The sequence below is a fragment of the Magnolia sinica genome, chromosome 3 (assembly GCF_029962835.1).
Source record: "Magnolia sinica isolate HGM2019 chromosome 3, MsV1, whole genome shotgun sequence".
Taxonomy (NCBI): domain Eukaryota; kingdom Viridiplantae; phylum Streptophyta; class Magnoliopsida; order Magnoliales; family Magnoliaceae; genus Magnolia; species Magnolia sinica.
Window position 1 is genome coordinate 125057283 of NC_080575.1, and position 72089 is coordinate 125129371.

The following is a 72089-nucleotide window of genomic DNA, read 5'->3' on the forward strand; positions in this document are numbered from 1 at the left end:
ACCATTGATTTCTATTTTACTAAATGTCTATTTCTTTACTCATGTGAGGCCCACTGATCAATGGATGGATTACGAACACTGAATTTTGGAATAGGGATTTGATCGGTTTTTAGCAAGGAACAACTCATCCTCAATGTCTCATGCAGCAAAGATCCCCAGGATTGGAAGATCCTGGCCACATATATTTGGCCTTGCTCCTCGTTGAAAGGTTAGGATTTTTCCATCTGGGAGATTACTGGTGCATGAATCAGGGCCCATAATAACATTGGTTTGGATGACTGAATAATGAACCCACTTGTACCGGAACCCGAATAATAACACTTGATATTTACACCCGCTCTTTTTTATACCACGCACTCCTTTTTCTACTCTTGGTAACTCAAACAAGCAAGCTAGAAAAAAAAGGTGTGTATCTATCAAAAAGGGTGGTGTAACAAATGTAATGCATGCACATGCAGGCATCATATACAATGGGTGTTTCTTAATTCACTATCTTACACAATGCATATGTTGTGATTGTTATCAGGTAAACGTGAGGAAGTTAATGGTGGAGATTGCATTGCTTGATTATGACTATGGTGGGCCCAACACGAGGCATGAACCTAAGAAAGGGAAGCCCGGGGGAGGGAAGAACCGTTGATTCATCGCACCTCGTTATGCCTTCAGTTCTTAGCAGAATAAACTCTCTCGTAGAGTTTTGATTAGCACACGCGCGTGCAAGGGAGACCATCTAGATGCCATCAGGTGTGAGATCCAAGCCGATCATCAGATGGGACCCTCCACGAATATCATTCTCACGAAAGATATGTCCTGTCCACTGGTCAGCTTATCTATAATGTAGGAAACAAATGGATGGTTGAGAAAAGTTAGCTAAGTTTTTCTAGGCCATCCTCTCGTTTGAAGCATCAGGGTCTGTTTGATGAGTGCATAACTACTTCATGAACGGCTTGGATCTCAAACATATTAGCCATGTCGACACGTGAGTGGCGTGTAGTGGGCTCTATTGTACACGCGTGAGCTTAGCAAAACTCTTCCCTTATGTATAGAGAGATTTTGACCACGTGTACGGTATAGGGGTTGTGAAATTATTAATGATGTTTTTTTAAAAGCTTTATTTTGAGGATCCTACGGCCATGATCTATGTAATAACTGCCATGTTTTTATTTGAGCACTGGTGTACACCGGGTAAATAAGAGACAGTTTCAATCGGGTCTGCTGAGGCGCAAGTTTCCATATATGTGGGGTCCATTGGCTTGATGATCTAGACGTTGATCAGATGGGCCCGCCGCCTACCACGGATGAAAGATTCTATATTGAAGAGTTAAGATCTTCGAATCCGTGAGATCTTGTTAGACATCATCCTTCCAAACGTACATCGAGGCCATAAGATCAATGGTATGGATCGCAGAGCAATTGGGATCCGCGTCTATATCATCACAATACAGGCAGTGCATTTCCCAGCAATTGATTCAGATGATTCAACGAAATTGATTCCTGAATCCTGAGAAAATAATAAAAAAGTCGGTCCCACACGATGTACGGTCCAGAAGCGACTTGGATCTTGTACAAAGCACGCACCGTGCATCAGAGGAGGAACTAATTGATACATGGGATGCATCATAGTTCTTAATCTAGACCATTCATATGGTGCGTCCCATCATGGATGGACTATTACCCATTAGTTTCCCTTGATAGGGGCAGTACTAACTTCAAGATTAGAAAGAGACAAAAAAGGGGACCACATTCGACTGACAATGGTCCTAACATTGACGGCTAGGATCTTAGACTAATGAAGAATTTTGGGGAGTTCTCCATCCATAGTGAGACTTAACAACATACCAACCGTCTGGATTTAATGAAGGGTGGGCCTCACTTGTGGGAATTGAGAACACGTATGCAGTGAGCCAAGTGTGATTGTATGGGAGATGATGCTAAATCCTGCTCTCTCCACACGTGCCGATGTTGGATACGTGTGCGTTAGACCGAACACTCATCTAGTGGGCCCTCGTGACCTGAAAGCCAGGCCTACGCATGCATTCATTAGGTAGGTTATATCGTGTATGAAAATAATGTAAAACTTGAAAAAACTGACCAATGGAGAGGTCTTTTAAGATACAACAAGACCCCATCTGATAAACGGCTCGGATCTCTCACTCGCCAATTAGTAGACATCCAATGGATGGTTAATATAAAATACAGTCAATGACCAGAATTCAACCAACGTATGCGGAATGTCTATTAATCAGAGGTTAGGATAGTCCAATCACTCTGATTTTGGGGTTGGCAGTTTAGTTTTAGTTACAAGTAGGCATCGGTTGTGATTTCAGAGTACACGCGTATGAACCATCACACTCTACCAGAGTATCAAATAACTTCCCATTTGTTAAAACTAAAAACTGAATAGGAGGAATCTTGGGATGAGATTATTATTGTTCTAACCCTTAAAAAGGACTTCTCATTTCTCCACTACATTGCACAGCATCTTCCTTTTTTGGTGGTATTAAGAAGTCGGTTCCTCCACAAGATGCTTTGTGGGGCCCACCGTGACGTACTGCCCACATCCACTTTAGCCATAAGGTGCGCCCTTTGATCAATTTCACCCCATTCCCAAAAAAAAAAAAAAAATCAGTCAGATCCAACATACAAGTGGGCCACACCCACATGGACAGTTGAGTTGGCGATCCACACCATTCAAACCTTCCAGATTGTGTGTGGGTCCCGCTGTTTTTTATATGCCACCTAAATCATTCGTAAGATGCGCCCCCCACTAGGATGAATGGACATCCCAAAAATCAGGCTCCAAAACTCAGTGGGCCCACCACATGATTGGACCGGCTTGAGTATGGGGCTCGAAGAGAACATGCTCGGTCGGACACGATGGGCTGAGTAGGCGTTATCCGCACATCATGGTGGGGTCCACACACAACATTGTAGAGTAAGCTTATTCAACAAGCGTTGCAGAGGAAACGGCCTTTGTATTTAATGGAGAAAGACGTGATGCTTATTTGCATCTTGTTTTATGCATGTGGGGCCACCACCTTAACGCTGACAATCCAGGAAAGAATCATTCGAACATGGTCCTTTTCAATCATATTCATCAATTTATGGGAATGAGAGTTATCTGTATAATTGCAATGTAGGGTTTTCATAGGATGCTGGACCCCACATCGCTGCAACCACTCCGGGCCTTGTTCTCACCATCGGATAGCAAATGATTGATTGATCTGGCCATTCAATAGGGAGATGCATAAAACGAAAGGATCGATGTCATTTGGACTGTTGGACTGTTTTTTTTTTTTTTCAAAATCCTAACCACCCAATTTTCTCATACAAGTGTGACCTGACAGATCAAACGAACGGATCGATGTTATTTTCTGTTCCAGGGCATGTTTATAGTTACAATAGGTGATGAACGGTCCTCATCTCTGACATGCATGATCCAACAGAGGGAACAAGGATCCGCATTCTAACAAAACTAGTGCAATGTCATGTATGAATGCGGTTGCACAGATATTTTTGGGAATAAAATTTGTATAAACAAGGTAACATATTTACTTAGAGGGTCTCAAGTCCAGCCGGTTGGACCATAATTTAAGGTCCACCTAGAAATTAACTTTCAACCTATGATGTTTTTGTAAAATCCAACCCTTCCAATAGGTAGACCCCACCATGAATATCAATTTAGACAGAAATAAGCCCAATTAACTCACCATGTATGCCATACCATATAAAACAATTTATAACCATTGGTAAATGAAAAAAATAAATATAAGTACGGTCCGATAGATGAGTAATCTGAACGATTTTTCATACAATGATCCTCCCATGCGTAAAACCTATTGGACGGGTTAGATGTTGGATTCAAATGAAAAATGGGAAGCCATCTTCTGCCTGGATGGTCACTTATGGTCCAACGCGTTGGACTTAGACTCTCTACATATTTACAATCTAGATGGTGAAGATATTTCGGGAATAAATTGCGTAAATTTGCAATCTTTGACCTTCGTATTTAATTGCTTCGATGCCACTATAAGGCATAAGCTATAGTGCTCCTACTTGCATCGGTTCACTTGGACACTTCAATAGGTTGATCTGAACTGTCCATTAACTCTAGGGAACATTTTATAGCTACCATCCAAAATAACACTGACCATATGATCTGATCAGTCCTTAATTTGATCTTCTTTTCTGTATCCATCAATTTTCCAATCAATGGATGGGATAATTACGATTGCCTAAAAAAAGTGATTCTTCAGAACCATAAGCAATCCATGATGATACCTATCAAATAGATGAATCAGATTGTTGACTGGACCTATTTTATGTAAATGATCCTGACCGTCTGTTTAAGTCCATTGATCAGAAGGTTAATATTTGTCAGATCACCGTGATATTTTCTTGGTAGAACGAGAAATATCCTTTGGAACTAATTAAGAGTCTAGATCAATAGATTAGACTATCTAAGCGTCCCTATGCAACTAGGAATACTAAAACTTATAGTGCTACGAGAGCACCGGAGGATTTCTCAACTATAAATACTCACATTTTCCTACCTTCAGAAATACACAAACATATTCCTTCACTTCAAAAAACAACGGTCGCAATGTCTGGAGTCACGACCTTTTTCATCATCCTCCTGCTCTTTAGCATATCTTCCAGTAAGCAAGTTCCCATTTTTTCAGTTTGAGTAGAGAACTATAGCCGATCCATCAGGACCTAGTCCATCTCATCCATACATGTGTTCTATCATATAAATATCCATTTCAATCATTGGTTAGGTGATACATGTATCTTACATATAGACAATTGGTTTTCATTTTTATAGACGTGGATTTCTTTCTGCATGCATGGCCCACCTGATCAATGATGGATTATGAACATTCATCTTTTGAAATAGAGATTTATCAATTTTTTGGCTGGGGCAGGTCAGGCCCGTGCCCAAGAGATTTGGGCCTGTTTTGCTGGGCAATGCCGTGAGTAGGCCTTAGGCCTTATAATGTTGGGCTGGGCCAGGATTGGGCTAGGGCTGAACTGGTTCTGCCAAACGCAGGTCATTACCATCCCTAGCACTGGCCCAATGCCCTCCCAGCTAATCATGTTTTAGAAAAGGTCCCACACGCATCTAGCTGTAGATGAGAAATCGTGCAACTAGCTGCATGTGGGGCCACTATGGTGTATGTCATCCAGTCCATCTGATTGGGTTGTCCAATCATGAAAAAAAGGATGGCCATGCCGATCCAATCATCATGTGGGCCACATGATAGAAAACAATAGACAACCACCCCAAACCGTGAAATTTACATGGTCGCCAACTTGATGGTTGGATCGGCTTTATCTTTGGGGAATTCGATTTTCATTAGGAGGCAAACATGTTAAACTGGTTGGAACGGTGGGCCTCACACCCAACTAGTTGTCCACACATCTAATTGTAGATGAGAGGACGTGCAACAAGCTGCATGTGGGGCCCAGCAAGGTTGTCCCGTCGTGAAAGTAGGATAGCTCAAACATGGATATCTCTCATTGCCCCTCCTGTTTGGCTGTTTCATTGGCTAATCTTCCCCTGCAGGTGAAGTCCGAGGTTTGGATGATGGCGTCGAAATTTCGGGCCCACCTCATAAGGTAAGTTTTGGTGGTGCATGTGTGTCTTTGAGTGCACGTACGTCATGACTCACGGTGCCTATTTCAACATGGACCTTCCCAATCGATGGCCCAACTGTCAATGGAGCATAACTGAAAATTTGCACTGAGAAGATAATATTAACCATTTGATTTTTCCCTGGATTGTTAGGATTGCCTAATCAGTCTCATTTTAGACATGCTTCATCCCCAATAGGACCCACAATTTGAATGGTCTAGATAGCTGTAGGCCACTGACTCGTGTGAAGAGGATGGATCCCCACTATTTTTAAATAGCGTAAAACTAACATATAATGTAATGTGGGACCCTACCCTAGACAAATTTGGACGCGGATTGTGTAGTGTGGATTCTGTGGGGCCCACTGTGATGTATTTATTTTATCTACACCGTCCATCTGTGTATTCAGCTCATTTTAATGCATAAGCCCAAAATCGAAGTATATCCAAAGCTCAAGTGGGCCACACCAATGGAAACAGTGGGAATTGAATGGCTACCATTGAAAACTTCTTGGGGGCCACAGAAGTTTTGGATCAAGCTGATATTTATGTTTTCCCTTCACTGGGCCTAGGAAGGTTTCAATGGTGGAAATCATTATCTCTATTGTTTTTGTGGTGTGGTCCATTTGAGCTTTCGATATGCTTTAATTTTGGACTCATTTCATAAAATGATCTAGAAAAAAAGGATGTTCACCAATCAAGGGAGATATAGTTTGCTAGGTCCCACCATGGATGGACTATGTCCAAAGAAATCTCATGTGTAGGACAATCATAACCTCTCAATTTGTGGCTTATAAGAAGCTTGAAAAGATAGCCCAAACAAGAAGTTCTGGTGAGATATCCAATCCACTCAGTAGTTCCACAGTTTCACGACAGGACAGGAGCTTAAAAAAATGAGGCAGTTCCAAAACTTAGGTGGGCCATATGATAGGAAAAGTGAGAAGCCACAAAATTTTTGGATAAGGCTAATATTTGTGTTTTCAGTTCATCCCAGTGGGAATAAACTTATCTACAATTTAGATGTATAAGCATTCTCCTTGTTTTCAGAAAATTGATAAGAACAATAGACTGAAATGGGATTTTCATGGAAATATTATCTCTATTTTTTGTTGTTTCTACGAATCCAAACAGGTCCTACAGTATAGAGGTTTTCACGTCTCTTGAGAGACAACTCAGTTTTTTTATTATAACTTCACCGCATTTCCATAAAAAACACCTGTACTTAAAATAAATTTCTTCAAATGTTGAATCTTTCTTTTCAACCTTTTGGATTTTACAATCCAAACAGGCTTACTTTCCTGATTTTGGAAAACTCTACTTAAAAGTAGAAATCCCAAAAATCATGAATTAATTTTCTTGTGGCCTGAGCTAATCACAACCTGTAGTCTGTATTTGCCCTCCCTCTAAATATGCTTGTGCATCATAGCTGCTATGCACGCATGGGTTGAAATGATGATTATGATGATTATGATGTGATGATGACAATGGCTGCCCAGATGAACACGAGGAAGCTTATGGGTGGGACCGAATTGCCAGATTATGACTACGGAGGAGCCAACACACGGCATGATCCAACCACACCGCCTGGGACTGGGAGTGATAACGACCCTTGAGTTACTTGGTCCCTTTGTCAAAGGTCACTACTGGACTAAGAGCTGCTTCCATGAAAAGCAAGTGATTTATCTTCCCTTCTTGTTGCCTTTGAATAATGAATAATAATAAAAATAAAAGAGCCGAATAAAAGAGATCAGTCCATAAATGCAATATCAATCGTTATGATTCCCTATGAAGTGATGCAGTTGAAAATTCAGTGACTTTCACCCATCTTCATTTAATCGATGGATGAAATTATAAAGGCCTTTTGAACTGGTGGGCCAAACACATCATGGGCTTCTTCTGACAAATAATTGAAGTGATGAGATGATCGTAACCATTTGAACAGTCACGACTTCATGCTTGTTGACTGTGGACCATTAGTGTTTTTTTTTTTTCTTCCTTGTCATTTTAACTCTAAAAATGCCTTGTTGGAATTCATCGGACAAGACCCCTCTGATACAGTGGTCCACCATTTCAACAGTCTCAGTCACGTCTATGGTATACTTCCAATCCATTTGTACCAGTGCTTGGCCTGACCCAATGCTGTTTTAGTGCATTCTGCACAGGCGGGATCCAGATCATTCATCCAGTGGTCCACTGTGGATAGATTAACTAAGATCTCCTCCATCAAACAATCCAAGCCTTCGGACAGGCGGGCTTTCTCCATTGCAAAATGGACCATTGGATTTATTTTCTCAACAATTTCCTAAGCCAACGATCAGATGGATAGGATTGTCAGGTGGAGCCATTTGCGGCATCCCCAGTCAGAGCGGGTCTGACCACTGACCAGAATAACAATCTGAATCACTGAATTGTGGGACCGACTAGTGCAAAAATGCTGTCCATTTTTCTTGGGCCAAGCAGCCGTATGATACCCCATTGATTTTCTTATTTTAAGGAAAAACTTCTTGGGATTTTTACAGCAAAATTCCTCAGGAGTTCGAATTTTACCAAATAATGCCTCCATGAATCAAAATTCCAAACTGATGCTTTTCAAGGAAATTACCAAAATTCCCTGATTTATTTTTCTTGGTTTTCACAAACATACACGTAGGCCCCACAGCTCTCAACTTCACCATTTCTTGAAGTAAAAATGAAGGTATTTTGGTAATTTCAACCCTCAAAAAGCACCAGCCGGGAATTTAGATTCATTGGTGAAATCCAGCTACCGAGGAATTTTGTGGTGAAAGTCCCATTCTTACGCATTATTTCGAATGTTTAGTAATTTTCATTTGATAGTAAATAGGGAAAAAAAAAATATGCATACATCCAAGGTAGGCACATTTTGCTCAAATTATCATGATAAATAGAGCTAAGACGTGTTAATGATATGGTAGGCAGACATACATTTACAAGGTATAGGAAAGAAGTGCAGAAACAGTCACCTTATATACATCCTGATAAGGCTTTGAATTCATAGAGAAAGGAAAGATGATATCCAAATTCCTAAGGACACAAGACCAACGGTCACAAACGCCTGGCCCAATTCATAGACAAAATTTTGCTGCTGAGCAGGTAAACTCTGCCAATCTGTCCGCCTATCAAAAAAATCAGAATTGATATAAATCCAAAAGAGAACAAAGTGAGTAAAAAGAAAATACAACACAAAATCAGGGCTAACTGCATAAAAGCATTTGGATCTGCTCAATGGTTAGGAATAAGTAGAGAGCAGAACAAGATGAATCGCAGTTTGTTGGGATGGAAGAACAGATTTACAGCAATCCAAATTCCAAAGCTCACAATCATTATTTGTGGTGATTACGTAAGTTCAAGAGCCGTCATAATTGGTGCACTTGCCTATCTGGCAGGCTTGTTAGAGTTCTGGCCGTTGATCAGGTAGGCTCTACATGTATGTCCTGTGGCCCAGAAATTGGGTCTTTCTGGTCATCAGGTGGCCATAAATGTACAAAAGGTTTGGTTATTAGAATGTTCACTTCATGTGTATATAGGAGAGCCCACACAAACAAACAGCCGATGGCCTCCAAACAACTAAATAAAATGTAGGTATGTACCCCAAATCAGCTATGACGATGCTAACGTTGTCTTGGGAGCGTCGGTCCTGTGTAACATATGAAATTATTAATCAATGGAATTTTGTTAATGGTGCCAAATATACTGCTTGAAAGTGTAATACAAAAGAAATAGTCAGAGCTGTACCAAAGCAGCACGAGCAAGTGCTTCACAGGCTAGCTGAAGTTAAAAGAACCAAAATTCAAGAGTTAGGACCAATCCATGGACACAAGACGGTTCCAGAATCAACAGGACAAGACACAAGACGGTTCCAGAATCAACAGGACAAGTATAGTTCAGATCATGAACCTGTACATCACCATGTTGGCGGAGTTGATTCCTAACAAATGTTACTGCATCTGAACTGAAATATAACACAGTACGCAAATAGGTGAAATTTATCATTCCACCATATGAATAGCGAATATGATGACAATGTATTGCTGGGCGAACCTGTTCATGTAATCCCAAAGGCCATCAGATGCTAGTAATATAAATTCTGCATCAGATCCAAGGGCTACTTGGTAAATATCTGGAGAGGCAGTAACCAAATCCCCTTTGAATTGCACTCTGTCACAACACATAAGAAAGTTTTAACCACTCAGGTAAGGCCTAAACCTATGTTTTCAAGTTCACATGATAAATAAGGACACGTTTTTTCATAATATGTTCAGCATCGTTTTGTAAATCATCTAAAGCAAGCATCCTTTTTAATGCAGGGGCATTTTCACACCGGGCTCGAGTGGGGTTACCTGAGGGATGCAGGGGCACACTCGGGGTGGGCAGCCCGTGTGAGGCGGGTAGCTCGTGTGAGATGGGCCCCACCCGTGTGAGGAGGGTGTCTCGTGTGAGGCGGTACCCATGTGATTTGGGGCCCACGAGGGGGGTTTAGCTGAGGTCCTAACCCATGAGATGTGGGGCCTGGGCTATGAGAGATAAAGGGATTGATTCGCTATGTTCTGCCAGTTTAAGCTTTTAGAGCAAATGGTTAATTGTCCTGGATCAAATTGGTATTAAAGCGGGAAGTCTCGTGTTCGAGACTCCTCACCGGGGGTGAGCCAATCCATTCATTAGGTGGGCTATACCTGGCTTGCAAGGGAGTAAGACCATCAGCTCCCCATGGATTTCGACAGTATGGCCTGCCCAATGAGTGGACCAGCTTGATTTTCTCCCCGGGTTGTCTTCATGGAGTGTTCCACCTTTTGCACAGATTGGATATCCCATTAAAGTGACGGATAAGCGGGAAAGATGGGGTATGTGATCATTTCTCTATTTTACAAGTGCCATCATTATATTCCAAGCAACTAACTTGTGGTTACAGTATCAACTATGCAAGTAATAACTGCACCATGACAGTGGATAATCCCAGAAACAAAACAAATTAACAGCAGGAAAATACTGATTCTTGCCTATATGACAGAAAATAACAAGGGACATTCAACACAGAATAATAAGAAATTATTAGTTGAGAGACCAGCTCAATCTTGTACTTTCAATGTTACATGCATCATCATCGTCCAAGCCTCATTCTAACTGATTGAGGTGTGTGACACGAATCCCGTTCGCCATTCCACTCTATCAAGGACCATGTCCTTAGAGGGAATGCCCTAGCATGAGCTTGAAATGTTAGATTGTCAAGATTCATGATAAAAGTTGTAGCTAAGGTTTCATCCCTGCCACCAAGTTGACACAACCCTCCTTTATCCGGGCTTGGGATTGGCAATAAGAGTGCAAAACTCCCACAGGCGTTAGTTGATGTTACATAGATATGTAGATGAAACTTGCAAAACGTGCTAATCCATAAAGACCGGAATGATTTCAACAGAGTAGAATAAGAAATATTACCGAGAAATAAGCTTTTTTGTCCATCTTCCCTCCTCAACTCCTTTCTCCAACATTCTTCTCAAAAAGAAAACAGTCCGGACCCATCATGATATGCACGGATTAAATAGATTAAGATCAGCATGGATTTCATTGATGAAAAAGTTTAAGACAATCCTCGATATATTGAGGAAAGAAAGGAGAGTACAGGAGACGAACTCAGTTTTCTTCGTCTTGAATCGCATGTCCCCAAAAGCACGGGATACAGAGATGTCACCGCAAATCCGTCCATTAACTATCTGAAGGTACAACAGTTGAAATGTCATCATCAGCAATATGAACAGGTAATAGATCATTGGATCCAAAGAAGCATAAAATTGTTTAGAACTAATTGATTCAATTAATATACGCAAAATCAGGAGATAGATTCTATTGCAAATGATATTAGAGACCACAAAAGCACAATAAAACATAGTTATGACTTCCCAACATCAACCTTAGATAGAATGACAATAAAATGTAGCTATCACTTCACAACGTTATATAATGTACAGCAAGAGGAAATGTCTTTGCTTAAAGTAGAATTTCTAATAATACTTAAGAACAGAACATCAGAACAAAGAGCTATTCTGAATGAAAGCATGCCAAATCTGATAATCCAATTACCACAGCAGTGTACATGATTGAAGTTGCAAAAGAAGAAACTCAAAACATAAAAAAATGGCAGTTTATTTGAGTGATCTGTCAAACACTGGAAATCAGAACACACCTAACAAATGGGTTATTTCAAAGAAATTCTCAGAAAGCTAATGCTAACGGTATAATATCTTATGAGAATGGAAAGCTTCCTATATTCAATACTAGCAGCAACTCTGCAATTAAGAGGCACTGAAACTCAGCAAACAGTGGTGTACATAACGACCACTAACGAGACAAAAGTTGGAAGTACATAGAAAAATGTGTAAAATTGGACAGACTAATACTTGAAAGCACTTTGGATATGATCCTAAGCATATAGAACTCCTGCATGAGCTCCATTCGGAAGGAATAGAAAGTTTTAAACTATTGTCTTATAACTGCTGATAAATAAAAAATTCCTAAACAATCTTCCCCAAGTAAAAGCCTCAATCCTTGACTCATCCAGTCCACGAACATCCCATAGATATCGACTAAAGCACGCCCAACCAGACATCCAGTTTATGGTCCAAGATTGTTAATGAATACCAGGGGTCGTAGATTCCTTACGTTAAAAAAAGAAAAGAAAAAAGCACACACTCCCAAACAATCAATTGTGCTGCAGATACAATACAGTTGGAAAATATGTACCACATCAAGATGTCAAAACATGGGAATAAAAAACTAAACACCAATGAAACAGCGTTAGACTATCTGATCTCATATCCCACAGGTTCGTAGATCTGTACTGGTCAGCAGACCTCTGTCAGTAAATTTCCATTCATCTACTATACTAATCAATAGTATCTCAAAACCATACGAAATTTCTCAATTAAGAACTATTAGCTTATAATTTTCACATTGTGCCTTGACCGATCTTGGGTATTCTTGTATATTCCTTATTTACAATTCCTTTGATAAAGTGTATTCAATTAGATCAATATGGTCGTTTGATTTGGAGTGCTATGTGGCTTTCCATATATATTTTTTCTTTTTTCTTTTTCTGACAGTGCAGTTAATGGTGAAAAAGAAAAACAGCCAGAAAGTAGTTTTTGCAGTATTCACCGAAAAGCGACTTGTATCAAGGTCGTCATTAATATCGTCACTAAGTTCACAACCCATGGGCCATCTTCCTCCACACAGCAATGTTCCATAAGGCTTTCACCCATTGCGGAAAATTCCCCAATGCTGCCTCTGGTAGGAGTCTGGGCTGTCTCAGTCCTGGTGTGGCCGATCATCCTCTCAGACCAGCAATAATAATACTTAGTCCTTCCTTGAGATGATTTTTTTTACCCCCAGTTGCAGTTTATGTCAGGCAGGGAGGAAATACTGCATTAGTCATCCTCTGGAGCCAACAAACTCTTAACTTCTGCCTCCATACTTTTTTAGTGACAAATATAGCAATCTCAGAAAATGCGATAGTTTCTAAACAGACTAGTCCATCGCTTCTTGAAAAGAGCAAAAGGTAAAGAGACAGAAACAAGGACAGAAAAACACACCCAGCCACCTGCTTCTCTGATCCGCCTGATTTCTTGAAGAGAAACTCTGTTGTTTCCATAAGGTCGATGTGGATTGGTCAAGACTTCTACTTTCCCTGAACGGGACATAACCTGCATAAGAAAGTTTGATCTTAAGAAAGAAATTCGTCAAGCAAGGCAACATCATCATAATAGTCTATGCTAGTCTAAGTGAAAAGACAAGCATTAGTATGATACCTGAACTTCATGGAGTTTCATGAAGCACACACCACTGTAAGAGTTATGCTCGTCTATGGTGGCCCAGACCTCAATTTGGTGGGGCAAAACCCAAAAATCATGGCAATTGGATATGCCAGTCTGATGCATGGCCCCTGATGGTGGGCTAACACAAAGTTGAGCAATAAATGAGTCACAGTTTCCATGAGCAAAAGCTTGTCAAACTCAGATGGCTAGGATCATCAAATAATCAGTGATGCTCCAAGCAATGGTCCACCAGATCAATGGTCCCAATCACCCTCAATGTCTGCCACAGTGGGGGCCAGAATTCATGGAACTTCCATGATGCACACATCATAATAACATTTCTCTTGAAAGTAACGTTTTTCTAGACTGAGATACAAGAAATAGACATGAAATATGACACCATGACTGCTAGTTCTGGCATCCATACCACGCATGAGTCACCGACATGTGAAATTATAAGCATGTCGTTGCCTATGAACATAACAGTGGCTGTTGAACCAGATTCAATGTCCTTCCCCGTCTCTTCAAGCCTTTATAGAATGAAACACCAAGCAGGCATTAAGCTTAACATAGAGTGTGGGACATTATTCAAAATTAAAAATAAAATCATACCAATTCAACAATTTTGCATCAGCATTTGCAAAAGCCTTCTTTATTGCCTCTCTTATGGTGTTGGAGTCTCTGCTACTAAGTAGCGATCCGCCTTGTAAAGTTGTAACGCACTCTTTATATAGCTCATCCCTAAATTTCATACCAAAATCAGATTATGCAGAGAAGAGGTATATATGTTCATTTGCTTGAAGGCTTTGAAAGAGCAAAGGGAAGTCCCAAAGGGACGTGGGTGTAGACAGTAAGAAAAGATTTGATGACCTATGGTTTAATAGAGGATATGGTCCTTGATGGAGTGGAATGGCATAACAGTATTCATGTACCTGACCCCAATTAGTCGGGATAAGGCTTTAGATGATGATGATGAATTCTTGTTCATGAGATTTTTTTTTTTTTTTTTTTTTTTTGGGTTTACAAAGAAATGGTTCATGTGGGACCCACATTTTGTTAATCTAAAGCGCCCATCTGATCAGACTCATAATTTTACGGGCCTTAACCCCATCTTTCTTCAATTAGATGATCCTACATGTTTCACAGGGAGGTTTCTAGGGCATCTTGGATATACCAAGGGTTCACCATGCAATCGATCAGGATTAACAAAATGCCGGCCCCGCCAATCAGATGATCATGGCCACCCGTTGAGTAGCTTGCAATTGGAGTCCGTAATTGGCGGAGGTATGAGTGGGACAGTTTGGGTCACCATGATAGAGAGATCCTGGCTGTCCATCATGGGGCCAATCATATTATCAGTTTGGATAACTCAAAGGTGGGCCCCACATGCGAGCAAATTGGTTGATCGAACACAGTAGCATCCGAGGGAAGAACTACAGCTACAAATCCTACCACGCATACGTCAGAGTCTACTATTTTGTAAGGAGAGATGCTAACCTGAGAAATTCGACGGACGAGAATCCGGCGTGGCCATCGAAGACGGCAGCAAAGGAGAATCCATCGAGGCCGTCTGATCGGAGGACAACATCGTCCTCCATCTCCTCCCGCGGGCCCTGCAGACGGCTCGATCCCCATCGGATCCCCGCCGTTCCGGCTGATGACGGAACGTCGATCGCGATAGCCGAGCAGCAGCGGTTCCTCTGCCTCCTCGTTCTTGCGGTGGAATTGGGATTTGCGCTACAGCTGCTGAATAGGAATCTCTGCAGCTGCTGCTGGCCCAGCAACGCCATTGCACTCAGATAACTCAGGTAGGATCGGATCGGGCAGAGGCTCCGAGTCCGAGTCCGAGTCCGAGTGAGGCGATGGCGGGTAAAGTGGAGATAAGGAAAGGAAGAAAGCCCGACCTCAACTGCTTCCAACGGATCAGATTCCAGATGAGATTCTCTTTCTCGCCTCGCCTTATAAATGAGGCACATGCGGTGCACGTGATGCTAAGATGGGGGATAGAGGATCTATGGGGTTCTGAGTGGCTGGCAAGTCCGCATTTGTGGGGCCCAGTGTTGTTATCTAGGCAGGTGATCTGGTGGGCCCCAAGAGATTGCAGCCTCAATTATAGATTGGAGTAATCTAATTTCTATCTTTTTTTCAATGGAGAAAAACTCTGGCAGTGTGTGATGGATGATACGCAGGCACTTATAAATTACTTAAAAGTTGCAATGGGGGAATCCAGATCATTCAAATTAAACTGTCCAAATTCAAATATTAAGCCCACGTGTAGATGTATCATGAAGCAATTTGAATTATTTTGGTTGCCTATCCAATTAATGGACATTTATTGGACGGTTAAAAATAAAAATATCTAAGTCCTATTTTCAACAAACAAGTATCCGCAAATCATAGGTCAGGTTTGTTCAATTAACCTGATTTTGGGAACGGTCTGCTTGCTTGCGAGATTTTGGGCCACCCAACTCTGAGGCGTGGCCCATCATCTAATCGTCTGGATCACATAACCATGAGTGATCGAGGCCAAAAGAAAATGACAGTTGAGTGAAGGAAAAAACGACCAATGGAAGGGTTGGGATCTTACAATCAATGAGAATTTTGGAAAATTTCCATACACAAAAGTGACTGTGAGATACAATTGTCTAATCACTTGAAAAATGGCCCACATGAATGAAATTGAGAGTCAATGGTCTGTTTTCACGACACTGCAAAGCCATTTCAATTAATAACTTTCACCTGATAAGTGCTGCGGATGTGTTACTGCAATTAACCGTAGTATTTGTTCACCGGGCTAACAGTTGGATGTATATTTTTTTTGGACTGGACCGTCCACCTAACAACAGACTTCCAATGAACGGTTTGGATCCCACACACGTTTCTAATATTGGTTTGTCTTTTGGTTGGCGTTAAACCATGGCCTCTCTTTTTTTAATGGTCTAGATGATGATGATGTTAATTTAACTTTTAGAAAAAGGAAAAAAAGGAAAAAAAAAAAAAAACAAAATTATACATTTTATTGGGATTAAAGACATAAGGATACCAGTGGCCTTGAAGGCCCAGCCCAATGGGCTGGCTTTTGCAACATCACCCCATTGCATGCATTCTCCCACTCCAAAAAGGGAGTGTGTAATCACACCTAAAGGCTGTCAATAGGTTGCAAGCCAATACCTTCAGAACCGAGCCCAAGTTAGGCTGAGTTTATGGTTTTAAAGCCCATGGCCTGGGTTGAACTTGACTCAAGAGGCCCACTGAAAACGTGGGCCGGGTGGGACCTAACTCATTAAAAAGCATTATCACTTTTTCCTTAGTTAAAGTTGAAAATATGCTTGGGCATATCTTTAATAAATTTAAATGAGTTGGGATTGGGTTATAAAGTAAAGAAGACCACTTGCTTGGACCAAACCTAGGGTTGGATTGAGCAAAGTTTGGGCCAGGTTGATCTTGGCATTAAAGGACAAAGGCCTGACACAACCCAAGCCCAGCATGGAGCTAGCAAAGCCGGCCCAAGATCAAGCCCAAAAAGTTAGTTGAGCCCCAACACTGCCCGGCACGAAAATTGAAGAAATCCCTATCTGATGATCAGGTGTGTCATACGAGACATAAAAAGGAATAAAATCAATGGTCTGCATTCAAGATGTATGGATTGGCTGATTGAGAATTAGAACGACATAAAACTACTCGAACTAAAGCCCAACTTGAAAATTGATCGGGCCATGCTTGACAGGCCGAAGCGAGTCCAGAGTTGCGTTAGGCTAGGCAGGTCACCTGCCCCATTTCCACTCTTAACCTTGGATAACATTAGGTGTATTGGGTATGAATTGTCCTTAACAACTAGTTTCCTAATTGTTATAACTACTTATTGACATGGATTTCTTTTAAAGTAATAAAAAAAAAGAAAAGAAAAAAAAAAAGGCATTTAGATAATTTACAAGGTGAGCTTTCTGTTAAAGAGGCCTACTTCTCCAGACGCTTTTCCACCCCTCTCTCTCTTACTCTCATATTTGCTAGTTAATGTAATGAACTTGTTATGTTTGAGATTGTCATTTGCATATGTAAATTGATTAAAATATTATTTTTTTATTTTTTACAAACAATTCCTGAGCGATGAAACTACCATGGTACCCGTTATACATGCGTGTGTATAGCCAAATGCTCAGCCACGCACCACTTCACAAGTAACCCATTTGAACTTTTTGAGAACTCAACATACGTGATGTGAGTCCCAAATCTGAACGGTCCAAGTGATGCAATACCCCATGAAACCCCTAGGGCCCAACTTATATTTTGATCCGAAAATTAGTGGGCTATGGAAAAAGAAAACAGTTTTCTCCCTTGATTTGCATCTCTCTTTTCTATGGCCCACCAAAGTTTTAAATCATGTGAAAATTGGTCCCTTGTTATTTCATGGGATGCCGCATCACATGGACTGTTCGGATTAGATGCCCATGACACATGTACAAAGGTGCACATGTGCACAAGTGCGTACTCTCTTTATATATATATATATATATATATATATATATATATAAAGAAAGACATGAATGATCACCTGCCCACCCATTCTTGTAAACACTTGCGAGAACTTTTTTAGAAATTGTCTCCCATCATGTGAGCGCAAAATCTGAACTGTTCATCCAATGCAGCACCATTGAAACTCTTATGGCCCAACTTTCACCTTGATCCAAAACTTTGGCGGGCTATGGAAAAACGGAAACAGTTTCCTCCCTTGAATTGGTGCGCTGTGAGCATTCCCCACTATATATATATATATATATATATAAAGTGGTAAAGTAGAGAATTGTGGAACTCATGTGATATTTGCATGATATCTAATCCATCCAAATTTTTAATAAGTTTAGTTACACCATCCACCCTGATCCATTGCTCAAGTAGTAGACCGAGTGAAAGATGCCTCGTTTTGAAACTGGGGTCTCGGTATTGATCCCTAGTGGGGGTGGCTAACAGTGAAGTGTGAACTGACAGTGGTGTGTACTAACAAGCTAACAAAAATATATATATAAAAAAGGTGAGTTACACCATAAAAAATAATATACATTGCTTAAAAATGTTAAATTGCATGTGCAACTCATCTAAGTGATTTTTTGGAGATATTTGGAAGCAGATGTATGAAAGAAGTCTAATTTCTTAAATATCTCTAACCATTTTTATCTTATCTCCTTCTATCTTTGTATTATTCACAACCTATAAACTCCCAACCATTCTAGTTTTGAGATTTTTATCCTTTAATAATTTTGTAACTAATACAATTAGAAATAAGAATAGCAATACCACAAGTGGTAGTGTGGAAGACTTGCCATCATGGACGTATGCTAAGCTAAGCCAAATCATATTAAACTCATGTTGCCTTGTTTTTCTTTATATTATTAGAGCCAGAAGTCCTTCCATATCTAGTAAATGCGTTCGACTTTTCTTCATCCTCTTCATCTTCTTCCTCGCCATTTCAAATTATTAGCATTTCATCCTCACCAAACTCAACCAAAACAATTACTTATTTGGAAATCGTAATTGTTGTCCTTTCTTCGAGGACAACCTCATTAGCTACATTGATGGCACAAAGCCCTGCCAAAAACAATCGTAGACCCTAAATTTATTGACAAAACAAAATCAAATTTTTACTGCAAGCAGGCCTTTAAGATTTATAGACATCTACCAAAAAGGCCTTTAAGATTTTTACTGTAAAATTTTTGAAGAACTCTAATTTAACAATCAGTGCAAATTGACTTCTAAAATAGTTAAATAGTGTTTTTTTTTTTTTTTCCACACAAGAAATATCAAATTTTCCTCATGTTTTTGCAGGTAGGGTCTAGCATTGTGAGGCCTGCATCGTGTATGTATGATATCAAACCTGTCCAACAAGTGCACCTAATCATAATGATCAAGATAAGAAAAAAAAAAAAGGCCAATCTAATCATACTTCACACTGGAATCAGAACATGTGCTATAAGTGTAATTTCATTGATCATGTTAGGCCTACCAAATGCCAATTCTCCTGATGAATGAATCAGAAAGGGAAAGAAAGGACTTGGATGCACCGACCTTCAATTGGTGAGGGTTCCAGTGGTAATGGGTATGGATCTGTTAAGTTTGTAACCTAAGAAGACACAAAATCCCAATGAATACTTTCAGTCATCTGAACATCCATTGCAAAAGATCCAATCCTAAAATGCAGTTCTTAGAGAAGTGAGTTCCAAAACACCATAGTCAATGTAAGCAGGCCAGTTCTTCGCATCTCTGCTAAGCTAGGGCTTCCCTTTGATGGACCGCCCTATCTGCTCCCGGCACAAATGGTGCCCTCCAACTCTCTCCTTTTTTTTCAAAAGGATCGTCAGGTTTGAGAGAAGCTCTCCTGTTTCTGTACGGTGGAAGAGTGTCTAACCACCTAACTTACGAGGAAATCTCATGACCTACCGAACAAACAAGTATACCGTGATACACCTCTCTTTGGTTAAGCTCCTAAAAATGCTTAATTGGACTTTGTTTAGAAGTGCCATAGGTGAACAGGAGTATACTTTCATTTTTTAGTTAGATTAGAGTTCTTAGCAGAAGTAGAATAGCCGCACCTTTCACTGTACAAGTGAGCTGTTACTCGTTCTTAAAAGGATGGCGGCTTTCGAGCACACTTCCTGGTTTTCATTCGCTCAATCACTTCCTTTTTCACTAAGGGCCTTTTTGGATACCACCAAATAAGTTACTTTTTCTACTTCTAGATAGTGACTCATTTCGGATAAGTAAGCTTGGCTTATGATTAGTTATAAGTAACTTTTTTACTTAAAAGTTATTTGCCTACTTTCATAAGTTGTTGAAAATAGGCATTAGGAGAGACGAAAGAGAGGAGAAGCTGATAAATATATTGTTTACAAAACATATTTAACTTCTTAATAAGTAGAAACTATGATAGGTTACTTGTGACATAAGTAGCTTATCTCAAGCAACTTGTGATCCAAATACGGAACTTAGCGTACATTTCCATTGTCCTCCAGATTTAGTTGTAACCCACCCAATTATTGGATTGGCCTCAGGGGCACACCGTTCGAAGGGGTTAGATGTCTTACATACACCACGTGGCTACGGAATGCTCAACTCCACCACTCGACTCGTGCGTGGATATTTTTGTCCATTTCTTGACTAAGCTTATTTTAGAATTTAAAAAACTCAAGGTGTCGTTTGGGATAATCAGAAGTCTGAAAGAGCTCTGTCGGAAAACCCCTCATCTTCGGACTGGAATCCTCTACAACACCAGACGTAGAACACCCAAGCCCTACGGGGCTTGCCATGTTGAATGTTTAAAATCACTCTGTCCATTAGGTTTCATGCTAGATTTTAAGCCATGTTCAAGAAATAATCCAAATCTGCAACTCAAGTAGAACAAACCACAGGTAACATTGGGGATGGAATGCCGGTTTATGTGTGGGGCCAACATGGTGTGTATCTTTCATCAAACCCATTAATCAGTTGTTCCCATTGAATATTTCTCATCAGGCTTATCTTTGTATGTATGGTTCAAACGTCTCTCACCTGATGTACGGAGTGAATTTTATATAGTCAACATGGTGGGCCCCACAATGCATGGATATTTTATGCTAAAATAGGTGGTAGAGGACATCGGTGTAAGGCTCCTACCTGGGATCTCATTATAGTTGTGATCATTACAAATAGGTCTAGGGTGGAACACTCGGACAATGGTCCTTGTACACAGCTATTAAACTGGATATATAAAATTAGGGGAAAAGCCGAATAGGTAAGATTCTAAGCATCTTTCTTATAAATAAATATCTTAGTCCCCTCACCAATACAAAAGAGAAAATCCTAATCCCATTCCCATTCAAGGTTATCCTAAGATACATAGGCTATCCTTCGATTCCGTAATTCAAATCTAACAACCGGTCCCAAGACTTCGACCATCAGGAAACCGCTGGGAACTGAAATCCATTCATGGGTTTGGACAATAAGGTGGGCTGGGTATAAGCTATTGGGCTGCAAGTTGGGTACAACTTCAACCCTGACCCTTGTTTGTGTCAGGTTGGGTCAGGTTGTCAGGCTCCTTGGGTTGGGGTAGGGTTGGCAAACCCCAACCCAATTTCAAGTCAGGTTGTTAGTTGAACAAACTCGGTCGGGTTAGGTTGAGTTAGGAATAATCAGGACGAGTTTTGTCGGGTTGCATCAGGTTGTCCTTTTACCGGTTGGGTCGGTTTACAAGTTGGGCTTGAGTTGGAATTCAAGCCGGGTCGGGCTGCAGGTTTAGCTCTCTTGAAGACCGTTTGGGCCCAGGTTGATTCTCAACCCAACCAACTCGCCCAAGCTGCACACCCTATAATCTAGCCACGTCCAAGCCTGGCCCCATGCAACTAACCTGTCTATCATGGTCCATAAATTCCCTGGTGAACATTGTTTCAGATTGATGGCCACTCTAATCTCCTGGTTACATTTGGTTCGTAAGCCATGATTTGGACCGTCCATCCTCCGATGATTCGAGACAAAAAAATAGCGCCTCGTGTCAATGGACCTTTTGCTAACTGAACAAGAACCTTGTTGTGACCATTAGTTCCGCGCCACCGGTTTAAGATTTGGATTATCCAACCAGTGCAGATTTTCACACTGGTTTCATCTATGATGGGACCCACCGTACTTTTTTTTTTTTTTTTGTTTTTTTTTGTTTTGTCACACACACCCCCACACACTCGCGCTAGTGGAATTTCACCCCCTATGGGTACTGGAACCCTTGGCCGGGAGCTGAAACTCCTAAGAGTCTACCACCCGAGCAAGAGTAAGGACCCGATGGGACCCACCGTACGAATGGTCCATATAATCATATATCACGCGCAAGTTGTAGATCATAATGAGGAAGAATTGGAGTGCTTGGGCTGGCTGAATACGCCAGCGTTTCCTTTTTGTTTGTTTTTTTTTGTTGGGGAGGCCCACCCAGGTTACGGCCAACAAATGACACGTGGCAATCAGTGGATACTGTACGGGTAAACGGAATCCTCTGTAACCGTAAGCTCTGTGAGGCCCACGGTGATATCTATGTTATATCCGTTCTGTGCATCCGTTTCACCAGCTCATTTTAGGACATGAACCCGAGAGTGAGGCAGATCCAAAACTCAAGTGGGCTGCACGGCAGGAAACAGTGGAGATGAAAACTCTCAACCGTTGAAACCATCCTGAGGATGGCCGTGTTCTTCATGTTCCATCCAACCCGTTCATAAGGTGACTCCCACTGTGATGAAGCAAATAAATAAATATCAGCCTGATCCAAAACTTCCTTGGGCCGTGAGAAGGTTTCAATGTTGAGCATTTAACCCGTATGTATTCATGTGGTGTGGTCCACTTGAATTTTCAATATGCCTGATTATTCATATTAGGCACTAAAATAGGCTTCTTCAGCTGATGGATGGAATGGATATAGCACAGACATCATGTTAGACCGCACGACCTCCCGAAGCAATGCCTATTACTCTTCTTTCGGAATGCATGCGAACTCTTCCGCACTTGCCTCTTACAGATCGCAACCCGGCATACGTGTGAGAGATCCAAGCCATTCATCAGGAGGGTCCTCCGCATGGATGAATTTTCTGAAAATCAGGCTGACCCAATCGGCTGCACAAAAAGATGGACGATTAAGCGGCTTCTACCAATGGTCAGCAGTAAACACTCACATCAAGTCAACCTAATGGTCGGACGATCCAGATTTTTTGAGACAAGACATCTACAGGACGGGATGCACCTGACGAACAGCTTGGATGCCCTGTTCGTGTTAGATGCTGCCACGTGTGAGAGGGGAGTACCAAAATGTGCCCACTAGAATAGAGGGTCCCACGTTGCCGTTGCACCTTTTATTAATAGCAATCAATGGTGTTGTCTCTCTGTACGTCGGTTGAGATGCGTTGATTGGCAGTGGCATTGAAAATGGAGTTTGGTATATGAATATTTTAAGGGCAGTTATTTGATACTCTGGCAGCTTATGTTTTTTAATGCGCAGGCACTCCGAAAATGTACGTGAGGCATCCAGCTAAACGGTGGGACCCAGTGTGACACATTAGTTTATTTAATTCATTTCAACCGTCCAATAGAAATACATCTAAACTATGATCCATAATTTGGCGAATTAGATTTGAATTAATTAAACACCGCATGTGTACTTTCTTAGCGCCCGCATATAGTCCATCAAACTCTGCCAGAGTATCAAAGTCTCCCTCATATTTTAAAGAGGAGTATATCCGGTGTTCCGTGCGCATGCACACAAATGGTACGCACGGTCTACGGGCACCACAGATCAAACGGACGAGGATTGTGGAGTGAGGAGCTTGGATGCTATGTGCAGCCCGAGCAGTTTGCAAGACAAAATAAATGGAACTGTCGGCCCCAGGAAGTTTTCAACGGCGGACATCATTATTCCCACTATTTTCTGTAGTGTGGTCCACTTGATCTTTGGATATGCTTCAATTCTGGGATCATACCATAAAATGAGCTGGAAAAAATGGATGGACGGTGTGGATAAAGCACATGCATTACACTGGGCCACAGAGGGAATCTACACCACGCGAGCTCCTCACCACACAGTGCTAATTTTTTCCAGATAAAACTGCCAAAAGTGGAGCGCTACAGTGTAAAAGGGGCATATCCCCAAAAATAAGATTGATTAGACCAATGTAACATCTGATTAGAAGATGTTTGTTCATGAATCTTGTGCCATTGATTGCTTTCCATTCTAGATGTCAAATCCATATCAACCAATCAGCCAAATACAATCATATAGTCGGTGGAATTTTTGGCTATGGCCCATCTATAGCTATATCTTTGATGCGGTTATAATTAGGATGAATTTAGTTCAAGATCTATTTTTACAAATTATATGTGCATGAAGATAAAGCAAATACAGAGTATCAAAGAATTACCTCCCTCCGAGCGATGCGCGAGCCCACCACTGAGAAAGCATGAATGGGAGCCATCATTTACATAGGCTGTCCCAATCCCAAAATCAGGTTTAAATTGCCAATAGCCAAATTATGTTGGTAGCATCATTAGGTGGGCCACCGGCTATTTTAAAAAAATGGTTAGCATGATACATCTAAATTAGACATGTGGCCCACCATTTTTGTTTAAGATTTCAAGTATTGGTTAAAAAGCTAACTCCACACATCTGGACATTGTACACCACGTGTGCCAGCAAAACACCATAATGGCTCTGTACCAAAAATAATCCAGATCTGGACATTGTAACGCTGACGTTATAAATGGCATGGCCAAAGGTCCACATTTAGTTTACACACATGCATGTCTAATGAATGGGTTCGTCCAGATGTTTGGAATCAGCCTCTCCTACTGATGAATAGCTCATGCAACACGCTTGCCACGGTGGTAGGTCCAGGTGTTGGATGTACCTCAGTAAACGCGTAGGAGCATGTCTTCTCGCCTCTTACCTCGTATGATTATCAATAAACGCACGTACACCATTAAAATATCATACAAGCCCCGGATTTTATAATGTTTGAAGACATTTAAAAAACAAAAAACAAAAAACCCCATCTACATGCGGTGCACTTGACTTCTAAAATCCCTTTGAAGATCTTCAAGGAAGATGATAGTTCATAGCAGCAGCCACCTTTTATATGAACAGAGAGAGTGTGTGCGCACACACCTTTTTACATGCGCACTCGTGCGCACTTTTGAACACCAGTCTTGGGTACAAAATTTGAATAGCTTATGTAATGCGACACCTCATAAAACCCTAGGGCTCCACTTTTACCCTGATCCAAAACTTTAGTGGGCCATAGTAAATAAAGACAAGAAATCAAGGGAGGAAATTATTTCCTTTTGTCCTAGCCTATCAGAATTTTGGATCAAGACGTAAGTTGGACCCTAGAGGTTTCATGGGGTGTCACATTACATGTACAATTTATATCCTTCTATGCTAATATCACCTAAAATTAGTTTTCAAAAAGTTTTCATGAGTTCCTAGTGGGCATTGATGTGTAGGTGAGCATATATATATATATATATATATATATATATATATAAAGAGAGAGAGAAGTAGAGACAGAGAGAGAGAGAGCCTTTTGACATGTTTACGGGCATATAACCTGAACACATCTATTAGATAAGTAACTTTATTAAATTCTCATAGCCCAAAAGTTAGCTCGAGCTAAAATTCTGATGATCCACAATAATGTGAGATGCAAATTAAGTAAAAGAAATCTCTCTTATCTTGGTAGGCTATTTCGGTATAGCCTACCAAATTTTTAGGTCAGGCTAACTTTTAGATGTTAATAGTCTCATGAGGAAAATCCTTTAGTTAACTGTTGAAATTTTAGGTTCACATCATCGGTCTAAAGGTGCTCACTAGTTCCCATGAAAGTAATTCCCATGTATTCATTTCACTACACAGTGCATGATGGTCTTTATTTATCACAAACCCAACTCAAAACCTAAACTTGATGGGTATCCAATGGACATCAAAATCCAAGTTCAGCTCTTCAAAAACAAGATCTAGATCCAGCAAGACTTGAACCTGGTTAGCCAAGTAAATGTACCATGGGACCTAAGCAAGACTCATTGACCAAATGCACAATGGATATATGTCGTTCACTTATACACATATATACTCAGAATGTCACGTATAAACAGTATATATGGTTGGATGGTAAACAGTATATATAGATGAATGGCATGAATAGACGCATGCATTAATGTGGGCCCACATTTTTATTTTTTATTTAGGTTAGCTTGTTAGCATACACCGCCCTGCTGTTAGTACACGCTCCACTGTTAGCCACCCCCACTAGGGAATCGACGCCATGACCAAAGTGTTGAAACGATGTATCTTCTCCCGGTATACCACTTGAGATGTGGATCACGGTGTATAAAGCTAGCCACCTTCATTGCATGAGCTCATGCACCTTTTTATTACAAATGCATGACATTCTGTCAGTACAAAAGGTTGACCATGACACCAAGATTGCCTTACATTAAAAGCATTGAGCTGACCGCACCAAAAATGACATTATACATGGAATAGTACATTAGGAATTTTAAAATGTTAGTGATTCATCTTATCACGCTTGGTAACCCCATCTCCTTAAAGACCAATCCAAATAGGGGCACATCGTTATATCAAACATGACATTGATCTAGCGATCCTAACTGTCCAATTCATGGTTTTAAGATGGAAGGTTGAAAGTAAAATGGTGTGTGGTCCATATTACAGAGACAAAATCAATTGCTTTACTTTCATCTTATTCGTGTAATTTTTGGTTTATTCATCCATGATTGGGCCAGCGATTTGGATGGTCGTGATCTTTGTACAACTACGCCATCTATAAGGTGAAACTAACGGATCCACCCATGCATTACAAGATCCACAATCGGATGGACATACATCCAACGTTGGTCGTCCATTGATTCCAAAAGTATGGCCCACCTGATAAGTGGAACAAAATGATTTTTGTCCCATTTGATCTTGATGTTGGGCCTTACCATTCTGATGGTTCTGATGTCCTACATAATAGCCATGTTAGCTGAAAAGATGGTACGATGCCACAAGCTGTGATACCTCACCTGTACCGACCAGTTCTCAACTCTGAAATGAACCAAATCGAAACCGATACAGCCCCATCTTAACCGTAGATGTGACATAAGTCCACCAAACTGAGATTGATCCACACAATCCACCCATCTCTAAGGGTGTATTCAGAGCATGCCGTGGACAAAAAATCAGGCCGGTCCACTAACGAGGATATCCGCACGATTACGCTTGATATGGACCTTTCGTCCTTTCCAAACCATCTATTCTCACAAACGATGTCTGTCCTACCTGATGAGTTCATACCCGATATGCCTTATGAGCCAAGGCATTTTCATATTACAGCCTAATTGATGAACGGTGAGGATCTCGTTTCACGTACGTCAAACGTGTGTTTCAAGTACACTAGCCATTTCTGCGCTTTTCACCAAAACAGTTTTTACCGTTTACTGGTTCCCTTCCGTCATTTTCATTTGAAATTGAACGTTTTCTCCGTGGTTTACTAACTCTACACGCGCGTGGAAGCCGTACATATCTACACGCAGGCGTAGGGTTCATGACATGACATGTGTGAGATCTTGCAACATAAATCGGGAACGGATTGGCTACTCCCCATGACACCAGCCAATGGCTGGTGGTCGGTGCTCTGTGGACCCTACCATGAAGTATGTTTTTCATCCATGCCGTCCATCTATTTTTAAAGATCATATTACGGAATGAGACAAAAAATGAGGTATATCCCAATCTGAAATGGACCACATTACAAGAAACAGTGTTAAATGAGTGTCAACCATTAAAAACATTTTAGGGGCCATAAAAGTTTTGGATCGAGATGATTTTTGTTTTTTCCCTTCATCTAGGCCTGTATGACCTAATAAACAAATTGGATGTCAAATAAACAATATAATGGGCCTTAGGAGGATTTTAATGATGAATATCCAATCACTATTGTTTTCATGTGGTGTGGTCCACCTGAGATTTATATACCTCTTGTTTTTGCAATAAATATATAAAATGATCTTTAAAAATGGACAAACGTAATGGATGAAATACATATATCATGGTGGGGCCCAGGGAGCACTGACCACCAACCACGGGGCTAGTGTCAATGGGAGTAGCCAATCCGTTGTCAGAGGGAGTAGCCAATCCATTTCCACATAAATCAAGCTATTTCGAATACAAATTGGCTACTCCCCGGCCAACCCGTGGTTGGTGGTCGGTGCTTTATGGGGCCACCATGGTGTATGTGTTTCATCCATTTTTACATATCATTTTAAGGCTTGATTAAAAAAATTATATGTATATAAATCTCAGGTGAATCAAACCACAGGAAAATAATAGTGATTGAATATCCACCATTAAAATTCTCCTAAGGCTCATTGTATTGTTTATTTCATATCCAATCTATTGATTAGATCATACAAACCCAGGAAAAACAAAAATCAGCATGATACAAAACTCTTATGGCCTTGAAAAGTTTTTAATGGTCGACATTCATTCAACACTATTTCTTGTAATGTGGTCCACTTGATATTGAAATATAACTTATTTTTGGTCTCACACTATAAAATGATCTAGAAAAATAGATGGACGGCATGGATGAAACAAATGCACCATGGTGGGTCCCACAGAGCGCCGACCACCAGCCATCGGCGGGTGGCAGTAGCCAATCCGTTTCCAGCTATTTCACGCCTCAGGTGGGCCACAGAATATCAAAACAAATGACTAGTTAGAAAGAAAGGCTAATACTTAAATTACTTTATATGTTGTGGCCCACCAGAGGAGTGTAATTCTCTCATTCTTAGCAAAATGTTCAACTTTATGAAGCTCAAATCGCGTTTGGACGTGTACGGCTCTGCACGCGTCTGCAATAAGCAAATGCGGATTTCTCGGTGGCGCCATAACAATCACAACGTTAGCTTTGGATGACATTAAATAGAGGCGAGAGCCTGATATCCTGTACTCGTCTAGAACTCAGGTGGACCACACCACAGAAATAAAGGGGAGCAATAGATGTGCTGGGCTGCCAATATTCCATTCAATTCATGTGATCAGACGCGTCCCAAACAATCATCCAGTTTAGAACTCCATTGTCTATCGACATTGATCGGCCAGTTATCATATCAGCTTAGTGTAATTGCTAGTTTAGGATCCATCTGAAGTGGGGCTCACCTTTTGGACGGTCTAATTTATGTAGCCTTGTTCCATGTGTACAAATTTATGAGTTAGTAACTATCAATCGTCACGCGCTGTTAGAGTATCAAACATCTTCATCTTTCTTCTGGAAAAATACCTTAATGCTCTAGCAGAGCGGGATGGATGGTATGCAGTCAGTTAGAAATTACTAAAAATTGCAAACATGTATTGGATTATATCCAATTAAGCCGTCCAGATTTTTGACACCATCTTAGATTTATCATAAGCTAAAAAATTGCTTTTATTGGACTATATAACTATTTTATTAGTCGACATTTATTCGACGGTCAAGAGTGATAGATATCCTATGGTCCATTTTCAAGAAACACGTGTCCACGAATCAGAGGATGCGATTGTTAATCCAAAATGATTTTTGGATACTTGGTAACGTGGGTTCCACAATTTAGTCAGTTTACTTTAAATTAATATATGTCACGTTTACCATTTCTAAGTACATGTGGATCAAGCGCCATACCAGCCAGAGTATCAAATAGTTCCCATTTCTTTAATCCCAGAAGCTCTATTTTGAATTTCAAAGGGAGAACAGCAGTATGTTGGAGCCATCTTTAACGGATACGTGGGATGTTGACGTATGGAAGCCTGTTGCGTCCGACCCACGTCGGACCGTTAAGCGGCCGACCAGATCTGTGTGGGGCCAATCGAGATTATCTGTTTATCCACGCCGTCCACCCCTTTTATAAGATCATGGTTAGGGCATGACCCAAAAATGAGGCAGATCCAAGGGTCTAGTGGACCACACCAAATAATAACCTTGGGTTGCAATAAATGCACAAAGCATTAAAAATGCAATAGTCATCTCTGTTGTGGTCCACTAGAGCGTTTGATCTGCCTTGTTCTTGGGCCACACCATAGTATGATCTTAGAAAATGGATGGACGGCGTGGATAAACAGATACATTATGGTGGGCCCCACACAATTCTAGTAGGACTCAATCCGCTTCCGGTGATGTATTTATCAGGTCCAACCATGTCCACCCATATACTCGCACCAGGACAGATGGCTTCTATTTTAAAAATAAAAACCGGGGAGAGAATCCCATCCATTACTTTTTCTACAGTTCATCCCAATGCATGATTGACCGTTAACTGTTTTTCTCCACTGTTTCTTTAATGGCCACAGATCATATGGTTAGGATTGTCTAATAAAAATAAAATTTGAAACATAAACCATCCATACTTGGGCCCTACATATGAGCCGACCTGATTTGACGGTCACCCTGGCTGGCGTCTGTGAGACATGGCTCTATAATACTACCGTTCTCCCCGCCTCACCATATCATCTCCCCGAATCATAACTCCGGCAAGCAACACCACGTGATTGCAACGGTCCAAATTCAACGTACAACGTGTCTATTAATCATCGGTTAGGATTGTTTAATCAGTCCTACTTTATGTTACCATTTCTACAGTGGGTCCCACGTATTTGACATTTTAATTAAAGCTGCATGCACATGTACAATAGTAAATGCACGCGTATAAACTATCAATCACCCCGATTATGAAAAGACTTGTCTAATAAAATCCAACTGTTGACACTGTTTTATTAAAAATTAAGTGGCACTCGATAAGGACTGCCATTCTCGACTTTTAAATGATTAATGCATTGTATGATTACATTACTTTAAAAAGCTTATGACTTTGCTGGGGGAAGACACTGAAAAGCAGAGAAAAACTTTGTTACTCTGGCAGTGTGATGATACACAGCCACATGAAAATTAGTTTGGATTTGCGTACATGGTATGGGAACGTGACTTTGTGACAGTCAGTTCCACAGATTAGTTAGTTAATTAACAGTTAATATATGCCATATCTAGAGTAACCTCCCAGTCAAAAAGTAGGACCCGATTTGCCTAGCGACGCTCCCAGTTGCTGAGGTGGCTACTGTAGAGCAGTGATCTACAGGCCCATCACGATACTTGTGTTTTATCCACTTTATTGATTTTGTGTTGATTTATACTTTCAAATTATTGTAACGCAAGAGCTAAAAAATTAGACAAGTTCAAATCTCAAATAGATCTCACTATAAGAAAGTTACAGTGGATTGAACGTTGACTATTAACTACCTTGTAGACTTTTAGAACTGAATGTAATGTTTATTTGTCATCCAACTTTTGTACTCCCGAAAAGTTTTTAATGGTGTGCGTCCAATCACCACAGCTTTCTATAATCTTGTTCACATGAGATTTGAATATGTTTTATTTTTCATCTCATACCTAAAATGATTTACAAAATGGGTGGACAACATAGATTAAACACATACATCACAGTGAGGCTTATAGAGCATTATCCAATAACTACTACAACATTAATAGGCAATTCACATCCCACAAAACACATCTATGATTACATTTGAGGGTGGATTTTTCCTTCTAACAGCTTTACCAATCAGCTCCAGATGATAAGCACCCAAAAATCTTACATGCCTTTTCTTTTCATTTGAGGGTGGATTTTGTTAGGGTTTGGTCTGAGAAACACAGATATGGATCTAGGATAGCAATCCAAGAGCACCAAGCAATCACAAGAGAAAACAAAGATTTAACGTGAAAAATTCTTTCAGAAAAAAACCACGGCACAATGTAACAGATTTTTATAATGAAAATATAAATTACAAAGAAAGAGGACTTACCCGATTCGAACAACCTCGAAAGTCACCCTTGCTACACTCTTTGATAACCCTAGAACCCCTTTAGAAACCCTTGAAATACCTTTAGGAAGTTTTAGGATACTTTAGAAAGGCCCTAGGGACTCCTATTTATAGTTTAGGAAGATCCACTTACGCACAGACTTTGGAAAAGTCCGGAAACCACCTCAAATTTACGTAGTCCGCGCGCGCAGTCTGCGTAACCTTCGACTAGTCGAGCTCTTCGACCGGTCGAAGGACCCGTCGACTGGTCAAGCCTATCCCTCGACTGGTTGTGCGTCCCGGAAATCCTAATACATTGTTGTTGGACTTCGAGTCAAACGGGCTTCGACCAGTCGAAGGGACCTTTGACGAGTCGAGTCAGTCCCTCGACTGGTCGAGCAACGCGGAAGATTTAAGATATCTTCCAACAACAAATTTTTCCTTCTAACAACTTTACCAATCAGTTATAGATCAATCACATACATTGTAACGTCCATACAACTCTACTAACCAGCTGGATCCATAAATGGAAAAAGAGGCTTGCTAGAGTATATCTTGACATATATTGCAATACAAGAACACGCATGATGTGTGGTGTGTGTGCAATACATGCACATTGTTGGTGTGTAAGGCATGGACAACACCCCAACTTGGTGGGGCCACTGATATGGGCATGTGCAATTCAATTTGTCCATCAAGTTGAATACATTATATCCACTCCACATTGAAAAATAATAATTTATTGCATCCCAATTTAGGCGGTACCCATGCACAAACTTTTTCATGTGATGTTAGAGGATGATGTATCAATGTATATCAAGAGACTTTAACAATAATAAACCCTGGTAATCTCGTGCATTATATGGTGCTAAAGAGAGTTTCCTCACAATATTATCTGCAATTACCACTCAGCAAAAGCAAAATATCTACACCCTGATCCATAGCTCAAGTGGTAGACAGAGTGAAAGATACCTCATTTCAACACTAAGGTCTTGGCATCGATCCCTAGTGGGGTGGCTAACAGTGAAGTAATCATTCCTAATTTATAGTTATTTAGGGAGCATTTACATCATAAGTTACTTAGGGGTCATTTGGAACCATGGATTTGGGGGAATTTGAGGGGGTTTCAAATCCCCTGGTTGTTTGGTAGCATAAAATAAATAGGGGTTTCAAATCCCCTGGTTGTTCGGTAGCATAAAATAAATGGGGGATTTGTCCCCTGGTCGTTTGGTAGCATAAAATCAATGGGGGTTTCAAATCCCCTCGAAGAGGGGGTTTCAAATTTACAGTGAGAGATTGGATTACACCTAAAATCATTTCAATAGTTGCATGTGTAACATGTGTGTCACCATACTATTATTCTATTGGGCACATGGCCCACTAATGATATCCAAAAACAATTAAAATATTAATGTCATCAACATTAATTCCTTTAATATGATGATCGGCACCGTCCAAACATTGTCCATGTAAATCAACAGTTAAAATCGTTAGTTAGACACTTGGACATGATGTTGTGCTTGTGGCCCATCTGAGATTTAGAATTTCATCATTTTCGAGCAAAGCATATATTTCAATGGGCTTATTACAACTATTGTGTCAAACAGTACATATGTCACTAATTAGAGTTATTAAAGTTGATTTAATAATTAAATTCAAACCCCCATAAATATACCATGCATAGCTACTTTTTGATTAAAGTTGATTCTCAATTCAGGGTGCCAAACATGATAGGAGGATTCCAAATCCAGGGTTCCAAATCCACAATCCCAAACAAGCCCTTAAGATAAGCTACTTTTGCCTTAAGTAGCTTATTTTGATTTTTACTTATTAAACTGAAGTGACTTAAGTAATTTAAATAATAAAAAAAGTTACATATAATTTATTATTATTCAAACTTAATTATCTTAAATAAATTATTTATCTACTTATGTAAGTAACAAAAGTAACTTATTTGATGGTATCCAAACAAGCCTTTAATGTTCTAATTGGAAAATGAAGCAGCCCATGTCATTTGTAAATGGAAAAAAATTAATTATCAAAGGCTCCAATTATTAGCATGTATAAATCATCTATTGGCTATATATTACCATCAAAGGTAAGGCTCATCATATGAACAACTCTGAGGTTAAAGTCCCAAGTGTCCTATTGTAATGGGAAGGACATACAAACATAGAGGTAGAGAGGATTTCCCATGCAGCGATATTCGTGACTAATTTACTATGTTCATTTGTTTTTTAAGACAATAAAAGGATGAGATTCTAAAAACCAAGCATATTTGAGTGATAGAAGTTTTATATTAGGATGATATTTGTTCTCACAATTTATTAGTTTATTTGAGTGATGATAACCATATAAACAGTTTGAATGATGTGATAATAACCTAATAAACAGATTGAATGACATATAAACATCATATTTAACTTTGGGAAAGTTTCAACTGTTGAATTTTCTGCTCTCACTGTTCCTTTTGTGATGAATTACCTAAGTTTTATATTTGCCTAATTTTTACAATTGTTATGGGAAAATCCAAGCCGAACCCAACAGAAGTCGACGAGCAGAGCCTTGGCCTGATAGTGGTTCATCCGCATTGACCTAGTTTCAAGTTCTTTTGTAGAGTTTTGATACCTACCTAGAACTTGGAAGAAGCCATTGCACATCCAACCTGCCGACTCTGATCAGGATCAGCTCACTCATGAGCTCGGACGGTCGAGGCTTAAATTTTAGGGTTGGCTCGGATAAGAACGTGGCCGAAGATTATGCCAAGGAATTAACTCCAGTGACGCATGTCTTGAGCATCATCCGGTGCACCATCTTTGGGTAATGGCCGACATCAGCTCACATGTAGCTTTCGCCTAATGGCAGAGATCGTGCCGAGATTGATGGGCATGTTCACTTCAATCAAAAGATATAAATAGGGAACATATCGACAGGAACAGGTAGGTAATATCTCATACCCTAAGCCCCAACTACACTACTTAGATCCAGATTTCTAACCTGACTTTAACATCGGAGGGTCCCCTACTCTATCCAAGGTCTCCTTTATCCTTCTCTTGTTCAAGCTACCGGACCCAGTTTGAGTGCTCGGAGCTTAGCAGAGGGTAAATCAGATTTTAGCATCAACAACAATCATATTCTATTATTGTCGTAAAAAATAATGGGTAAAGTGAATTTGTCATGGGCATCTATGTGAGCCCCATCATTAGAATGGTTTATCATAATCAGAGCCGCTGGTCAGTAGGTTCCACATAGATATAAAAATAAAAGCCCCATTGTTCAGCCATCGATGCCAATGATCGAGTGGGCCCCACTGTGAAGTCGATGGCTTTGCAGATCCAACATTATCGAACAGGAGAATAACCGGACTTCAATGCACCAGAACGTAGAATATGTTCCAATCCATCATACTAAGTGGGACCCATTGCTTGGTGATCTAGACCACGGATCTGATGGGTCCACTGTCTAAATGGGGAATGCCCCATAAATATTATAGATCCGAGGATCTTAATCATCCAATCTTGGTCATTTCCTTTCACTGCTTGTATTTTTGGACAGTTAATCATCCGCAACGGCTCTTGTCGGACCATTCTTCCGAATCCTCGGGAAGATTTTTAAGGGATGCCCATCCACGTGGGGCCCAATCTATCAATGGGTCCCAATCACCAAACCAATGACCCACTCGCACTCTTCGGCACTCAAGGCTATAATTCTTCAAAAGAAACACGCCGATAAAGAGACGCTAATGGTCCACTTTCAACAGGATCATGTGGTCCACATATCTAGTGGACCACCCAGATCTTGTACTCCAGAAATACACACTGGGGAGGTTTGTATTTGATAGTCCCTACACACGCGAACCGGTTATCTTGTGAGAAGTACCAGCTGTTTATCAGATGGGACCCACCACATTGATGAGCTGCCAACGCATGTACGAAAGCAATCCAGAGCGGAAATGTGTAAGTATTTGAACCATAGGTGGCTGGCTTTTACTTGATTGTTGAACAGTTTACTTTTTACTCACATAATCTATACGGTGGGTCCCACCTGATATATGGATTTGATGTTCTAACTGCTCGCAGACACGTGTCTCTGCTTATAGAAGTAAGCGCTCGTGTATGCTTTGCGAAACTCAACGTAGATATGAATCTCAGCGATGATGTCTTCTCTCACTCTTTATCCGAGAAAAACTTTGATGCTACGGTAGAGTGTGGTGGATAATACACAGGCATTTATAAATTACTCAGAAATGCATATGTTTCATAAAATTAATTGAAATTTAACCGTCCAAATTATGTAGAAATGTTTATATTTATTATAATTAAAAAATTTATGCTTATTAAATAAAATTAATTTCAGATTAGTGCAGATTTATTGGATGGTTGAAAATGAGAAATCCAATGGTCTTGCTGCAACAAACAACTGTCCAAGAATTAGAGGTTAGAATAGTGACACTCGATCGATTTTTTTTACGATAGCTTAGAATAAGTGGTTTCCACAATTTATTCGGTTTCGTTTGAGTTAATGTATTCCACACTTACCATTTCAAAGTGCCTGCGTATCAAGCATCATACGCAGCTAGAGTATAAATAAGTCCACTTTTCATTTCCCCGTCGGTCGTCTGATGAGAGGAAGAAGTACCTTCCAAGCAATCACTATTGGGAAAAAGGAAATTGAAATTAAGACATAGCTGCATCTTTCCACAGTATACATGCCGTTCCACTTCCGACCATTGAATACCATATTTTCGTAATCTAGACCGTTCGTACGTTGATTCCCATCATGGATGAGCTATACCTTAAAAATTATTTCTATTAATATGGTTATAAAATGTTATCTGTTAATATAGTTTTTAGCTTCTGAATGTGGCCTATATATAGACGGCTAAAAAGCAAAAGCCAACAAGGGTCCACATTCAACAGATTAAAAAAGTAATCATGTTTATCATCTCGAGGAGAAAGCAAGATACAGTGGAACGGTCTGGATTACGGATAGATGGGCCACACACGCCAGAATCTAAAACACGTGTACAACGATACAGTATAATTTCCTGAGAAGACAGTGGCATCAAGCTCCAACCCAATCTCTCTCTCTCTCTCTCTCTCTCTCTCGGCGTCTTCTTCCCTTCTTCTCAGCGGCAGCAGCGGCGCCGGCGGCGGCATCACCATCACCATCAGAGCAGCAGCGATGCCTGGTCTGGTCTCCGTCAAAACGCCACCAGAAGCGGCACCGCTCCGCCTTGTCCTTCCCAACGATCCAATCCATGACCAGATCGCCGACGCCAGAAATCCTAATTCCCGATCTCCAATCCCCAGGAAAACGCCTTCTCCGTCCCCTTCATCGTCTTCCCGCCCAAAACCCTCCCCTAAGAAGAAAACCCCAGAAACCCCAAAAGACCACGACGAATCCTCGCTCGACAACCCCGATCTCGGCCCCTTCCTTCTCAAGCTTGCCCGCGATACCATCGCCTCCGGCGACAACCCTGCCAAGGCCCTCGACTATGCCGCCCGCGCTTCGAAGTCGTTCGAGCGGTGCGCGCCCGATGGCGAGCCGAGCCTTGAGCTGGCCATGAGTCTGCACGTCGTGGCCGCGATCTACTGCAGCCTGGGGAGGTTCGAGGAGGCGGTGCCCGTGCTGGAGCGGGCGATTGCGGTGCCAGACCTAACCAGAGGAGTGGAGCACGCGCTTGCGGCCTTCTCCGGGTATATGCAGCTCGGTGACACTCATTCGATGCTGGGGCAGCTCGACCGGGCCGTCGCCTGCTACGACGCCGGCCTCAAGATCCAGATCGAGGCGCTGGGCGAGACGGATCCGAGAGTCGCCGAGACTTGCAGGTATGGTGTTCCGCTCTCCTTCCTTGCCCAGTGCACGTTAGCGAGAAGGGATTAACGTGCGCGGGTCAGCTCGAGAATGCTTCGTTGCTGCACGTTAGAAGCAGGAGGTTAACGTACGCCACTGGCTTTTGGGACCGGTTTGCCGGCCAGGGCCAGAACATCCCCAGCGCGTACATCGTCCAAACTCGGTGGAGCCCATTATGTTGTACGTGTGACATCCAATCTGTTGATCATGTGAGAAAAATCCAGAAGCTCGGCCCTATGCAAAACTTAGATGGGCCACACCAATGGGAACAATGTAAAATCGCCTAAAAACTTTGAATTTTGCATCAGGTGACTTTTGCATTTTTCCCTTCATCTTGGTGATGGTCCCCCTGATTACACACCATGGTAGTCCCTGACATAGAAGAAAGCTATGATTGGCATCCGATACCCATTGTTCCCTGTGGTGTGGCTAACCTGAGTTGTGGATCCAGCTGATTTTCGAGGGGCTAGAATCTAGGGGTTGCACGCGTTCGACGTAGTTGATGCCCCATGGACAGCATTTTGGCTCCACAGAGCTTTATCGTTGTACGTCCTGTGTAAAACAGGTGTTGCAGGGGATTCCATTCCTCGGCCATGGGCTGCGAAAGGGGTTCACTTGTCGGCACATGAAAGAGGGAGCATGATAGGCCTTAAGGAAGGTTTGTTGTGCCCTGGCTGGGACTGCCCAACAAGTGGGACATATTGGCTTGAAGTTTAAAATGCAGAAGGATCACCTTCTGATTTGTGCCATTGAAGATAGTGAGTATGGATGTCAACACAACTGTGTGTCCTTCACAGCGCATTTTAGAGGGATGTGTGTTCCTCTTGTGCGTTTGAAATCTCTGTGGTAAATGAGCCCTCAGTATTAGTCTGTGGAATACCGAGGTGAATTCAGAGTCCACTGCTTGGGTCAGGCCTCTGGATGCCTGAATCCGTTAAAGAGATGGGCCGAACCATGGACAGGCCATGGGCAAAGTATGATCTGATAGAAATGATCCTATCCATTTGAGCTACTTACAGGTATCATAGTGGTCAGTGGTTTATGTTCCAGGTCCATTTTTCAAATGGTTTGGATCATCTTTGCAGGCAAGGAGGACCGTCCATTGCCTATCCATGATGGCCGCAGTGAATACTGGCCCTTTATGCAGGCAATGAATGTTTGATTAGTGTACGGTTTTATTTAATGACCAGTATAAGAAGTAGAAGTTTTGGAATAAAATTAGGTAAATGGGACGAGGTTGTTGTTTGATACTCTGGCAGAATATAATGCCTGATACACAGACACTTAGAAATTGTACCTGGGACATACATTTACTCAAATTAAACCTACTAAACTGTGCAACTCATTTAGGAGAAGTCGCTATCCCAAAATCAAACTGGGTCAACAATCCTAACCTACTAAACTGTGCAACTCATTTAGGAGAAGTCGCAAGTCGTTTTGTGGACACCTGTTCATTGAAATAGGACCATTAGATATTTTTCATTTTAAATCATCCAATGATTTGCAACAATCTCAATGGGAAATGCTTCCATCCTTATAGTATGTATAGTATGGGGGTATTCTGGTCATGCTAATGCTTGCTACAGTTATAACTACCAAATTTCTTAGCGGGCGGGAGCTACCATTTAAAAATTTTCCAAGGGAAATATAACCTGAGGGTTATGCACAGATTTCATATCCAAGTCTGTCCTTGATGCATACTGTTGATTGGTTGGGCCCTACCATAGATGGACTGTATCTGCAAATCACACTTTTTAGACCATCCCAGTCTTACGATAGGTTACCACTTTATATTCTTTGTTCTGGCAGAACTTCATTGTAGTCAGGGACTGCTATATACCCTCCATTTGTAGTTCGCTGATGACATTTGATCAGTTACCATGGCCACTCTGCAGTGAGATCCAACCAGTGAATGATCTGGATCATGCACTGTTGGTACTGGTGTCCAATTTTGTTGGAGATAACCTCAATCTTGAAAGGTGGGCCTCACCGTGTCAATGCCTTGGCCAAAGTCAGGTTAATCTACTCATCAGGTCAGCTGCAGATATAAAAAAGAAATGGATGGTGGAGAAATTTGACCAGCTGTCCATATTCAATGTACCTGTTTGGGCCGTGTGGCCGAACCACATGGGTGGACTGGCTTCAATATTTTGGCCAAGGCTCAGTATTGAAAAAGGGTTTTGGTTGAACTGTATAGGTCACCATGAGACCAGGTTGTGTCACCCTATGTGGGCCGATACAGCTGTATCGATTATGGTGGAAACTGGTACCTATTGGGCAGTGTTTTAAATAGCGGTAGCGTGATGTGTAGCGCTCAACCCTCTATAGCTTGTAGCGTAAATATGTAGCGTGTAGCGTAAGCTACATGATACTTCTATTTTTTAATTTTAAAATAGGACAAATATAATAAATAATGATATATATATATATATATATATATATATATATATAAATGCCTAAAAGATGATTCATTTTATCAATTATAAACATGTTCAAAAAAATTATTAGTTATCATTTATCAAAAGCCAGTCCACATATATAAGTCAAATCAAATAATTGTCATATCAACAACTTTATAAGCAAGCCACTTTAATTAATAATATTTAATTGAAACCACAAGTCACAATTATGAAAAGAAATAAAAATCCCATAGGTTAAAAAGTATCAAGTACAATACAAGTGTCACATTTCTCAACATTAGAAACAAAGAAAACCTAAAAAAATAATAAAAACTAAAATAGTAAAAAAAAAATACATTGTAGCTCTCGCTACGGACGCTAAGCCCTACGTAGCTGTAGCGTACGCTACAGGAGATTTATGCTATTTGGGACGCTACGTAGCGCTACGGCCATGCTACGCTACATAGCGTATGCTACCACTATACTATGGGCGCTATTTGAAACCCTGCTATTGGGCAATACATACCAGTTTCGGTTGATACTTTTGACCTTGGCCAGTGCATTTATGATGGGGCCTGCCTGTTAAGCACATTTGAAGACATTTGGCCATGACCAGTGCACATACGGGATCCTAATCACATTTCTCATCCTAAAAGGTTGTTGAAGAATCAGGGAATGAGCAAAAAATGCCCCTGCGGCTGAGTATAAGAAGACTAGACAGGGTGCCATTTTGGTCATTTTCAGGAATGCCATGGGTCCATGGTCGACTCAAAATTTGGTGTGGTAATAAGGCATTTTTAGTGTTGTTTGGACCCTTTCTTTGAAGGGTGAATAAGGAGATGCAAACTGTTTTTTAAAAAACTGGCAGGTACCTGGCGGAGGCCCATGTTCAAGCAATGCAATTTGATGAGGCAGAGGTTCTCTGCCAGAAGACCCTTGAAATCCACCGCGAACATAGCTCACCGGCATCACTCGGAGAAGCTGCGGACCGCCGGCTTATGGCCCTTATCTGTGAGGCTAAGGGTGAATTTGAATCTGCCCTTGAGCACCTTGTCCTAGCCAGCATGGTCATGATTGCTAATGGCCAAGATAGCGAGGTTGCTGCCATTGACATCAGCATCGGCGACATCTACCTCTCCCTTGGCCGCTTTGATGAGGCTGTCTTCTCCTACCAGAAGGCCCTCACCGTCTTCAAATCCACCAAAGGTGACAACCACCCGTCAGTTGCTTCAGTTTTTGTTCGCCTTGCCGACCTCTACTACAAGACTGGAAAGCTCCGAGATTCTAAATCCTACTGCGAAAATGCCCTCAGAATCTATGCAAAACCTGTGCCTGGGACCACCACCGAGGAAATTGCTGGTGGACTGACTGAGGTATCCGCCATATACGAAGCCATGAACGAACCAGAGGAGGTGTTGAAGCTCTTGCAGAAAGCAATGAAGTTGTTTGAGGATGTGCCTGGGCAGCGGAGCACAATTGCGGGTATTGAGGCGCAGATGGGCGTGATGTTTTACATGGTTGGGAGATTTGGAGAGGCTCATAGCTCTTTTGAGAGTGCCGTGGTGAAGCTAAGAGCCGGTGGAGAGAGGAAATCAGCATTCTTTGGGGTCATGTTGAACCAGATGGGGTTGGCATGTGTACAGCTTTATAAGATAGACGAGGCAGCTGAGTTGTTTGAAGAAGCAAGAGGGATCTTGGAGCAAGAGTGCGGACCACACCATCTGGATACCCTTGGTGTGTACAGCAACCTTGCAGCAACTTATGATGCCATGGGCAGGTAAGCATACTTTTGCTTAGAGCTCTTTAAATTCATTGATTCCTTTGAGCTTCCTGTGCATAAGTTTTTGAATTTTTTGATAGAAAGTGCTTTGCTTTTCTGCATAATACTAGCCTCTGTATTCAATTTCATCGTGCTTTCTAATGACATCTATAGGGTATGGTCTGATGGTGGTTAGTATGATATTCCACCTTGATGTCACTTGGGTTGATGGCGCAGGCGACTGATGGAAAGGATCTGCCTAAACGTAGGCATCTCCAAGTCAAGCACAAGAATCACAAACAAAGTAGAAACAATAAATAGAATTTTCATTCATTTCCAAAGTGCCTTGATATTACTTATGCTAGGCCCTTAATAGGCTTTGAGATGTACAAAGAAGGAAAGTTCTTAATGTCATAGACAACTAATAACTATTGCAAAAAGTAGAATAGTAAATAAGAAAGATGTTTGGTGGATAAAAGACATCTAATTAGATACTATTGCATGGCTGGTTGATTGATTGCATAGCTAGCCGCACCTAATTGGGAGGCCCTTGATGGGCCAGCTGTGGGGCCTGGGCCTGGGCCATGGATCTCAGGTCCAGTTCAGCTTGCGGGCTGTGCGTTGGGTCCTCCTGAGGTTGGGTCGGGCTCGGGTTGACCCTCAGCACACCCAAGTTGCACCCCTGGGATGAGTTTTAGATTTAAATTCTGATTATTTGATATAAGTGAGCTTCTCTGAGGTATTTGCAAATAAAACCTCATTTTGTAAGAAGTTTCAACCCATTAGGAGTCGGAACATAGCTCTAGGTAAAATCTTGTCACCGCCTTGTTGTAATAGTTTGTGCTTGTTTTGTTGACAGGATTGAAGATGCAATCGAGATCTTGGAGTATGTTCTTAAGGTGAGGGAAGAGAAACTTGGGACAGCAAACCCTGATGTTGATGAAGAGAAGAGAAGGCTAGCTGAGCTCTTGAAAGAAGCTGGCAGAACCAGGAACAGGAAGGCGAAATCACTTGAAAATCTCCTCGATTCCAACTCCCATAGGATGAAGAAAGAAGGAGCGAAGAGGTGGTCTGGCTTGGGTTTCAAGACATGATTAAGAATCTCTACCCCCCTCTCTCTCTCCATCTCCCTTGCTCACTGTAACATTCAAGCAATGTGTAAAGGTCAGGTTTGGAATTTGGTGGTTTTTCTGGTTTCTTTAGCTTCTAATCCTTTATTTGTTTAGTTTCTTTTGATTGTTTTATTTGAATATTCATGTTATGATTGAAGCTCTTCATTGTCAAAATTTTCAGGCATTTTGGTGAATAAATATTTAAGTTTGATCCTTGAGCTTCCTCTCTGTTTCTTAATTTCCATGTGAAAAAAAAATAAAATACACACACACACACACACACAAATAAAGGGGAATGGAAACTAGGGAGTAAGTGAAGCAGTTAATTCAAAACTCATCACTATCTTTCGGATATAGATGGTATACTTCACCCACAGAGATTATTAAAAAATAAAAGTAATCGCAGGGATGGCCAATTTTCTCAACAGAGCGAAAGAGAACGTGTGTTTTTCAGATATTTACCTTCTTTAAAGGTAAAATCTAGTATATTTTTTGGTGGTTTAGAAATCCAGAGTGGCATCTTTCTGTTTAATATTGGACCAGTTGATAGGGTGACAATTATACAACCACAAATAATAGTTAGTGGGCCACTGCTAGCTGTCGGCTTTATGGTGGCATCACAGGATGACCCATGATGCATTTTGTGGTGGAATTTGTTGCCAGAAATATGGGAAAGTGATGCTCTGTCTCCATCCCTTAAGACAAGCCTCAGCAAAACTAGGTTCGTACGCGCCCCCCCGGCCCCCCCAACATTAGCAATCCATTCACCAATTTAGGTAAACCCCACATGCTTGTATCAGACAGCCCCCATATACCTGACGTTGGCACACCCCCCTCGAATTAGGAGTTATAGAATCCTTGAGCAGATGATGATGTATACAGTATCGTTGGGCCCACCTTCTTGGTTGTCCGTACCATTTACCATAACTGGGTTGTTGATAGGGCTGAAAGTCGGGCGGGTTGGTGCTCAACCCTAACCCAACCCAAGGTTCCTGTACCTCAACCCTAACCCAACCTAACCCAATCTCAGGTTGGGAATTCTCAACCCAAGCCCAACTCAAGCGGGCTTGGTCGGGTATATACGTGCTAATATTTTCGTTATTACATTAGTTTATTATATTTTGATATAGGACTTATTTTTTGTATCTATAATTTTATTAATTATATATGTGATTATTCATTATAAAGAACTTCATTTTTTTTCTTTAAAAAAACAAGCTAAAATATAAGGCAACTACTCCTTTAAAAGTCATGTGGCATAGCACGAAGTCTATTTGGGAGAGAGAAATCTAGTATATCTTGTTAGCTTGAGTCCTTGGAAATGACGTGGACAAATAAGACTGGACATCACTAGTGTGCACAAACGATCCACACCCAATTATAATTTATAAGTAATTTATATATTGATCAGGTTCAGGTTGGGTCGGGCAACCCGAGACCTTAACCCGAGCCCAACCCAAGTTTTTTCGGGTTGGTGTTTGTATAGCCCAAGCTTAATATCGGACCCGAAATATCATGCCCGAGCCCAACCTAATGTCGGGTCGGTTGGGTTGTACCTGCCCAACTTTCGGCCCTAGTTATTGATGGGTTGGGCCTGGAGTTGTCTTTAGCTCAGATGTCAAATTCTCTGGGTGCGCCTGTAGATCTGGCCCTGTACAAAATTTTGATATTGCTTGGCCCATACCTGGCCTAAAATGTTTCCACCATATTGGGTTTTTATTCATCTTGGGAAACCTAGTTTTGTAACTTATGGTTATCGTCTTCTTCTTTTAACCTTTGTTTTTTTGTTTTTTTATTAATTTTTAAATGGTGTGTCCTTTTTGGTGACTTGCTTGTAGACAACAAATGTCTACAGGGTGATCTCCCAAAGTTTTATATTGATTGGACAACCCTAATTGTTAAATTGGAGGGTTAAACTTGGCGAATGGCTAGCGTTGTGGGTTTGCTCCCTACAAAAGCGGGTTTGATTTTTCTCATCGTGTTTTACCTGATGCACGTGGTTTACTAGGTGATTGTGTGTATCCGCAGGAATCTGTCTCGCATTCAAAAAGACGGAGATACCTTATTATCATAAAAAAATAAGAATAAAAATAAAAATTAAAGATTTGAGAAAGATGTGATTTATCAAGGAAACTTTTTATTGACATTTATTTTTATAAACAATTATTTTTTATAAAATAGAATGTTGGCCTATTAAGGAGCAACATGTTCATAGGATGAGTGTAGCTAAAACAAGGTTATTAAGATGGATGGATAGCAAGATGAGAAATAATGTAATTTAAAATGAATGCATTTAAAGGAACTTAAGAATAACATCAATAGGTAATCAGATGCATGCAGGAAGAAACAAGGGAAATGATAAAAAAAGACGTGGTTAGAGGTAATAATAAAGAACTTGATGATGTATAGTATAACTGAAGTTACTGCCCTGGGTAGAATGAAATAACACATCAGAAGTCATGTTGTTGACCCTAATTAATTGAGAGTAGGCTTAGACAACGACTACAATGAACTATCCATTTTCTTCTACCAAAAGTCATCCAGAGGTGTAACGGTAAAGATTGTTGGATGTTATTCATTGCCCATTTAAGTTGGAGCTTACTGATGATCGGGTTAGATCTCATATACGCATGGTAAATGTTTAAAATTCGAGTCGTTGTGAAGGGAAAGTGAAGAACATTTCTCTTTCAAGTTCCATCCCTTTTTTACTTTTTTAAAAAGGTATTTTTCGGCTCTTTATGTTTGGAATTCTATTTTGTCTGAAATGTCTGTACATGTGTCAGTTGGGTAGGGTGGATGAGTAGCTTGTTTGATTTTCCAATTCACTGGTAAATGTGTAGATGTGTAAATGTGTAATAATTATTTTTACGTGTATTTACCGCTCTCTTCTCTGTTTCTGATTTGACCGCTTACTTTTTTGAAGCAAAAATGAAAATGGCTGTAAAATATTTGTGAGTCCCACGGTTATGCATGTTGCTTATCCACCTTTGCATGAGCCAAAAAATGAGGTATATTAAAAGCTCAAGTGGACCACGCCACGGAAAAAAGTGAATCAAACACTTAATGTTAAAAACTTCTCAAGGTCACTGTTTCTTTTGGTGTAGGCTACCTGAGTGTTGAATTTATCTCATTTTTTGCTCATGTCTCAAAATGTTGTGATAAAACAGACAGAACAAATATGTCATATCCATCACCGTGAGGTCAAAAATTTTTAACTAATACTTTTAAACCGGTTTTCAAGACAGAAATTCTCGAGGATTTTCAAATGGGTGAAACGGCAATAATTACCCATTTACAGGGTGTTTACACCAACATTGAAAAATAAAAAATCAAACATGCCTAGGGCCCCTTTTGATAACACTTGCCGTTGGATGGTAAGTTAATTTAGACGAGCTACTCATATCAAAAGTTACTTACTTTGGTTTCTACTTATTTAGCAAATAAATATATTCAATAAATAATATACTCACCATCCAAAAATCAAAAAATATGTTTGGTTTTCAACATTATAAGTAATTGTCCCTGTAGTTACTTTTGGTCCCCCTCACATCTATTTTCATCATGTGGGGCCAACCTTTGATGTGGACCATTCATTTGTGTGGGCCCCACTTTGATGTGATCCATCCATCATTTATGCCCCACCTTGGATGTGGTCCATTCACCATCATGGGCCAATCTTTAATGTGCATTGTACATTATGTGTGGCCTACCTTTAATGTTGGTCATCCATCATTTTAAGGCCCACCGTCAATGTTATTGTTCATCATGTGGGGCCCACCTTCAATATCCACCACCCATTATGTGGAGCCTCTTTGATGTGGATCATCCACAAGTGGGCCCCAACTCCAATGTCAACCGTCCATTATACGGGCCATCGTTAGGGACGATCTTTTGATGTGGACCGTCTATCATATGTGGCTCACCTTGAAGTGGATCATCCAACATGTGGGGCCCACCATTATTAATTATCTATCATTTGGAGCATACCTTTGATGTGGACTCTTCATCATATGGGCCTTACCGTCAATGTGGGTTGCCCATCATGTGGGGCTTGCCTTGGAGGTAGGCCATTCATCACGAGGGTCTGACCTTTGATGTAAACCGTCAATCATGTGTGACCATCTCAATGTGAGCCATCCATCACCTAGGGCCCAACTTCAATGTCGATTGCCATCATGTGGAGCCTTACCATTGAAGTGGATCGTCTATCATACCTATGCATTTTGGATGTTAGCTATTTATCATTAGGAGCTGACCTTTGACGTGGAACACCATTATGTGAGCCCATATTAATATGGGCAATCCATCATGTGAGGCCTCACCTTTGAAGTGGTCGTCCATCATACCCACCCATTTTGGATGTGGGCTATTTATCATTAGGGGCCGATTTTTGACATGGACTATCCATTATGTGGGCCCATATTAATACGGGCAATTCATCATGCTGGCCCCACCCTTGATGTGTACTGTCCATTGTATGGGCCCCACTTTAAATGCGGACAATCCACCATGCTAGGCCTCCTTTGAGAGAGAGAGAGAGAGGGGTGAAAAGTCATGAAGCAGAAAAAATAAGGAGAGAGATACTGTGTTATTTTTAAGGCTTTTACTTTTAAATCTGCTAAAAAAGTATCTTGATGGGACAGTTTCTGTGAACGGTGCGCTTCCACGTTACGAGTGCTCCATGAATGAATGGATCAATCTCCGTCATGTTGAGGTCAATGAATGTATCAATCTCCATCCGTGTCAAGTTGAGAAATTCACCTAGTGATGTTTTCAAAAAGTCCACCTTGTCAATCATTTTATTCAGCTCATTTTAGGGGGTGAGTATAAAAAAAAATGACGTACATCCAACACACAAGTGGGCCACACCACTTAGATTAGGGGTATTGAATGCCTATTGTTGAAATTGCATCCATTGTTGTGTGGCCCACCGTGATGTTTATGAGAAATCCATCCCGTCTATCAGTTTTTAACTCATTTTAACTGATGAACTTAAATATAATGAACATTCAAAACACAAGTGGCCCCACACAACTTGATATAGTGTTATTGAACTCGACCCAAAGGGTAGAATCTAAGAGCTCAAAAAACTGGTGTCCTACCATGATGTTTTTGGAAAATCCATCCTATCTACCATTTTTATTAGCTCAAACGCTCAATTGGGCCATATTACTTGAATCAGTGGTATTGAACCTCCACAGTTGAAATAGTCATGAGCCCACATTGATTTTTTGAAATATCTACCTGTCCACCAGTTTCTTCATACGATCCTATGGGTTGGGAATGATCTTATGACCAGTTTAGATGGCACATAATCAGCAGTGGACCTTTTGAAAATTTCAATAGTGATCATTCCATGTTAGCCTACTTAAGTTCTGGATTTACCTTATTTTTTTGCCCCATCACCTAACATGAACTGATAGATTTATAAGAAATGTCAGGGTGACCCAAGGAGGTGGTGTTGGGTTCACCCACTGAACCACTAGGAGAGGAGCACATTGGGTCGTAACCTGTTCAGTCAGGCCATGAGAGTGGCCCACTTAATGTATGAATTATATATCCCTACTATCTGTTTTGCCAGCTCATTTCAGGGCATGAGCTCAGAAATGAAGCAGATCCAAATCTCAGGTGGACCACACCACGGAAAACATGGTGATTGTATGTCCACTGTTAAAAATATCTTGGGTGCCACAAAAGTTCTGGATCAAGCTGATATTTGTGTTGACCCTATCAACACCACTGTTTTTTGTGGTGTGGTTTATCTTAGATTTGGATCTGGTTCAATTTTGGGCTAATATCCTAAAATAAGCCGACAGAAGGAAAAGGAAAAGAAAGAAAAGGTCAGCTATCCATGTCAAGGGAACAAAGGGGAGACAGAAGAGATGAGCTTTTTGCTGAAGTCAGACACAAATATAAAAGTTGGCACCTGTGCCGACGTGGCAAGTGCGTGTGGAATCTGAGTCATGTATGACGTGGGCCTCACCACTTGACGCCGCCTCGGTAGATCTTAACTGTGGGGCCCACCGTGATGTAATTTTCTTATATCCACACAGTTAAAACTCATTTTAGAGCACGAGGGCGATAATGCAGGGGCGGGCTCTAAGGGGTAGGCAGGTGAGGCAATCGCCCTAGGGCCTCCTAATTATGAAAGCCCTATGTTATAGGAATAGGCTTTTAATACATATGCACTGAGATATTGGAACCTTTGAATATTTTTAAATTAAATTAAACAGATATAAAAGTGGGTCCCAGTTTAGATGGTTCATGAAAAATAAAAGCAAAAACACACAATGGCTGGATCTCCTAATTGGTTGATTCTTGTACACTAAACAAATTATTTGAATTCAACATACAAATTCCCACTAATTGGAAGATAAAATAGTTAAATCAATGGATTTTTTGTAATTTAGCCTATCTAAAATGGATCACCTAATTTAGACGGTTTAGATGGAGTCAAAATATGCTATATTAACAATCTAGGAGTGCCTATTTATTAACTATAAGACTGCTAGAGTACTATACAATTCTAAATTCATTATTCTCACAATAGACGTGGTGGCGGATTGCGTGCTGACCACTTTAGGGATTCCTGCAGCCCTGAGCGCTCCGTGGGATCCACATTATTATATGTGTTATATCTATTCCGTTGAACCAGTTCTTCATCCCATTTTAGAATATTAGAAAAAACATGAAACAGAAAAAAAAAAATTAGATATTAAATGCTCACCATTAAAAGCTTTTAGATAAGCTGGTATTTATGTTTTCCTTTCATCCACGTAGGATTCACCTTATGAACGGTTTAGCAATTTTGTCTATCGAAACTTATTTATTGAATAAATTTGAATACAAAAGTTTAATTAGTAATTTTGCATCTAAAAAGGTAAGAATGAAATTTATGGTTTAATTTTAATTTTTAAAAAAAAAAAAAAACTAAAAAACCACATTTTTATGACTTGCCTAGGGCCTCCAAAAATGTCGAGCCACCCCTGCAAGAATGCAGCATATCCAAATCTCAGGTGGACCAAACCACACCATAGAAAACAGTCCCTTCATCCAGGTCTTTGTGCCCTTTGGCAAATAAACATTTCGGTGGTCCCCAAGAAGTTTTAACGGTGGGCGTTCAATCACCACTCTTTCCTGTGGTGTGGCCCACCTGATATTTGGATCCGCTGCATTTAAGGGCTCACATTCAACTCTTAAAATTCAAAAATTAGGATGATCTAATCGTGTTAGTAACAAGAATGGGGACGGGTCAAACGATCGGACCATCTCATAAATTAGGCCGCGACACACGCTGGATCCTGTGCCGCGATATAGGCAAAATGAATTTTGGAAAAGAGGAATTACTTTGGATAATAATCTAGCTACTGAACGCATGGCATACACGTATCTCCATCCCAACCGTACAAATCATGGGGCCCACTGCAGATGCGTCATAACTTAAAATTGAAACTGTAAAGTTGATTCCAACAGCCAGGTGGCTAGCCCTGAAATGGACAGTGGAACTGTAGCGTACCGCTTGTAATGACTGACAGATTCTGTGCATATGGCGCCATTGTTCGTTGATCAAAGCCGTTGATCTGATGAGCCAGTGTTGGTGGGAATTGACGGTTAAGGGGACAATACATCCAACACCATTTTCAATAGAATTGAAGCATGACAATCAATGGTCGCGATCTTCCATCCTAAAATATCTTAGGGGCATCCATCATCATCGATGGTGCCCATATACTGAGTAGACTGATGATCGGAACCATCTATATGGGTCATCGTAAGATTGTGCTTAACAGATGATTTTGACCATCACCATATGTAGAGGGTTGAAATCATTGGTCCATATCTGCATGTGGGACCCAGTACAAGGCCACGCGGCGCAGTTGATCTTGAACCTTACAGTACCCGGTCGAGACTCCGTTGGCCCCACCATGATGTTTGTATTTTATCCACGCCGTCCATCCACTTTTCCAGCTCATTTTAGTGCATTATCTCAAAAATGAAGCAGATCCAAAGCTAAAGTGGACCACACCACAGGAAACAGTGAGATTGAATGCCTACCGTTGAAAAATATTGTGGGCCACAGAAAATTTCGATCAAGGTGATTTTTATTTTTTCCCTTCATCCAGGTTTATGTGACTTTATGAACAGGTTGGATGGAAAATAAACATCACGGTGGGCCCTAGGAAGGTTTCAACAGTAGGCATAACTATCCCCGCTGTTCGTGTGGTGTGTTCCACTTGAGCTTTGGATCTAATTGAGTTTTGTGATCCTATATTAAAATGTGCTCGCAACATGAATGGACGGCATGGATAAAACATATACATCTTTTTTGGGCCTCTAGAACTTTTTAATGGTGGGCGTCACCCTCCCCACTGTTTTCTACGGTGGGTTCCACTCCAGCTTTGCATATTACTCAGTCTTTATATGATGCCCTAATATGATCTCCCCAAATGGATGGACGGTGTGGATACAAAACATACATCATGGTGGGGCCCACAAAAGTTGGTGACGTCACTGCAACAGCGAATCTCGCTACTCAACCTGCCAAATCCGCGTCCGTGGATCTTAAGTTTTGGTGGGGACAAAACAAACTCTACTTAGTAAGAGATTCGGGTGCACGATTCGGCCACTCACCAAGTAGTGCGCATAACCAACGTGGCGTTCACGAAAAATCAGAGCCGCATATTAGCATCACGTGAGCCACACATGCACGTAATGAACTATTTTTGCTACCTACCTTTGTTTTTTTTGTCATGAATACGTGTTTATTAGCTGGCCCACATTATTTTTTTGTCGATGGTATATTCAGGGTGCACCCTACTTGATGAATGGCCGGGATCTATGATACGTGTGGCATAAGCACAGATTTTTGGCACGTGTTTCGCCCCCTCACATGGGAAGCGGATTGGCTGGTGTACCACACACCAGCTGTATAGCTGCTGTAGGTACGTGTCGTGCGAAGACGAGCACTGACGCTCCTCGAGCTCCGAGTTGTACGAACGGTTTACATGGGCCCCACACTGATGTATTTATTATATCTACACCGTTCATCTGTTTTTAGAGATCATTTTAGAGCATTATCCAAAAAACGAATTATATCCAAAGATGATGTGGACCACACCATAAATAGAAGCGGAGATAATGATTTTCACCATTAAACAATTTGTAGAGCCCATAATAATGTTTATTTTCCATCCAATCTGTTCATAAGGTCACAAAGACCTGAATGAAGAGAGGAAAAACAAATTTCATATTGATCCAAAACTTTTGTGACCCCAAAAAGGGTTCCAATGGTAAAGGTTCAATCCCCCCACTTTTTCTTTTTTTTTGGCAGTGTGGTCTACTTGATAGTTAGATCTGTGTTATTTTTCTTCCCAAGTCTTAAGACGGGCTTTCCAAATGTATGGATGGTTTGGATATAACACATACCTCGTGATCTGACCGACAGAACTTGCTGACGTTAATACACTACATAGCTGGTGTGAGGTACACCAGCCAATCCGCTCCCCCTCACGTGAAGGGCCGCTCGTGGAGTCAAAGATACATTCCTGGAAGAGGAGTCAAAGATACATTCCTGGATTGGCTACTCCCCCTCCACCAACCAATGGCTGGTGGTCGGTGCTCCGTGGGCCCCACCATGATGTATGTGTTTCATCCATGCCGTCCATCTATTTTTACAGATCATTTTATATTACGATACTAAACATTAGGTATATCCCAATTTTAAGTGGACCACATTACAGGATACAGTGTTGAATGAGCGTAGACCATTAAAAACCTTTTTGGGGGCATAAAAGTTTTGGATCAAGATGTTCTTTGTTTTTTCCCTTCATCTGGTCCTTTATGACCTAATAAACAGATTGGATGTAAAATAAACAGTACAGTGGGCTTTAGGATGATTTTAATAGTGGATATCCAATCACTATTGTTTTCCTGTGGTGTGTTGTACCTGCGGTTTATTTCCATCTCACTTTTTGGATAAAGTCATAAAATGATGTTTTAAAGTGGATTAACGGAATGGATGAAACAAATACGCCATGGTGGGGCCACAGAGCACCGACCACCAGCCACGGGGCTGGTGGCAGGGGGAGTAGCCAATCCGTTTCCTACAATCCTGAGCAGGAAACAGCCCAAGCTCCAAACTAAGGAACAAGTTGCCATCAATCAGGGGCTAGAATAATCCAATCAATCTCGTCTTGGCGCAGGCCTGCACGGAAAGTTAATTGATACTCTTGTTGAGTACGATGGTTCATGTACCTGCACTCGTCAATCGTACACGTGGCAAAAATGCAACTCAAATCAAAACGTTCAAATTGCGGGGAACACTCTAGATAAAAGATACACTTCAAAATAAAGATGGATTTGACGATATTGAAGTTACGCTATCCACTATCTTTCATCTTAGCCTTTCATTACATGTCTGCCAATCACCCATTTGGGTCAATGGAAATTGGGCCACTTTGCCACGTGCACAATTGATGGGTGGACGTCCATGAGTCATCACATAAGGCCAGAGTAACAAAGTATTTCCCATTAGCTGTGTGGCATATGACTCGGACAGATAGATTCAGGTGAATGTAGGCCGTGGGTTCCAGTCTCTGCCAGAGTGGTAGACTCTTAGGAGTTCCAACACAAGGTCTTGGGTTCGAAACCCATAAGTGGTGAAATCTCACCATGGCGTGCGTGGGTGTGTAGTTGGGCGTGTAGGGGTATACACGAACCTAGCTCGGTTAGCTTGCTCGACTCGGCCCGAAGCGAAACTAAGTTTGATCCAAGTCGGGCCGTTTTGTACGGCTCAAAAATGAGTCTGAGCTGATCTCGAGTTGACCCCAGCTCGACTCGACTTGGATCAAAACTCAGCTCGACTCAGTCATGTCGTGTATGTGTGTGTATATTTTAACCCTAATTCCTTTATCCTTTGGAAAACACGCCGCCCAATCTCAAACTTTCAAAGCCCTATTCCCTACCTCTCTCTTCGCCTACCTCCAAATTTTCAAAAATCAAACCTTAAATCCCTAATCACCTTCTCTCTCTCTCTCTCGTCCCTCTCCCTGTAAGTCTCACCTCTCTAATCTCTCTCTCTCTACTCTCTCTCACCTCTCTAATCTCTCTCTCTCTCTCTCACCTACTCGTCCCATAAATGGCCCTACAAATTGGGACGGCCTAGATTTAACGAGTGTTCATGCCACATGTATGGTAGATAGTAATCTATAAGTGTAGCATTTCATAGTTGGATTTGAGAAGCCTAAATTTGGCATTGCTAATCCGTTTCTGTTCAAGTGCACGCATTCGACTCTTTTTCTATCCACCAAAACCTAACAACAAATCCTCTCTCAGACCATTCAAAACATCTATCTTCTCTCTCTCTTCCTTATCCCCACATCTCACACCCCACTCCTCATGTAAGCATCTCTCTCTCTCTCTCTCTCTCTCTCTCTCTCTCTCTCTCTCTCTCTCTCTGCTCCAAATCGGCTCGAAAGCTTGAAGCTCGAACTCGGCTCGAACTGGTCCGATTGCTGACCGAGCCGAGCTCGAGCAGGAGATGTGGGCTCAGTCACCGAGCCGAGCCAAGTTCGAGTTGGGTATGCTTGGTGACCGAGCTGAGGCCAGCTTGACTCGGTTCGGCTCGGAATACACCCTTAGGTGCGCGTGTAATTAAATAAAATATATATGTGTGTGTGTGAATGTAGGCCAAGGTCCTTGCTCTAATGGTTGACTATTAGGAGTTTCAATATATATATATATATGTGTGTGTGTGTGTGTGTGGGCCGAGGTCCTTGCTCCAGTGGTTGACTATTAGGAGTTTCAACACCTAATCAAGGGTTCCAGTACCCATAGGTGGTGAAATCCCACCTGCGTGAGTGTGTGGGGGTGAGTGTACATTTGTAAATAAAAAAAATAAAAACTAAAAAAGAGAGAGAAGAGGTGAATGTAGGCCGCAATCACGCCATATGTGCGTTGTCATGTTCGCCCAGAGTATCAGCTAACCAAAGAATTTTCGTATGGATTACGAGAGGAATAAAGCAAGGAAACGGATGGACGCGGATTAGCTACTGACACGTTTAAGTAGCGAGAATTGCTGCCGAAGTGACGTCACTAAGTTATGTGGACCCCACCATGATGTATGTTTTGTATCCACACCGTCCATTAATTCGTAGAGATCATATTATGACATGGTACAAAGAATGAGTCAGATCCAAGGTTTGAGTGGACCCCACCATGGAAAACAGTGGGGAGAGCGACACCCACCGTTAAAAAGTTCTAAGGGCCACAAAAGTAGTTAGATCTCAAGTAAACATCACGGTAGACCTTAGGAAAGTTTAACGGTGGATGTCACTCTCCCCACTGTTTTCTATGGTGGGGTCCACTCTAGCTTTGGATCTATCTCATTCTTTGGATGATCTCTCCAAATGGATGGACGGTGTGAATACAACACATACATTATGATGGGCCCACAAAACTTGGTGACGTCATTTCAGTGGCGAGTCTCGCTACTCAACCTGTCAGTAGCTAATCCGCGTCCGAAACGGATGGGCTACTCCCCCTCCAACCAGCCAATGGCTGATGGTCGGTGCGGTCGGTGCTCTGTGGGCCACACCATGATGTATGTGTTTCATCCATGCCGTACATATATTTTTATAGATCATTTTATGGTACGAGACCAAAAATGAGGTTATTCTAATCTTAAGTGGACCACATCATAGGAAAAAGTGTTGAATGAGCGTTGACCATTAAAAACTTTTTGGGCCCATAAAAGTTTCGGCTCAATCTGATCTTTATTATTTTTTTTTCCCTTTATCTAGGTCTGTATGGTCTAATAAACAGATTTGATGTCAAATAAACGGTACAGTGGGCCTTAAGAGGATTTTAATGGTAGATATCCAATCACTATTATTTTCCTGTGGTGTGGTCCAGCTGAAATTTATGTCCCTCTGATTTTTGGTATTGAACCTAAAATGATCTTTAAAAAATTATAGAAGGCATGGATGAAACACTTACATCATGGTAGGGCCCACAGAGCACAAACCACCAACGACCAGGCTAGTGGCAGGGGAGTAGCCAATCCGTTTACAAGATACGGAACAAGCACAGACTAAATAAATAATCATTATTTCCCATATAAAATACATAGCAGCCGAAATAAATAATCATTATTTTCCGTATAAAATACATGGCAGCCGCCCATAGACGGTGATCTTTGATTTGACTTGACAGCTGACACTCATGCTAAGTAAAAAGTTTAAAATTTCGTGGGGCCCACCATGATATATACACTCATACTATGTAAAAAGTTTAAAATTTTGTGGGGCCCACTATGATATATATATATATATATATATGTGTGTGTGTGTGTGTGTGAGTGATCCAAGCCGTCCATTCATTTTAACACCTAATTTTAGAGCATGAACTGAAAATCTAGGTAAATCCAAAATGCAAGTGGACCACAACACATGAAACTGGGGGATTAAAGACCCACCATTGAAAACTTATTGTGGGTCATTGGAGTTTTGCATCAACCTGATATTTTTGTTTCCCCTTCATCTGCGTCTGTGTGATCATATGAACAGGTTGGATCACAGATGCACATCAGTGTGGGACCCACGAATGGCTTAACATTTCAACTATGGATGTCCGCGTGGTCCACTTGAGCGGACCTAGTTGTTCAATTGATGGCCATAGAATGGCTGAACAAAAAAAAAAAGGCCATCGGTGGGATTCGAGAAGAGGAATTCTGTTAATCGGACGGTTTAACTTTGCCACGTGTACAGCCGATAAGTGCATGTGTATGGATCGTCATGCATTCTACCATACTGTTATCAATGTTCTTGTCAGCAACGAATATGGTCAATGGTCCATTTCAGCGGGGAAGATCAGCATCCTACAAACGCAAAACCTCCTTATATGATAGTAGCATGCAAAAGAATCCGGACATAACAAGAAATGAATGGTCCATGTTGAGAGATTTCTCCTTTTCCGTCGTGAGAAAGCATCTCCACCGTGTAAAACAATGCTCCATATGAGGTCTCATTCCATATCAAATTGGAAGAAATTAAGGATTATATGATCTCTGATGCAAGAATTTGCACAGCATCCTTAAGTTTCTGTTTGCACCAGTGGAGCCCATTTTCATTTGAAGCTGCTAATTGAAGGGTTAGGACCGAGAGACAGCTTTAGGGCATGGACCATCTGTTAGAAAAGTAGGGATTTGAAAAATAGGAGAAAATCTACCGTATCTTGTATTGCTGGTTAGTCTTTTTATTTTTCAGTCTAGAAGGAGCTAGGAAGCAAAAGCTCTTATATCAGAAACTTTATTTGTATTAGGAGATAAGGGACTAAGTCGTGTCATATTAACTGGAATTAGGTTGTATGAAATTGCATTTAGTCATGTGCAAATTTCATATAGTGTTTGAAAACAACATTAAAAAAAAAAAAAAGATTAATCCTAACATCATACCATGTAGAGCTAATAGTAAATATTGCAGGATTGTTGGTGGATTTTGAAACGTAGAACATTTGTAGGCTCCCACATTAATGCATGTGTTTTATTTATGTCATTCATCCATATGTGTCATTTATACAATCAAATTGCATGTGTGTACAGATGACTAACATTAGTTATGAGATGTGGTCAATGTAAGATCAAGATGCAGAATATCTATAGGATCTATTGTGCATTTGCATTGGATACTTTGTGTATGTCGCCATTGCCATGAAACCAAATTGCCAAGGTTGTGATGGGACTGTAATTTCTTTCAGTAGTGTTATATTGAGACTCAATTCTAATTTATATTGGAAATGGTAGAGGAGTTTAAAACCCATCAAATTACTCATCTGCAATTGGTAATCTCAATTCTATCAAGACACTATGTGAGTATTACAGTAGTAGTACACCACTCTTTACACAAATTTTAAATGTATCACAACTTAGTGGGGTCTGTTGGTGCACCTAATCATATTATCCAACCCTTAAAACAATCTAGACTGCTGATCAATAAAGCCTATCTTATAGAGTTCTTATAGTCAATTGATTACAACTCCATAATCTAACAATCACCATCTTCACTTAATATAGCATATTTTTGAAGAAAAGAATTTGATTCAAATTTGAGATTAGACTATCAAAATACCATGTTATTTTGTGAATATAATAATTGTGAAATAATGATGTTATCGTCCATCTAGTGCAATTTCATACCATTTAAATTGTCCAACAAGTATATCATGAGTACAATTTTGTCACCCATGCGCGCTATGCAATAGTGCTGTCATGCATGCGCATGCACATGTCCGCAAAGAGCTGCTATGTAAGGAAATGAGCTGTTGTATCCACTCAGCTTTTTCTGATAATATTTTTATTATTTGTTGGTTGTCATACTTCGACTTTCTGGGTCCAAATCCTTGGGCCAATTTTTCCTGGTTAGAATCACGCTTGAGAAAGTGCACCTACTGTAGATGGGCCCTACCAAAATTTATCTTGATCTGAAAATCCTAACCATTCAGGTGGACTTTTGTTGATAGAAAATAAACGGTTAGAAAAAGAAATCCATCAAAGTGCCTTTCATCGCTTTCATTCTTTGTTTCTGCACATGTCAAAGGTGGGGAGTTAGGCCAGAACAATTTTATTGGAAGCGGATTGGGTCCTGCCCCCGCCTGGATAGAATCGGTCCTGGCTGGGGCTGTGGGGCCCAACGTGATTTATGCGTTCTATCCACGCCGTTCATCCATTTTTTAAGATCATTTTAATATATAAATCCGAAAATTAGATAAATCCAAGGTTCAAGTGTATCACACGATGGGGATTGAATTCCCACAATAAAAAACTTCTTGGGGGTCACAGAAGTCTTGGATGGAGCAGAAATTTGTGTTACCCCTTCATCCAGGTCTATGTGACCTTATGAACAGGTTGGATGGTAAAAAACATTAAAATGGGCCTTAGAAAGGTTTTAACAATGGGCATCATTATCAACCGGTGTTGTGGTCCACTTGAACCTTTTTTTCTGATTCATTTTTTAGGCTCATGCCTAAAATGATATGAAAAAATGGATAAACGGCATGGATAGAAACCATACATCACGTTGGGCCCCACAGATCCCTGCCTGGACTGATTTATATATATATATCTATTCAATTCACTGGCAGGCAGTGTATATACTATACATTATCCGGCACGTCAGTGGTGTACACGTGTCAGATGAACTTGGATATGAACTGTTTCATCAGTCATCCATTATTTGTGGCGTACGGTTCAAGAGGTACACTGAGTGGATGATCCTAAGTGTTCAATTGATGGCTATAAAACGGCCGCACAAAATGGAAAATGGTCATCGGTGGAATTCAAGAAGAACATATCTATTAATCGGACGGTTTGAATTCACCAAATTAATCTGATATCTGATCTACCACCAATCCAAAGTGATAACCGCAAGTTGGACGGTTTGATTACATTCTTGCCACGTGTACATCCATCTGATAAGTGGGTGTGTTTGAATCATCATGCACTCTCTCAGTGTCTCAAATTTCTTCTCAGCAACGAATATGGTCAATGGCCCATTTCAGTGGTGAAGATCAGCATCCCACTAACAGATTTAAATAAAAAATAAAAAATAAAAACTACTCTCATATGATGGTAGCATCAGCAAAAGAATCCGAACATACAGTGAAATGAACGGCCCATGTTGGGGAACGCAAATTGTATACCGACACTGCCAACGTCACTATTGGAATGTGATCCGTGGGCCCCACAATGATGCGTGTGTTCTATCTACACGGTCCATCCATTTTCCCAATTCATTTTAGGGCATCTGTCAAAAAATGAGACAGAACCAACTCTCAAGTGGACCACATCACAGGAAAACAGTGGTGATTAAACATCCATGGTTAGAAACTCCGCAAGCCTCATTGTAAATATCAGCTGATTTACTATCCCAATCACACAGATTTGGATAGATGGAAAACATAAATATCAGCTTTACCCAAAGCTTATGGCACCCAAGGAGTTTTTAGTGGGAGTTCAATCACCACTGTTTCCTATAGTGTGGTCCACTTGAGATTTGGATTACATCATGGTTCATGGTGGGACCCGCATATCACCGACTGCAATCCGCGTCCCATGTAGATTTCATTTTTCTTTATTTCTTTTTTCGGTCGTGAGAAAGCATCTCCACCTCATGAAATAAAGGCGATATGATAGGTCTCTCACTCCAGAGTTAAGGATTGTACCATCCCTAACTCAAGGATATACACAGTATCCTTAAGTTTCAGTTTATACCACTGGGGCCCATTTTCCTCCAATCGTGACCGTTGAACTGATGGGGGACCATCATTGACGAACCGTCAATCCCCATCGTGCTCCCCAATTCGTATGATTCAAATGATCGAATGTTTGGCCTTATGCATTTCTGTTTATGGACGGCAGTAGTTTTGAGGCCACTAATTGAAGGGTTACAATTGATTAGATTTAGGTTATAGACCATCTAAGTTCGGGTCATCAGACCAACGGCATAGATGATTTGAAAATGAGGAAACTTGTAGAAGCTAAAAACCCAAGCATACTATGCCTATTGAAGGGTATACGAGGCTGGAAACAATTCCTTCCTACTTTGATACAGCACTGATGCCGTTTTAAGATCTTGGTATGGAATTTCATGCCCATACAGTATTAAAAATAGGAGGTATGAAAGAATCTCATTATAGCGGGTGCGTTCCATGCTGTTTCTCTGTTGCTTTATCATCCACTATCCTTTCATGGCCCACCCACACGTATGGTCCATAAACTCTTGGAGAAAAGAAACCATGTTCCTCGTGTGGAGCTTTGCTGGCCCACATGCGTTTACAAGGCAGCCCATGTCCACCACATATGGCACGTGCGTATATGATGATCCGAGTCGTCCATCAGTTGGGCTGGAAAAACTTGGGAATGTTTCGGTACGTTTCTAACGTTGTGGCTCACCTGAAGAATGTAGCAACCTGTTTTTTTAGTTGGATCATTTACATGGTGAGACCCATCTGATGGACGGCTTGTATCTTGCTCCATTGCCTGCGGTAGCACCAATGCCCCATGCTCATGCATGCACATTGTGTTCCAACGGATATCCTCTTTCCGACCAAGTGTCCTCTCATGAGAGAGAACTCGGAAGTGGGCTTCGGTGGAGGTTAGTGGATCCCTGTGGGGTCCACCTTGATGTATAAGTCTTATATCCACGCCATCCATCCGCTTTGCCAGACCATTTTAGTTCATGAGCCCAAAAATGAAGCAGATAAAAATCTCAGGTGGACCACACCATAGGAAAAAGTAGTGATTGAATGCCAGCCATTAAAACTTTTTAGGGGCCACAAAATATTTGGATAAAATGACTTGTGTGATCCCTTCATCCAGGTATTTGTGACCTTATCAACAGGTTGGATTGTAAATAAGCATTCCAGTGCCCCCAGAAGTTTTTAATGGTGGACATTCATTGCCACTGTTTCCTGTAGTGTGATCCACATGAGATTTGGAAATGCTTCATTTGATCATGCCCTAAAATGAGCTGTAAAAACGGATGGACGGCGTGGATGTAAGGCAAATACATCAGTGTCCCCACAGTCAGAGATCCACGGAAGCCGCTATGCTGGAATATATCCCTTTAACTTTTGCATGTGAGGACATCTTTCACTGATCCAAACCGTTTATTTGATGGACCTCACCTCGGATGGGTTATAAACGCCCAACCCCCCATCATCCACCATCCATGGTTAGGACGATTATATAAACGGCTCGGGTCATTGGAATGGACCCTGATCCAAAGGCTTAAATTCCGAAGTATCCTGTTGCAGTGGTAGACCGAGATGTAGCATGCCTTAATGTTGGATTCCGTGCATGAGGGGGCCACGTCTCTTTGCTGTAAACCGTTGGATCTGTGGACACCGCCTAGCATGGTGCGCCCCCAAAAATATCCGACGTTGGAAGAATCCTGGGATTCCTTTTTGTGACTGTGAGATATGGACCGTTGCTGTAATTGTCTGACGATCGTAGGGTTGGAACCTTGCAAATGGGAGTCTTTGGGCATCCCCATAAACAGTGGACAGCAAATAAGCACGTGTGGAATAATTAAAACATGCATCTTGTGGGAACCACCTTGTTGGATGGGCCACATGGTCCAAAAAACGAAGCTGAAAGCGGTTCCGGGCATTTGATTCTTCCTGTTGAAAGTTGACCGTTAAATATCTTTTCAATCATCCATCTGAATGCCGCCAACCACTGGTTATCTAGTCTGGCCTATATCTAATCAAAACATCCTTCATCGTATTTACCAGAAGTGGACGGCTGTGATCATCTGCTTGTGGGCCCATGTCGTTGGATGGACAAGTCTCGGGGATACATGGTTACGTGTAAGTCGTAAGTAGGCTGTAAATGGGCCGGGCCTGGGTAGGTCTCAGCCCGGATTTTGAACTGTTTCATGCCCGGGCTGTCAAGTGTCAACGCATACCGGAGGAGCTATTCCTTGGGGGCACTTATGATACCCATGGAGTATTGTAGCGCATGTCTTCTCCACACTACAGATGGCAACGATTTGTGTAAATCAGGACCAATCATAAAGTGGGCCATGTTTAAAAAATCACATACCAGACGACCTAGCCAGCATTTTCTTTACTTCTAACATGCATCGTCAACTATTAGATCAGATGTATAGGATTGCACGATTTATGTTTACTTTTTAAATTCTCTGCCCAAATTAAGTCCCAACAGATGATTGTAAAGCACGCCAATCAGCGCCACTACAATTCACATTCCCTATGCTCATGCCCGAGCAAGTATGCATAGCACTAGAACACACAACCCAAACGTTTTAATCTCCCAAGTTCCGAATAGGAATACTACACACCTCCGTATATAAACCGCACTTCTTGTCCTTTCATTTCTAACGTGGACAGAAGCCCACCCTGAGCTTTTTTATTTGAAAGTTTCGAAAAGTATTTTGATTTTTTTCAAAAAATTACAAATTTCAACGATAATGCTCTATGTGCCCCACCACACCATTATGTACCTGTTTTTTCTATGCCGTCCAATCATTTTCGTAGCTTGGGACATTAGAGGAGAAATGAGGCATATCCAAATCTCAGGTAGACCACACCAAAGGACGAATGTGGTGATTGAACTCCCACCATTAAAAACTTCCAAGGCCCACTGTATTGTTTATGAGCCATCCGACCTGTTGATTACATCCCACGGACATGGATGAAGGGAAAACACAAATATATGCATGATGCAAAACTTTTGCGACTCCCAAGATATTTTCAATGGTGGTCATTCAATCAAAACTGTTTACTGTGATGTGGTCCACCTGAGATTTAGATCTGCCTCATTTTGGGCTCAGTCTCAAGCCACATGACAGGAAATAGTGTGGAAATATACAAACGTCAGCCTCATCCTCATCCATCGCCTTTTGATTCCCATCAGGATGAAGGTACACATGCAAATGTCAGCCTCATCCTCATCCAAAGCTTATGTCGCCCAATAAGGTTTAAGGGTGTGCGTTCAATCCCCACTATTTCTTTTAGTGGGCCCCATCCCCTCTGTTTCCATGGAAAACGGATGGACGTAGTGGATATAAATCAAATATCATGGTGGGCTCCACAGATCTTACGGTTGGACGGTAGCGGGAATCCGATGCATATTTTTACTGTTTTCTTCAGGACAAGGAACAGCTTTCAGGGTTGGCCGTGGAGATCCGTTTACCCGATTATCCGATATATCCGACTCCAAAAAATAGGACGTGGATGCCTTTGCTTGCTTGTTCTTTTACCCGATTACGGATACGGCTAGTGGATGGGCAGATCCGATCTTTCCATTTAGCCGTACGTGATCCTTGGTCCAGTGATCAAATCAAACAGATGATCCCATTCATCAGTTCCTCCCATCGGGTCCACTTTCATCTCGACTACCTGCTCGAAGCCCATCATCTGACCTTCTTTTGATTCCAACTTTAGAGAAATCATGTCAAGGACTGAGTAGATGAATGGTCAGCATTCAGTTCGACACCTGCGTTGGCAGCTGTTGTACAAACGAAGGTTCTGAATAGATTTGGTAGGAATATATGCATATGCTCGCTCCCAGTGGCAGAAGAAGACAACCATAGTAATAGATTTACACAATGGGAACAAAGGAACTTACGATCCTTCACGACAGTAGGCCACTCCTGTCCTAAACGCGTCTAAATAGGCCGGCCCCACCGTCTCTTATGGAGGAGCAAACATTTTAGATCCTCTACCCTATGATTTTCCTAATATACTCGCCTCTTTCGGTTTTTCCAACTGGGACCTACGATCCAGTGATCCAGACCATTGGTTGGATGGGTGTGATCATGGATAGACCATGCCAAAGGCATATCTCTGATAGGAATAGCCCTAGAGCTTCAATCAGTTTCCTGCAGTAGACGGTTAAGAAGAAAAATACAGCAAGTGGCCAGAGTCATTTTTAAAAAGAAGAATAAGAAGAAGGTCCCATATAGGTGGCTCTGATCTTACAATCTGGGACCATGATGATCTGGCCCAAAAGACCAACTGCCTGGATCAACAAGACGTGGACTCCAATTCATAATATTAATCGTGAAGAATCTCGAAAAGGGAAGTGAGTGTGGCATGGCTACATCAGTCGTTTGTTGTTTTTGTGCAGAAGCCAGAGCACGTAAAGCTCGTGAATTGAAACGCACCAGATTTCGTTACTTTTGTATTGTAAGATCGATGGAGACGTACAAACGCATCCCTCCTATAAATAACCATCTCTACTACTCGTGATTTTCACTCCACAAGGAACGCAGGCATAGCTGACTCCTTTTTCCTGTTTTATTCTTGTTCGGTGTAGCCATGATTTCTGTAGACGCTGCTCGGACTGTGGTTGGCATTGTAGGTGTGTGTCTATAGTCAATCTCCATTATCATGTAGTATTGACTTTCTTTGAAAACTGATGTGGGTTTTTTCTCTTGTTCTTCCTCCTCCTACTCTCTCTCTCTCTCTCTCTCTCTCTCTCTCTCTCTCTCTCTCTCTCTGAGAGGGTGAGGGAGAGTACTTCGCCTTCTTGTTTTTGTAGCTAGAATCATTTTTCTATATTTATTTTATTTTATTTTTGGGTCTAACTCTTTTAGAGTTGGGAAATAATATTGGGTTTTGCTTAATGCAGGCAACGTAACAGCATTGGGATTGTTCCTCTCACCTATGTAAGCATGCAGTCTTCGTCATATAAAGATCAGAAAATGGCTACACAAATCACTAAATCCCAGCGACTTTTCCAATGGACACATGCCGGACATGTATGTAAATCTGGACCATCCAAATCATGGGACCCACTTGGACGATGCACACCTCAAAAATTACTGATCGGATTATCTCAACTTTGGTTATAGTCTAATGTCCAACCGATGGACACCAACTGGATTGTTCAAATCATCAATCCTATCAGTTGGGTCCATGATTTGAACGGTCTAGATCAGCGTGTCTACCTTGAATTTACCATGAATGAGCTTCCATGATTTACTGAATTGCAGGAAATGGACACTTTAGCCCTGTGCTTAAATGGATATTTCCAAAATGAGCGGTTGTTAAATGGTTTTCAATTTCAGGCCCACCTTCTGCCATATATGGAAGAAAAGATCGGTAGAGCAGTTTTCACCAATCCCATACCTTGCAGCCCTTCTCAACTGTACTCTATGGATGTTATATGGGCTCCCCATGGTCCAACCACATTGCATCTTGATCGTAACCATCAACGGTTCAGGCTTTCTCATTGAGCTCTTCTATGTCCTCATGTTCATCTACTACTCCGATAGAAAGAAACGGATGCAGGTTCTTGTTATGCTTCTCCTCGAGGTCTGCTTTTGTGGTGCTGTTGCAGCTTTTGTGTTGCTGGTCGTCCACACTCCGGAACGACGGAGCCTGATCGTTGGTAGTCTCTGCGTTTTCTTCACGACGCTGATGTATGCCGCTCCTCTGTCGGTCATGGTCAGTGTTCCAGAACTCGCATATACGTGAATTTTTGGTGTATGCACCTGCATGTTGTGAGTGCATTCAGGTGTGTTATACACTGTTGTTGCATGTACGTGTGTTGCATGTCTTCACGTCTAAAGTTCTGTTGTATTTTTTCATGGGCCGGCCCAAAGCATGTCCAAGTCCACCCTACAAGCCCGATCTAAGAAATCGTAATGGGCCCACCTGAACTGATGGTCCAGACCCACCATTTTAATACTCAGCTCACCAATGTTAGATAAGTCCTTTAGTTATTGGGCCTAAATGCAAACGGGTACAGTCCAATTAGCTACGGGACTAAAATTCATGACTGGGTTCATTCCCAGAGTGGGCTGGAGTCTGGTGGGCTAGGTCGGTTGGGATCAACGGTCGAGTTTTTTTTTGCTGTATTTAAGGCCTGGACTAATGGCAATGGGTGGGTGGTGGGGTCCAGGTCCGCATTGCCAGTCTGACGTATATTCATGGGTCAGTGGAAAAGTATTAGCATGTATACGTGTGGAGATAGATGGGCCTGCTTACTAACAAACGTGTGGGGGATTGGCAGAAAATTGTGATAAGGACAAGGAGTGTGGAGTTCCTGCCTTTCTACCTCTCTGTCGCCTCTTTTGCTAATGGTACTTGCTGGACTGCATACGCTCTGATTCGCTTCGACCTCTTCGTCAGCGTATATTTACCATCTCTCCCTCTATCATTCATGCATATGGTCCATCCAACGCTTCATATGTCTGTCTCATACTAAAAGTAGGGCTGGCCCACTCATCAGACGATCAGCACATGTGCATTGAATGTTCGGTTTGAAAGGTGCACTGTTTGGGCCGGGCCCAAGTCTGAGTTAGAAAAAATTGGTTGGGGCCAAGCCCGCTCGGCTCGGGCTAAAAACTCGCTAATGTTCCTAATCTTCCGTTGATTGGGTGGGCCGCGCATGGGTAAAGAAATAAACACTTAGAAGAATGAAAAACAACGGTCTACGTGCAAGATGGATTGGAATGGCTATTTTTAGGATAAAAAATATGCGCACGATAAGTCGGTGGGCCAGATGGGTGGGGGTAAAATGACCTGAGCGAAGGCCTAGCTAATAGGTCCAAGTCCGTTCCAAAGGTGGAGCTGGCTCGGCCCGTTAACACCCCAAGTTAAATGTAGATCGTCTGTTGTTTTTTTTTTTTTTTTTCTTTATTGAAAACATTCGATGTGGGGTCCACCATATGAACCTTCTGAGTCACAGATGGGCCATGTCGGCACTTGTGGGGCGTTTGTTTATTCAGCATTGACGGTGAGGCATCTGGAATCTGCATCCTTTGTCGCATGATCTGTCCACTATATAACTAGCATTCATGGCCCACTTGATTTGAATTGATCTGTATTTCATCATTTTATGGTGGCCCACTACGGCGCTTTGGCATCAGATGCCCCTTTTGAAGGTGCATCCAAACGGGCCCCAATAACAAGTTGATTGATCAATTCAATAAGGCCCAATATTATTAGAGTAAGATCAACTTAATAATTGCAAAGAAAAGTTGCTTTATAACCATCCATATGCAATCACTATGATTGGCCATGGCCCTAAGTGTCCGTTTGGATGCAACCTGCCTCCTGTACAAAAGATACATTTTTAGCAAGTGGGTCACTTTTCGCAAGTTGGCTTCTTTTGCAGTGTGTATTTCGTGGCTGGCTTTCCAAACGGGCCACAAAACCCTCGTTTCAATCTGAAACAATGGTTTTGTCATACAAACAGCCATTTTATGATGCATCCAAACGGTCCCAACTAGGGCTGAAAGTCGGGCGGGGCGGGTTGGGTTGGGTTGGGTTGGTGCTCAACCCTAGTCCAACCCAAAGTTCCTATACCTCAACCTTAACCCAATCCGACCCAACCTCGGGTTGGGAATTCTCAACCCAAGCTCAACCCAAGCAGGCTCGGTCGGGTTGGTCAGGTGGATACTGGTTAATATTTTTATTATTACATTAGTTTATTATATTTCAATACATTTCTTATTCTTTCTAAACAAACAAGCTAAAATATAGGAAAATTACTTTAAAAGCCGTGTTGTGTAGCATACAATCTATTTGGGAGAGAGAAATCCGGTGTATCTTGTTAGCCTGAGTCATTGGAAATGACATGGACGAATAAGACCTGATGGCACTGGAATTTCCTATGCATTCAAAACAAACGATCTACACTCAATTATAATTTATACATAACTTATATATCAATCGGGTTTGGGTTGGGTCAGGCAACCTGAGACCTCAACCCAAGCCCGACCCAAGTTTTATCAGGTTGGTGTTTGCATAGCCCAAGCTTGAGACCAAACCCAATAAATGCATCCTGCCCAAGCCCAACCCAATGTCAGGTTGGTTGGGTTGAACCAGGCCCATTCCTTGCATAACCTTGCATCTATTATGATTTATGAGCCAACCATGCAATTCTATTCATGCCCTTGCACATTTCCACATCTCATTTCATGCCCCATCCATGCATGACTTTCTTCTCCCATCATCCTTATTCTTTTTCGCGTGTTGGCCCACCAGATTGCCAATGGCGTCGGCGTCCTGATGGGGCTCATCCAACTTGGATTACATGCTGCATTTTATAAATCGACGAAGAAGCAATTAGGGGCAAGGAAAGCATTAGGAGAGACCTGCTTGGCAGAGATAGTTTTGATTGGAGACACGAGTAAAGTATGCAATGCACCTCAAAATGGCCATGCTACTCAAATCATCTCCAAGTGAAGTGTGTCCACCAACTCATTTTAAGAGCGACAGAGACTTCTTTTGTTTTCTTGGCCTATTTCCTTGTGAGAATGGTATTTCCTGTTTTACGGCGCCAAGAATTATATAATAAATGCAACGTTAAACAGATGCATCATTTGAATTAGATGGAGTTTAATTTTAAATCATCATCTTCATGCTTCTTTGCAATTGAAAGCATGGGCATTTGCCTTTTTCTTCTCTCTATAAAAAAATTTTTATAGGGTGTTTTTTTATTTTTTATTTTTTTAATGCAACACCACTGAGATTAAGATGATATGTACATCCTTGAAGATTGTGTTTGAGGGACGTTTGGATCGTAAGTTACTTAAACTACTTATGCCTCAAGTAATTTATCTTAGTTTCTACTTATTAAGCTAATGTAATTAAGTAACTTTAAGTAAAAATGTTACTTATAATTGATCTTAAACCAAATTTACTTATCTCAAATAAGTTACTTATCTACTGTTGTAAGTGGAAAAAGTAACTTATTTGGTGGTATCCAAGGGGGCATTTGGATCTTAATTTACTTAAGATGAGCTACTTATGCCATAGGTAGCTTATCAGCTTCTCCTCTCTTTCATTTTTCTTGATCCCTCCTTTTAGCAACTAATGAAAAACATACGAACTAGAAAAATTAACTGAAGTGATTAAGTACTTATAAATAAAAAAGTTACTTATAACTAATCATAAAACCAAACTTACTTATCTGAAATAAGTCACTAATCTACTGCTGTAAGTAAACAAAATAACTTATTTGGTGCTATCCAATATTCTAATAAAATCGAAAACAATAAGCGAGCATAACCAGCATTCCGAGAAGATTGCAGACTGAGCCTCCTGCATACAAACTTCTTCTACCAGTTGTGGAAAATAAAGCATGGCACAGTAGTCTTTTTCTACTTCATAAAATCGACGTAGAAGGGAAATTTATTTTTATTGTTGAAAAGTAATGACCAACAAGCAGATTTAGTACTACCTTGCCCGTCCCGACATCCAAATGGGAAGGCCTGATGTATGGAGTTTATACACACCATTCATCCATATTTACACGTCATTTTAGGATCTAAGCCCAAAAATGAGAAATCCAAGGTTTAAGTGGACCATGCAATGGGGATGAATTTCTGAAAACTTTTTGGGAGATGCTGAAATTTTGGATCAAGATAATTTTTGTGTTTTCCCTTCATCTAGATCTATGTGAACTTATGAATAGGTTGGATGGCAATTAACCATCATAGCGGGCCCTAGGAAGGTTTCAATAGTTGGCGTCAATATCTTGGTTTCTACTTATTCAGCTGATAAGTATGTTTGGTAACCAACATACTTAAGGACGGATACCACCAAATAAGTTAATTTTTCTACTTACAGCATAGTTGGTTTCCAACATCATCTGTAATAATCCTTCAAGTTTGTTTGGTCCCCTTACATCCACTATCCATCATGTGTGGCCAACCTTTGATGTGGACCATTCTTTGCGTGGGCCCCACCTTTGATGTGGGTTGTCCATCATACAAGACCTACCTTGGATGTGGGCCATTCATCATTATGGCTCAACCTTTAACGTGCATCATTCATTATGTAGGGCCCACCTTTGATGTTGGTCATCCATCAAGTGGGGCCCACCATCAATGTTATTATCCATCATGTGGGCCCCACCTCTGATGTATGTAGTCCATAATGCAGGGCCTGGCCTTGGATATGGGCCACTCATCATTAGGGTTTACCTTTGATATGGATTGTCTATTATGTGGGGCCTACCTTGATGTGGACCGTCCATCACGTAAGGCCCATCTTGATGTGGATCATCCATCATTTGGAGCCCATCTTATTAATTGCCCATCATGTGGAGCCTACTTTTGATGTGAACTATCCATCATGTGGGCCTCACCTTCAATGTGGGTTGCCCATCATGCAGGGCTCACCTTGGATGTGGGTCATTCATCATTAAGGGTCAACCTTTGATGCGGACCATCCATCATGTGGGGCCACTTCAATATGGGCCATCCATCATATGAGGCCTAGCTTCAATATTAAATGCCCATCATGTGGAGCCCACCTTTGATGTGGATCGGCCATCATGAAGCCCCACCTTTGAGATGGTTGTCCATCATACCAGCCTTCTTTGGATGCAGGCTTTTTATCATTATAGACCGACCTTTGATGTAGACCATTCAAATGTGGGCCCACATTAATATGGGGTCATCCCTCATGTGGGGCCGACCTTCAATGTGGAAGGTCCACGATGTGAGCTCCACCTTCATTGTGGACAATCCACCTCGTGGTGCCTTCGTTGATATGGACTAGCGGACTCTTTTGGTATGAACTTTAAGATAAAAGTAAAAAAGTCATAAATTAAAAAGCTAAAACTAATTACTTATTAAGATAAGTAGTTTTTGACACGTAAGTTACTTTTACAATGATGCTTACCAAGCTAACTTAAGTGTAAAAAGTAACTTAATTAGTTAAAATAAGTTAAAAAGTAATTTATATGGTAGTATCCGGATGGGCCCTTAATGTTACAAGTTAGCTAATGTTCATACCATCACATGTTCCGATGTTGTAGACGGGTGCAATATCCGTGCCATCCATTGAAAAGTGTAACACTATTGATCTCCTATACTAAGAATCATGCAAGTCCACCACTCAAGTGGGCCACAATTAACTGAATAATTATACGGTTGGGAAAAGATTGACCAAGGTTTTCTAACCCATTTAATTAGCACAACTATTTAGTGGACTATCTTGTCTTCCCACAATGGCATCTATATTGCCGGTTCCACATGATGAATGGCTAGGATATTGTACTTGTCTGCCACACTCGCATATGTGGTGATCGTGTGCAGTAGCTGACTTGTACACTCGGGTGAGTTCAGTAAGATCAGGGTTGATTCCTATAAAAAAGACTCAACGGTCCAAAGTTCCAAACATAATCCAGGTTAATTGGAAATTATAATTGTTTAGCGTTGGCCCACAATTGTATTTAGGTCCAACCTTCTAGCAATCCAAATCATTCATCTACCAGGCCTCGTCATGAGATGGACCATCCCTTAGTTTCTCAATTATATGATAATTCTAGCCATTTACAAATGAATAGTTATAAACAATAGTATGCTCAGTTGGCATAATAAAATGTTAGAAAATTTTGAAAATAATAATTTTGGATACCAAAAAAATAAAAAAGAAATCCGGTTTATATAGATGGAAGGAATGGATCATTGCACCTAAGGTTATTAAGAATCAGAACGTTCCAAAAATGTTTTTGACTATTGAATCATTAATCCAGACGTTTCAAACCGTTGGATTAAAGATCCGACCGTTTGGATCACTAAATGGTTGGCTGTTTTCATACCACTGACATTAACCAACATCATTTTCTAGTCATTCTGTGCA

General features: G+C 41.1%; 3 protein-coding genes across 5 annotated transcripts; 2 read left to right on the top strand and 1 right to left on the bottom strand.

The window, feature by feature from the left end:
• Positions 1-8494: 8494 nt before the first annotated feature.
• LOC131241163 (protein phosphatase 2C 57) lies at positions 8495-15393 on the bottom strand. 2 transcript variants are annotated; one of them, XM_058239865.1, is made up of 11 exons: positions 14955-15393; positions 14070-14198; positions 13885-13987; positions 13236-13346; positions 11281-11360; positions 11086-11139; positions 9694-9810; positions 9550-9604; positions 9388-9420; positions 9243-9289; positions 8495-8768 (listed from the first exon to the last, which is right to left on the bottom strand). In XM_058239865.1, exons 1-11 carry the CDS (start codon positions 15245-15247, stop codon positions 8645-8647), a joined length of 1146 nt encoding a protein of 381 aa, XP_058095848.1. In that variant the 5' UTR covers positions 15248-15393; the 3' UTR covers positions 8495-8644. The 2 variants fall into 2 exon arrangements, with proteins under 2 accessions (XP_058095848.1, XP_058095849.1); XM_058239866.1 differs by lacking the exon at positions 8495-8768 and adding an exon at positions 8795-9110.
• A 21543-nt stretch (positions 15394-36936) lies between these two features.
• On the top strand, positions 36937-43178 carry LOC131241164 (protein KINESIN LIGHT CHAIN-RELATED 1-like). The gene is made up of 3 exons (XM_058239868.1): positions 36937-37667; positions 40960-41868; positions 42710-43178. Exons 1-3 carry the CDS (start codon positions 37021-37023, stop codon positions 42942-42944), a joined length of 1791 nt encoding a protein of 596 aa, XP_058095851.1. The 5' UTR covers positions 36937-37020; the 3' UTR covers positions 42945-43178.
• A 21532-nt stretch (positions 43179-64710) lies between these two features.
• On the top strand, positions 64711-68896 carry LOC131241165 (bidirectional sugar transporter SWEET4-like). 2 transcript variants are annotated; one of them, XM_058239869.1, is made up of 5 exons: positions 64711-64845; positions 65116-65152; positions 65555-65933; positions 66502-66621; positions 68481-68896. In XM_058239869.1, the coding sequence occupies exons 1-5, from the start codon at positions 64803-64805 to the stop codon at positions 68679-68681; spliced, it is 780 nt and encodes a 259-aa protein (XP_058095852.1). In that variant the 5' UTR covers positions 64711-64802; the 3' UTR covers positions 68682-68896. The 2 variants fall into 2 exon arrangements, with proteins under 2 accessions (XP_058095852.1, XP_058095853.1); XM_058239870.1 differs by having other exon boundaries at positions 64750-64879.
• The last annotated feature ends 3193 nt before the right edge of the window (positions 68897-72089 follow it).

Excerpts from the sequence above, each read along its gene's own strand:
- LOC131241163 (XM_058239865.1), bottom strand. The coding sequence starts at position 15,247 with ATGGCGTTGCTGGGCCAGCAGCAGCTGCAGAGATTCCTATTCAGCAGC. Across the intron at positions 11,361-13,235 it reads TCAGAGAAGCAGGTGGCTGG|ATAGTTAATGGACGGATTTG; the intron begins GTGTGTTTTTCT and ends TTGTACCTTCAG. Across the intron at positions 9,290-9,387 it reads CACTTGCTCGTGCTGCTTTG|GACCGACGCTCCCAAGACAA; the intron begins GTACAGCTCTGA and ends TATGTTACACAG.
- LOC131241165 (XM_058239869.1), top strand. The coding sequence starts at position 64,803 with ATGATTTCTGTAGACGCTGCTCGGACTGTGGTTGGCATTGTAG. Across the intron at positions 65,153-65,554 it reads GGATTGTTCCTCTCACCTAT|GCCCACCTTCTGCCATATAT; the intron begins GTAAGCATGCAG and ends TTTCAATTTCAG. Across the intron at positions 65,934-66,501 it reads CCGCTCCTCTGTCGGTCATG|AAAATTGTGATAAGGACAAG; the intron begins GTCAGTGTTCCA and ends GGGGATTGGCAG.
- LOC131241164 (XM_058239868.1), top strand. The coding sequence starts at position 37,021 with ATGCCTGGTCTGGTCTCCGTCAAAACGCCACCAGAAGCGGCACCGCTC. Across the intron at positions 37,668-40,959 it reads AGAGTCGCCGAGACTTGCAG|GTACCTGGCGGAGGCCCATG; the intron begins GTATGGTGTTCC and ends AAAAACTGGCAG. Across the intron at positions 41,869-42,709 it reads ACTTATGATGCCATGGGCAG|GATTGAAGATGCAATCGAGA; the intron begins GTAAGCATACTT and ends TTTTGTTGACAG.